The following is a 72,089-nucleotide window of genomic DNA, read 5'->3' as shown; positions in this document are numbered from 1 at the left end:
CATTAGATGATTTATTATAACTGATGCGCTTATATTTTATTGCTGTAAGGTGCATCAAATATTTAAAATAAAATGCGAAGCTAACAAATATTTGTCGAATTGTGATTATTGAAATGTATTAATGTATAATTCTTTATAAATACCAAATTCGCTTGTGCTGATTGACACATAATAATTTTCTGAATCGATGTTCATCCGTAAATTTTGTGTGCAAAATACAGGTAGCAATTTTGAAGCAATTTCAGCACATCAATTTTTTCGGACCAACGACGAAGCAGAAATCGCTCGATTAATTTACCTAGTACTCATACAGTTGTCCTCCCGAAATATGAGGACATTGTCATAACTTGTATCCACACAAATTTCCACAAATAAGTTTTATATAAGAGGACATCGCATTAAAACATTTCTTGAGGATCAGTCCATAATTGACCATAATTGACCATAATTCCCACATCTGAAAAACTCTTTAACTAACACAAATCCTTTAATCATTTTGTTATTTACCTAAAATTGAACAAATTTTTTGTTCCAAATTTCATGGCGGTTGATCAATGATCATATTTCCCATATAAAGCCCACTTCCAAAATCACGGTAAGTACGGATTTTCTTAAACGAAGCAGACAATTCTTGATTCAAGTACACAATCCGATGTCTTCCGATCAGGATGAAATTTGCACCAAGGTTAGTCATATCGGATAGTAATTTAGACACAATTTTTCAACAAGATCGCTCAAGGACTCTCTGAGTTAGTATTTGATATTTTGTTCGATTTACGTGCTTTTCCATACAAAAGTTTTTGAATTTGATTTACAAGATTTTTTCAGGAACATATTTTATGTTGTATAAATACTAAATTATATTCAATAATATATGGCCTGAGCACTAGCATAAAATAGCTCTATTAATTAAACTGCAGATTGGGCTTCACCCAACTTTGATGAGAATGAAACAATTATTCAAACATCCATGTATCAATCCATTTATTGATCCTCATGATACCACTGCACCGCATTATGGAAACTGTTGTCTTAATAAAAAAATAATTGAGATTGTTATTTATAACTTTGCCACCCACCATTCCGTTTGAATTTCTTAAAATACCCATCCAAATCTCAAAACCTCTAAATGTACTTTATTCTTATGCGTAAAGAAATGACTTGAGCAATGTCTGTCCGTTTGTTAGTAATTATAAATGGGTTTTCATAAGCCTACAGTGGCGAATATTGCACTCTCACTTGGTTTAGTTAAAATTTACACACATGGATGCTGCATGTATTCATAAATTATTAAGTTTTAATTTGTTTCTACGACCACATAGCTGACCACCAAACATTCGCATAAACCGAAACAATCCCATATGCAGTCATTATGGAAAATTTGGTGGCGAAAATAAAAAAGTTGGCTTGTAATTCAGTGTATTGAAAATTACAAACAGGATGTGGAAATGACATTAGTGTCTCAATAATAGCTTTAATTAAAAATTATTTCCATTAATTTGCCAAAAGAAAAAGTCATTACCAATTTCTATAAAAAATTCCTTATATTTAGAAGTTAATTTTGCATAGAGGTGGATGAGCAGGACCTGGGAATCTTATATTCATTGCAATTACAATGAACAGCTGAGACTATTTTCAAATTTTTAAGGACAATCTGAAAGTAAGTGTTGAAAAAATAAGGTCTTGTAACACCATGGGTCATTCAGAAAGGCAATGACTCAAAGCATACCGCAATAATTGTTAAGGAGTGACTATTGTATAACGTGCCTAAGTATAGAGCTCCTGTGGGAAATTTTAGTCCGGAATATTGGAAAACGATGGATTTCATCTAGGGACGATCTCCGAACCCTCTTTAACGGAAGAGAGGGGTGAAATTACTAAACATATAACTGAATATCTTGGAAACTCTATGAAAAGGCAACTAGAGGACGTAATTAAGCTGAATGGGGGACCAACAAAATATAAACTTTTTATTTTCGGATTTTGGTGATATAAAATAGAGCGTTATCCATCAACTGTATACTAAATTTTAACTGTTGTTTTTTCTCTCATAAATTTTCAATGAAATCGATTTTAATTTTCAAATATTTTTAAAATAATAAAATATTAAACTCTAAATTTAATTTTAAAGTTTAATCAAACTTATATATTTCTTTCTATAGTTAAAATATTTAGCTTCATAGATGAAAATGCGTGCTGTATACTAAATTTTGACTGTATGTATGTTTTAATTTTCATAGCTATGAATTGAAAGTATATTTTGTAGTCAACTATGAAAATATTATAGAATAAATGAATCTTATTATGTAATCATTAAAAATGTATAAATTCAACAGATCTTCTGACTTTATAAACGCTGTTTGCAATGCATAGTGTTCATAAAATCAATAGATTTTGTTTTGGCGATAAAAAATATTATTGAAAATACGTACATATATCGTAATTCAAAACACAAAAAACTTAAATGTAAATTAAATTACGAAATCTGTATTTTTTGAGCACATGCATAGTTGATTCTCTTATGAAATTATTAAGCTAATTGAATATCTGATAAATATTTGAACTAAAACGGTTTACAAAATAGTAGATAAGAATTACACAGCGGAACAGAGATTTTGGTGTCCGAGATTTGAACTACGTTTTGTACAAGTTGATGAACCCTCATTACTATGTTATATTTGTTTTTTTCCAGTCAGCACGCGTTTTCGAAATATCTCGGTTTTTATATTTTCATTGAATACCCTATTTTTTGTGTTTTTCTTCAAAATTTTGGGTAATGCAGCTAAGAATGTGAAATTTTTTTAGCATGAGACGGGTCTACGTAAACATATTGTTACGTTTTAACCTTTTCAAAACGTTTGGTTTATTTCCTTTAAATAAACCGGATTCTTTTGATGGCAAATAAAAGCTAATTAGTAGTTTGAAAATTGTAACAACTCTTTATTTATTTAAAATGTACCACAACAGAATTAAATAGTCACTCAGTGTTTTTCTATACACGTTTATAAATACGCTGAAATAAAGACACACTTTATAATGTACACGAATTTACTTGAAAAACACAACACACTTTACGGCACTCAGTTGATGTTTATTCGAAAAGCGTTTCTGATAAACTGACTCACGACTGCAACCTTTGCCACTATTTATAACACTGCCATCTGCACTCCAGATTGTTCTTTAACTGTCAAAATTCGAATATTCTAGATCTTACTAATACATACGCCATCTGTGGTGTACTTTCTACAATGTTCTTTAACTGAATATTCGAATTCGAATACAGCATTGCCAACTTACGATCAAATGAACTGAAAGCTTTTATTTAGTAATGCCCACAGATATGTTACAGTTTGCTATTACAGCACTGTTATTTGAAAGCATTATGCTACTTTTAAATCAGCCCTTAAAATCATTATATTTGAATTCAAGTACAATTTCGTAACAATATGCTTCTTTTGAGTATAATAATTCTAGTCAATGTTTTGGCATATTTGTCTGATCTTTCAGGAAAGTTGAAATTTGACTCTTTTAGCTTTATTCTTAATCAAATTGTGCATTATGAAAATTTTAAATAAAACTTTAGCACTAGACATTCCAGGCATTATAGTAAACATAGGTTTTAATTAAAATGAAAAATTAGTTAAAAATTTAATGAAATATTTAAATAATATCCTGAAATTTTACATCCTAAAAAATATTTTTTTTGTAAATAAATTTTTAGGTAGTCATTACCAGAGTTGGGGGTAGTGCACTAAATGTTGAGTGCAATCAACATTTCACTAGCACTAAATATTATTTTAAAAAATATATTTTTAACTAATTTTCATCAGCTTTAGTGGTAGTGAAGCTTATATTTTTATCACTAATATTTTTTAGTGATAGTGATATTTTTTAAACTATAAATCAATTGAGTGGTAGTGTAGAAAAAAGAACTAAACTCAAATAGTTAAAAAATTTAACAATAACTAAGAAAAAGCTTCAATAATTTTCTTTGCACTAATATATTTAAAATTAGTGATCATGAAGTTATTCCAGTTTAAACTAGAATATTAAATATACAGATGTTTGTTGAGCAAGCTTCAAAGTGTTTTTCAGCATCCGAAGAAATAATAACACAAAAAAACACTGATAATGTAGGATTCTTAGATTTTGGGAAAATTGACAGTAAGTGAAAAAGTTATTGTAGAAATTACTTAGTTTATTAACATCTTTAATATTAGGACCTTCAACCTTTGTGCAGAAAGATGGCATAGAAAGTGAAATACGTGCGTTCCTTTTAAGCTCGGACACTGATATTTGCAGTATCAGCAAATATCCAATAATAAGGCAAAAGTTTTTTAAATTTAACACGCCTTTGGCTTCTTCTGCTCCAGTAGAGCGGTTATTTTCTTTTAGTGGAATGGTGGATTCTCCTCGGAGAAATAAATTAAGTGATTCGAATTTCGAAAAGCTTGTTTTACTTAAAGCCAATAATCGCTAATTATTTTCTGTGTAATTGCTTATTTCTCTTTTTATTGTAATTTGTGTATTTATATACCGCTTTTACTTTTTTTTCCTTAAATATGTTAACTTAAACAATGAATAGAGTAAAACATTTCTTTGTTGAAAAAAATAGTGCAGGAATATTTTTTTAACTAAAAATTTTAGTGTAGAAAAAATTATTTCATTAGGCTGCAAAAAAAATAGTTTAACTATTTTCAAAATATTATTAGTTAAAAAATTTTAACTACACTATCACTATTATTGAGTGAGGCTTATATTTTTCAACTCATCACTAAACATTAAAAAAATTAGTGAATTATTTTACACTACCACTAACTATTAGTGATAGTTAAAAATTAGTGCACTACCCCCAACTATGGTCATTACCCAGCAGTTAAGCAAGTAGTTAATGTGTCCCTTAAAGACAGTAATTGTCACAAATGTCTTATCACTTGGCTGACTCCAATTTATATATTTTGGTCATTTGACACGTGTGTGCACTTTGTAGTGCAGAGAGGAGACAATTGGTTACTTTATACATCCCAAGTAATCTAGCGTGAAAACAATTGACACTTAAGTGTCTCTAAGTAATCTGGAGTGTAGTCACTTTAAACGTTTTGTAAGTAATTCGTACAAACTGGTTTTATACAAATTGTGTTGATATAATTCTCATACAGTTTATTTTTATTTTTGCTTAAGTATCTGGTATCCCATGTAACATAGCATGAAGTCAATAGTCACTTTATTGTCTCTTAGTAACCTATGGAGAAGTCACTTCATACTTTTTTTTTGTACTGCACTTTATTTTACCCACCAGAAGCGTTGACTACTTTCGATCAGCTATCAGATAGTCACATTGTATCAAAAGAGTCAATTGAACCCCTGCTTAGGGCATGTACGTGTTAAAATAACTAGTCAAGTAGCTGATCAAGTAACCAGTTACAAAGCTAGTAAGGTAACTGACGCTATGTAACCAGTATGTGAATCTAATGCGTTGCCTACTTTGGACCAGCTATTAGACAGTCCCATTATAATCAAAAAGAGACAATTGACCCCCAGCCTAGGACATGCCCGTATTAAAATGACTAGTCACGTGGCTATCGAAGTAACTAGCTCCCACCCTAAAGGATGGGTAAATTCACTAGTTCGGTACTGTCTCCTCGAACTGCTGGGTAGTCTTACTTCTTAATACACATTTAAATTGAACTACAGCAATGGAAATACTTCATTTGACGTTTTTGAAATATCGCGAATTTTGTATTTACGTTATTTACACCGTTTTTCGTGAAAATATCTTAACATTTTTATTAAAAACACTAGTATTTTATAGAAAAAAATAAATTTTTTCAGACATGTAGATTTATTTCTACATTATATATCCAGGAATTGTCTAAGTTAAGAATTTGAATACCAAAGTAAGCAAAATACAATTAGAGAACAGTGTACGCAATTGATTTTCGCTGATCTTTTAACATATATTCGCCACAAATGTAACAAAACATATTGGGATCTTTAACACAGCATCTCATTTTACTAGCCATAATGAAATAATATAACAAGAGAAAATTATATTTATCAAACAAAAAAAAAACCGGTTGTAAATCATTCAAGTTACGAACATTTGTATAATTTTGTTAATACGAAAAACATATGAAAAATATTGTAAAACTTTGAGTTATTTGCCAAATACTTTAGTATATTTTCAGCGAATTTTCAATATTTTATATAAATTTGTTTATTGACATGTTTTTATTGTATATAGTGAAACAATTTTGAACCCTTTTACCATAGGTCAAACTTATAAGGATGAAACTGAAAAAAGTTAATTTTCAACATCCTTGCGATATCACCAATATATCCGGAAACTTAGATACACAAAACTTATGTCTAAGAAAATATAATTTTGTCTAGAATACCAGTACCAAAATGCGTTTTTAATTTTAGTATCCATTTATGAAGAGAAAAAAATACAGAATAACCAAAAAAATTAAAACCGGGATATCTTTAAAACAAGAGCTGCTCAAAAAAAAACTAAAGATAGTTTTGACTATGAAATGTCGCATACATGTTTTATCAAAAATATTTTCCGCGGCACCAAACCAAAATGTCAATTTTGTTCCTCCTTCCATTTATTTATTCAGTGTCAGATGTATTTAAAACAAATAAAAATCTATTTAAGTTTCCTAGAATTGTGAAAAGTAATAAAATAATTTTAATATGAACAACTCGCTATTTAATGTAAGTAACTTTATATATTTTTGGCTTTAAGCTAATGCTCTTTTTTTGGTCAATTATAAATGAATATAAATGGAGTTTCATCCCTTTGTTTATAAATGGTTTTTCCATTTTCTGATGAAAAATCTCACACATTTCTGCATCATCATCCTTTTTACCCAAGTTTACAGATAAAATAAATGGCCAAACACTTAAGTGCTGAAAATACCACTTGTAATTTGTAAACGTCATTTCATTACAATCAAATCGCACTCAATACGCATTTAAATTACTAAACTCTCTCTCTCTCTATTTCTGTTGAAATATTTTGTGGTTTAAGAATGATACACAAGTATTATTTAAATATACACTTGAAATAAAGTCGGGTGCAATAGAATCCTACATTTATATTAGTAAGTATGAACTCCACCCATAGAAAAAATATAGTTGTACATGTTTATCATAATCATTTCAACATTTTTACAAGAATTTTAACTACGATTATATTAAGTCCGCGACTTTTTGTCTTTTCTGTCAGTAGACTCCTGTCAAAATTTAAACAAGCTCCGTCATTTAGCGGACTATCTCGTAACTTGATGAGAAATTGAAAAAGGTGTATTACGTCTGCTCATTAAGCATTATTTTTTGAGGAAAAAAAAACATCACTCAAATAAGGGCTGAGCTTGGTAAATACTATGGGAACTCTGCACCATCTGTTTCAATGGTTAAAAGTGGTTTACTGAATTTCATTGTGGTCGTACAAGCACGGAAGATGCAGAACCTTCTGGACACCCAGTTGAGGTCTCTACACCTGGAACAATTGAAAAAATCACGATATGGTGTTGGCCGATTGAAAGTGTGACAGATTGTGAATGCCATAGTTATATTACATGGCTCAGTGGTTTCAATTTTGAATTATCACTTGAAACTGAAAAACAATTGAAATTTTTTTTAACATATATTTTTTATGATTTTCGGATACAATGAAGAAATACATACGTACATATTTGGTCCAGATATAAAATAACCATGCTATTATCTATATATATAAAAGAGTAACGTTACTGACTGACTGACTGACTGACTGATTCATCATCGCACAGCCCAAACGGCTGAAGCTAGAATCACGAAATTTTAACTGTGGGTTCCTCCCTCCCCAAAACGATCCGATAAGAAGGGATTTTTGGAAATTCGAACGTTTAGGGGGTAAAAACGGGTAAAATCGGTAACCTTATATCTTCAAAACTAATAAAGATACAAAAAAACTTAAAATAGCATGTTACTCCATTTAAAAAATAAGCTGACAGGTGTTTCGTACTTTTTGGAAATTCGAAACTTTTAGGGGAGAAAACGGGTAAAAACTGTATTTTGGTACTTTTTTTGCACCCTATGTATCTTTTAAACCAATAAACATAGAAACTAATTTTAAATCGTATTCCTTAATTAACAAAAAATAAGAAATATAAGTTTGGTACTTTTTGGAAATTCGAACCTTTAAGTGATAAAAATTGTGTTAATTTTTGGTACTTTTTCATAAAATATGTTTTTCTATAATTTGACATAGACATACAAATATTTTATTATGAGCTCCCACCACGTTACAGAAATTTATTTGAATGAAATTGTACCACCTCAATGGCGATAAAAAAGGTACCAAAAAGGGGATAAAATCGGGAAAATACATTATATTTGAAATTATTAAGCCAATTTTGATAATTTTTTTAACGTTGGTTCCTGGATTCATACAAAAATTAACTAACAGGGTGTTATTTGGAACTCGAGTACCAAGGTGTATATTGGGCCAAATCCGGGTAAACAGTTTGGTACTTTTTTTAAAACATATTTATTTTTGTGCACATTAACACAGATTTTAATATTTTGATACATCCTGTAGCATAAACAATTTTGGCAAAATGGAATATTTTTAAATTTCAAACTTGAGGGGTGTTCAAGTAAGAAAAGGGAAATTGGTACTTTTCTCCTAATGGTACTTTTTTAACATTTTAAATTATTTCAGTTATCGACATTAAAGTTAGCTGATATGTATTTGAGTGAAGTTAGTGTTAGGAATAGGGGATAATATTTAGGTACCAAAATGTGTGAACTGTACTATAGGTACTTTTTTGTTCTTCTAATGGTACTTTTTTGAAATTTCTATAATAATGGACTTAGAAACATGAAATTAAACATATATGGTCCTAAGTGAGTGAGAATTCTAGGGGGAGACTTTTTGGTACTTTTTCTTTATTCGATTGGTACTTTTTGTAATTTTTTCACCAATGAACCTAGAAACATGAAATAAAGCTTATATGGAACCGAGTGAGTGGGAAACCACAATTGTGGGGTTTTTGGTACTTTTTCTATATTCTAATGGTACTTTTTTGAATTTTCTATAACAATGGACTTAGAGACATGAAATTAAGCATATATGGCCCTAAGTGAGTGAGAATTCTAGGGGGAGACTTTTTGGTACTTTTTCTTTATTCGAATGGTACTTTTTGTAATTTCTTCGCCAATGAACCTAAAAACATGAAATTAAGCTTATACGGACCGGAGTGAGTGGGAATCTACAAGTGACTGCTTTTTGGTACTTTTTCTATATTCTAATGGTACTTTTTGAATTTTCTGTAATAATGGACCTAGAAACATGAAATTAAGCGTATATGGTCCTATGTGAGTGAAAATTCAAGCGGATACTTCATGGTACTTTTTTTTATTATAATGGTACTTTTTTTAATTTTCTATAACAATGGACTTAGAAACATGAAATTAAGCATACACGGTCCTAAGTCAGTGATAATTCTTGGGAGAGATTTTTGGTACTTTTTTTTAATCGAATGGTACTTTTTGTAATTTCTTCACCAATGAACCTAGAAACATGAAATAAAGCTTACATGGGCCAGAGTGGGTGGGCATCTACAAGTGGCTGCTTTTTGGTACTTTTTCTATATTATAATGGTACTTTTTGAATTTTCTATAATAATGGACCTAGAAATATGTAATTAAGCGTATATCGTCCTATGTGAGTGAAAATTCAAGCGGATACTTCATGGTACTTTTTCTTTATTATAATGGTACTTTTTTTAATTTTATATAACAATGGACTTAGAAACATGAAATTAAGCATACACGGTCCTAAGTCAGTGAGAATTCTAGGGGGAGACTTTTTGGTACTTTTCTCTATTCGAATGGTACTTTTTGTAATTTCTTCACCAATGAACCTAGAAACATGAAGTAAAGCTTATATGGACCGGAGTGAGTGGGAATCCACAAGTGCCTGATTTTTGGTACTTTTTGTATATTGTAGCGGTACTTTTTGAATTTTCTGTAATAATGGCCATAAAAATATGAAATTAATCGTATATGTTCTAAAGTGAGTGAGAATTCTAGGGATAGACTTTTTGGTACTTTTTCTTTATTCGAATGGTACTTTTTGTAATTTCTTCACCAATTAACCTAAAACCATGAAATTAAGCTTATATGGGAGTGAGTGGGAAACCACAAGTGGGCCTAATTTTAGGCACACATGATTTTAAATGAATTTGAATTCACAAAAGGTGACTTTAGTGGTAACTTTCTTTTGCATTTTCTATAATAATGGACCCAGAAATATGAAATTAGACATTTACAATTAGATTCACAAAGGGAGACTTAATAGTACTATTTCATTCTTCTAATTGGGGTGGCGAAGCGCACCGGGTCTGCTAGTTATATATACATATAAACGTATATAAAATTTTTGCATTAAATCTATTGAGTCTTTGTTGTGTATGCAAATTTTGAAACATAAAATTTCAATAACAAATAAAAACTATTTCATGTATATTACAGATATAATCACATTTTGGCCCTAACACAACTCGATGGAAAAAAAATCGTTTTTTTAAACTCAAAATTTTCACAAATTTTTATTACTTTTTTTTATAGTAAAAAGAGGATTTTTTCCCGATACCGCAAGTTTTAAATATAGATTCGAATCAGGTTGACATATTGATAAAAAAACTATTTTCGTTTTTTGGATAAAAAAAAAATTATCTCCAAACTTTACCGCGTTTTGTTTTTGACAACCGCGAAAAAGTAATACCATTTATTAAACTTACTTTCAATGGTCTATGCGACTATGTCAGGGCCATTTTGATATTTGCAAAAAATGTAAAAAAAGTCATAGCCCTAATGTATGTACATTAGGGATATAACTAATTTTGGCGATTTTTTTTTTTGAAGTTTCTAATTTTTTTAAGTAAGTTTTAAATTTAAAGTTTTTAGCGATTTATATAATGGAAGTATGTCCTGCATAACTTTTATTGCACGTTCTGCGCAAATGTTGCTAAATGATTTAATCCACATAAAATTTTAGTAAAGTGAAACTAACAGTGATTTACAAATTCGTTCTAATTGAGAAATTTCTAAAATCGAAATTATTTACAAAATTTATGGAAAAATTACGAAAAATTGTAATGGTAGGCACCTTAATAAATCATTGCACACAAAAATAAAGCTTGGTCATTGTTCTTTTAAAATGTTTCCGCAAAAGTAAAGAAAATCGTGGGTTTTGACAAAGTTATGAAGAAAACTCAAAAAAATACCGAAAAAACTCGACTCTTCCGAAAAATCTGAAAAAAATCTCAAAAATACTTTACCCTATAAGCTTCAAAATGATGCTTGAGTCCCAACAAATCTTTTTTTTGGGACACACTAATGTACATATGTACAAATTCATACTCGAAATTACAATGTTTTTGGAATATATTTGAATGTTGAATTCATACAGTTTATCAAGAAACTCATTGCAGATTTAATTTTTTTTTGCGATGAAAATATCAATATACTATGTTAAGATAATATGTTGTTAAAAGATTGTAAATATGGTAGTTTTATAGAAAATGTTAAATCGACATTTGAATTAAATACTATATTAAAGTGAGACTATTGTAAATCTTACTATACATTCACTACAGTTCATGAAACCCAATTCAATTCACTTGTACTTTAAATAAAAACCATTTGCCTGTTTTCTGAATTCATCAATAGAAATGCGCTTAAAAATAGATTTTCTTTTGTTCATTAGTAGTTAAAACTAACTATAACTAGAAGCCGTGCCGGAAATCAATTGAAAGTTGAAAAATTGGGGAAATTCTTTTAGATTTCTTAAAAAAAGTTCCTGTTTAAATATATTTAAATGTTTGAAATAAATCTTATATTCTTTCCAACAGGGTATACAAATGGAAAATAGCACAGTATATGACATTTCTCTGTGTATATTAGGGTGGCCATTAATTCACGAAAGTTGGACATTCTCACCCCCCAGTTTGGTGAACATTAGTAAAAAAATCATTCTGAAAAAATTTTAGGTAAATCGGTAGGGGTTAAGACGTGCCGCAAGTCATCTGAAGTTTTGAGATGCATTTACAAGGGGAAAAAATGCATTTTTTTCAGTTTTTGTAAAAATTTTGACATTAAAAAATTACTTTTGTAATTTAATTTAAAAGAATAGAAATGTGTACGTAATTTTCGTTCTAATGAGATATAACAAACAGAAATTGGTCAAAAAATGTTAAAGTTATTAAAAATTCGCCAGGCCATTAAAATGTTTCAGGCAACTAGAACAAGTAATTTTGGAACAAAATGAACATATTTTGATAAATGTTAAAATTAAAAGCTCATTTTTACTTAAAATATATCCATATTTACTTGTATATGAGTTTTTGTCTTCGTAGGATACCGTTAACCTATTCGCAGGTATAACCAAAAAAATAAAATTTTTTTAACGGCAGTTTCAAAACTCCATTTTCAAATTTTTAAAAATTTTGTTAAACAAATTTCAGAATTTTTTGATCATCTCATTGGGATTTATTGAGAATATAATAGGGAATAAAAATATGAAAAAATTATGTCAATACTTCTTACAGTTTTTCCATACTCTTAATTTTTAACATACTCTGAAACTGCTACTAAAATTGGAAAACGTTAAACCTTAAATCGTGAAGGTCAAAGGTCAATTTTTTTAATATTTGGAATTTCTAATTTAACCCTGCTGTTAGGTTTGGACCATTTTGGTCAATTTTTTTTTTATTTTTTATATAAATTTGCAATGGCTTATCGTATCAACTTAAAACGTCTGCTCAGGTATTATTTTTCTATTTTAATGATTTTAGTTAGTTTTTAGCTATATAGGATAACATCGAACAGAAAAAAATTAAAATTTACAAATCTTAGGTTATGGACCATTTTGGTCCATGCAATATATTTTATTCTTTATATGAGTAAAAGTAAGAAAAAACAATTATGGTTTATTGTTATTTTCGAAGCAAGATGAAAAAATAGTTTTTCGATTCGATTTGCATACAAATATGTTGGATATAATGCATTTGGCATCACATTTGAACTTACATCAATTGCAAATTCCCCATTTTCTAGTAGCTGAAATTTTTATATCAACTCTTGTAGATGGTACACTATTTGATGGCGATAGTTGTTGAGTCAATAGCTCTGCTGCAAATGGATTTTTAGGTTTGACTGTCCATTTCAAAACGTATTCTTCTGATAGGCACATAGCTAACTGGCATAAAAACTAGGATGTATCATCTATACTTGAAAATACATCATTTTACCATATATTTAATTTTCTTTTAGTGTTGTAGTAGCTAATCGTTTGATCAGCAGTATCAACGCCTCCTAAGATAGATAAAGGAAATTTTGTACCGTTATAATAAGAAACGATTGCAGGTATCTTGTTATGATTATTGATGGAGCTCATCAATATAGTTCCTTTAGTTTTATGGCCGATATATATAGCAAACAAGTGCTGCGATTTCACTGTAAGCAAATGCGGATGTATATAAAGGAACTTTTTTGGACATAAACAATTTCGGTCTAAGTTTTGTTTTCCCGAATTGTTCCCATATATGTCCGTCTCCTTTGCAATATTTGTTTCCCTTACTCAAAAGATGAAGTTATCACCTGTTATCAGGATGTTAAAAAACATTGAAAGAAAAGTTTCCCAATTGTCCCATAACTCAAACTTATCACTACTTTTTTGTTGTCTTCTGTTGACAACATCATCCAAGCTGAGAGCACTTGTATCAATTAAAAATTATCCTAGCTCTTAATAGACCAGAAAATATGCCAAAACTTGCATCAAACTAATCTTCGTTTTTGCCACTGCAATATATAACAAGACCAAAATCCCAGCAAGAATTAGAACACCAATAAATCTTTCCATTTGCTTTCAAATTTAAGTCTACCACATTTATTCGTATTATCCATGATTATTTTCACACCACAAAGCGTGTTGAACCTGGTGGTAATGATGTAATATTCTCCGCTGAAGCTCCAATGTGGCGTGGTAAAGGAATCCATTGCATTTTGGTTTTCGCAATGTATAATGCATCTACACCATAATCTGCTTCATTTTCTTCACCATTGTTCATTTCACATTCACCAATATGATTTTCTTTCAATATTTTCATCTAATATGGACGAAAATTAAATATCTGAATCAATTTCATTTAGAATTTCGGCAATAGCACTGATAATATTTCGTCGATTTTCCATTTTTTTTAATTTTTTTTTTATAAAAATTTATATATTCACTTTTATAAATATTTAAAATGTCTGGTCAAAGAGTTTTATGTAAAATTGTTTATGAAAAATACAAAGAGAACCAAAATGGTCCCTTACCTAAGATTCGTAAGTTTTTTTTAACCTAACAGCAGGGTTAAATATATAGAAATGTTATTTATTTTTGGGCCGATTTTGATGAAACTTAAGAAAACTATAACATAAACTCTAGAGTTTATAATAACATCACAAGAATGGAATTTAACCCTTAATGACCCCAAACTTTTAAAATCATAATTTTTTTTATGGTCTTAGAAGTTGGGGGTCATTTTAACCACAAGTGCTATATAGGGTTAATTTTAATTGTTTGCTCTTTTTGTAAATACTAGGCTTTGTGTTATATTTTTGTTAAGTTTCATCAAAATCGGCCCAAAAATATACAACATTACGTTATCTTTCCAAGAGAAATTTCAAATATTGAAAAATTTGACTTTTGACCTTCACGATTTAAGGTTTAACGTTTTCCAATTTTAGTAAAACTTTCAGAGTATATTTATAATTATCTGGACTATAATATTCTGAATAGGTTTTACTTAAAATTTATAACAGTAAGGAAACAGAGCTCATTCTCAAAAAAAAGGACAAATAATTGGTTTTTCTCGAAAATTTCAAAATTTAAATCGCAGGAACGGAAAAACTATAAGCGATATTTTCATATTTTTCACATTTTCATTCCCTATTATATTCTCAATAAATCCCAATGAGATGATCAAAAAATTCTGAAATTTGTTTAACAAAATTTTTAAAAATTTGAAAATGGAGTTTTGAAACTGCCGTTAAAAACAATTTATTTTTTTGGTCATACCTGGGAATAGGTTAACGGTATCCTACGAAGACAAAAACTCATATACAAGTAAGTATGGATATATTTTAAGTAAAAATGAGCTTTTAATTTTAATATTTATCAAAATATGTTCATTTTGTTCCAAAATTTCTTGTTCTAGTTGCCTGAGATACGTTAATGGCCTGGCGAATTTTTAATAACTTTAAGATTTTTTGTCGAATTTCTGTTTTTTATAACTCTTTGGAATGACAATTACGTACACATTTATATTCTTTTAAATTAAATTGCAAAAGTAATTTTTGAATGGCAAAATTTTTACAAAAACTGAAAAAAATGCATTTTTCCCCTTGTAAATGCATCTCAAAACTTCTGGCTTGCGGCACGTCTTCACGGCCAACCGATTTACCTAAAATTTTTTCAGGATGATTTTTTTACTAATGTTCACCAAACTGGGGTGTGAGAATAGCCAAAATCCAACTTTCGTTCATTAAGGGCCACCCTAGTGTATATATTGAGCAAAAACTATTAGTTTATGCACATTTTACAACTATCAATCGATTTCCGGCACTTAAATTTACCAATAGTCATTTTTAACTATGTACTACTGAACAAAATTAAATCTATTTTTTAAGAGCATGTCTATTGTGAATGTCTCTTAATACCACTAAATGGATTTATTTCGACAAAAATTCACTTGTTTTCATGAATTCATTCTTGATTGTTATTTGGAACAAAAGTTCAAAAAAATAGAACAACCAATGTATAATCCAATATTTATACATTTTTATACAAACATTCCCCAGCAGTTAAGCAAGTAGTCAATGTATCCCTTAAAGACAGTAATTTTCACTAAAGTCTTATCATTTGCCTGACTTAGATATATTTTGTTTGTCATTTGACGCGTATGTGCTCTTTGTAGTGCAGAGAGAAGACAATTGGTTACTTTATACATCTAGCTTGAAAACAATTGCCAATTAAGTGTCGCTAAGTAATCTAGAGTGTAGTCACTTTAAACGTTTTGTGAGTAATTCGTACAAACTGGTTTTGTGCAAATTGTGTTGATAAAATTCTCATACAGTTTTTATACCCTACACCACCATAGTGGGGAGGGTACAATGCGTTTGTGCAGATGTGTGTAACGCCCAAAAATATTGGTCTAACACCCACCTTAAAGTATACCGATCGACTTCACTTTCTGAGTCGATTAAACGATGTCCGTCCGTCCGTCTGGCTGGCTGTCCATGTAAACCTTGTGCGCAGAGTACAGGTTGCAATTTTGAAGATATTTCGATAAAATCTGGTACATATAATTTTTTCGTCCCAAGGACGAAGCCTATTGAAACTGGCTGAAATCGGTCCATTATTTCACATAGCCCCAATACAAATGTCCTCTCGAAATTGGACTTTATCGGTCATAAATGTTTAATTTATATATGTATCTACACAAATTTCGTTCCAAATAAGTTTTATATGTACAAAATTCATGTCACCAAATTTTTTTACGATCGGTCCATAATTAGTCATAGCTCCCATATAAGGCCCACTTCCGAAAATCACTCACGAATATAAATTATTGATATTTTGAAAGAAAAATATTTTTACTAATTTACTTGGTGTAGGGTATTATATGGTCGGGAAAGTAGTTATTCGTAGTTGTAGTTGTCGGAGGAAAATTGGTTTATAAACAATCGATTATTGCACTGTCTGTTATATGTCTTTTTAGATTACTAATTGTGGTCAATTAGCACCCGTATGTGTTAAAATAACTAGTTATGTAGCTGATCAAGAAACCAGTTAGGTAGCTAGTAAAGTAACTGGACCAGCTATCAGACAGTCTCATTGTAATCAAAAAGGATCAATTAATCCTCTGCTTAGAACATGTACGTGTTAAAATAATAGATATTGAAGTAACTAGTTCCCACCCTAAATGATGAGTAAAATCACTAGTTCGGGACTGTCATCTAGAACTGCTGGGTCGTATTGTGGCTGGTAAAACATTGTCATAAACAAGTGATTTTGACTTGTTTGCCAGCACTATTTGAACTAATGTGAACTTCAGATGGATAAATGTGGGAGGAACCAATAATACGGGTTCGAAGAAAACCTTTGACCTAGGATGAGTTATATATGAATCACTGTTAGGTTTAAACAGCCTTTGAAATGGTTAAGTAAATAGTTAAACAACTGCTCATTTTCAATGGTAACGTAAACTCTTTATGGTATTTTCAGAAAATATTTGAATTTTGGTTATGATTCAATGTTTAACTTACATATATTTGTAATGGGTTGGATTGAACTGAATAGAAGTTTGCAAATAGATTTACGAGTAATTGGAACACTATGTAACTGCATAATGATGGACAACAATTAAAAGCAAAAGCATTTCGTTTCAATTGTATCCTTTTTTGGTCCTTTGAAATATAATACACTTTCATTTTAGTTAGGAAATTCGACAGTTGTTTTAATATACTTACAAATAGGTCTGTTCTAAATGAGATCAATAGTCATGAACATTATTATTCTGTGACACATACTGCATTCACGTTTTGAAGCTGCACTAGCTGCTTTGTATTGCCCATAGAACAACCAACCAAAAATGCAACAACTGCAATTAAGAAAGTAAAACAAGTAAGAAAGTATGGTCGGTCAAGCCCGACCATATAATACCCTACACCAAGTAAATGAGTAAAAATATTTTTCTTTTAAAATATCAATAATTTATATTTTTGAGTGATTTTTCGAAGGGGCCTTATATGGGAGCTATGATCAATTATGGACCGATCACCATAAAATTAGGTCGTGTGATTTATGTCTATATGAAAGTTATTTATGTTGAATTTTGTGTGTATACCAACATTTTTAAGTGATTTATGCACGTTAAAGTGATTTTCGGAAGCGGGTCTATATGGGAGCTATGACTAATTATGGACCGATCATAACAAAATTTGGTGACATGAATTTTGTATATATAAAACTTATTTGGAGCGCAATTTGTGTAGATACATAGATAAATTAAACATTTATGACCGATAAAGTCCAATTTCGAGGGGACATTTGTATGGGGGCTAGGTGAAATAATGGACCGATTTCAGCCAGTTTCAATAGGCTTGGTCCTTGGGCCGAAAAAGTAATATGTACCAAATTTGATCGAAATATCTTCAAAATTGCGACCTGTACTCTGCGCACAAGGTTTACATGGACAGCCAGCCAGCCAGCCAGCCAGCCAACCAGACGGACGGACGGACGGACGGACGGACATCGTTTAATCGACTCAGAAAGTGATTCTAAGTCGATCGGTATACTTTAAGGTGGGTGTTAGACCAATATTTTTGGGCGTTACAAACATCTGCACAAACGCATAATACCCTCCCCACTATGGTGGTGTAGGGTATAAACACAGTAAATGTGAATAAATGAACATGACTCTTTAAATACTGCAGTGATGCTGATGATGATAAATTACATTCACGTATTCACATGTCATTGCACTTGAACTATTTGTGTTCTATTGAACTGAACAATATTTGTAATACACAAAAATGGCAAAACAATACCCAGTTGGCCAAATCGTTGCAGATTATATTGTAGACTTCATTCAAAAACGTCCAGACTGTCACTGGCGACACTTGTCGCTTAGAGTAAATGATGCCTTGTATAAAATATAATCAACAGCAAAAAAAGGCTTGAATAACCACTATATAGATTTGATGCACCATGGCTACCTAAATACAAAAATGGTAAAATTTGTAAATTCTATGGAAAGATTTTTATACCCTACACCACCATAGTGGGGAGGGTATATTGGGTTAGTGCTGATGTTTGTAACGTACAATAATATTTACCGAACACCCACCTAAAATGATCCCTTTCTGGGTGGATTAAGCGATGTCCGTCCGTCTGTCCGTCCATGTAAACCTTGTAATCAAAATACAGGTCGCAATTTCAAAGATAATTCTACAAAACTCTTCCATTGACCCAAGGACCAAGCCTTTTCAATTTGGTCAGAATCGGTCCATTATTTCTCCTAGCCCCCATACAATTGCCTTATCTGAAAATAGTTAAGCTCTCATAAATACCTTACTTATATAGATAGCCAAACTAAATTCAGCACAAATTAGTCTTATATATATCGAACTCGCACCACCAAATTTTGTGACGATCGGTTCAGAATTAGTTATAGCTGCCATATAGTCCCACTTCCGAGGATCACTTTAACGTGCATAAATCTCTTAAAAATGGTGGTATTCCAATAAAATTCAATACAAATAATTTATATATATATACAAAAGTCATTTCACTAAATTTTATAACGATCGGTCCATAATTAGTCATATCTCCCATATAATGGCCACTTCCGAAAATCATTTTAACGAGTCTCGATTTCTAAAAAATGTTGGTATTCAAATAAAATTTAACAAAAAATAAAATTTAAAGTTTCATATATAACGAAGACATGCCACGGTTGTTGTGCCCTGTGTAATTTTTTGGGCCCATTTTTTGTTTTCCACATTTGGGCCATATTTCCTGGGGCCATAATTCGCAGCGCCCATGCCACCTAACTGTATGGTTCATAATTAGTAATAGCTCCAATATAATCATCTTCTCGGTGTAGTGTATCATATGGTCGGGCTTAACCGACTTTACTTTTTTAATTGTTTTTTTTTTAATTTTTAAGTAATATTATGAATTTTATTAGATGTTTCTTCACATATTTAATGATAACTCAAAAAGGTTTAGTCCGATTTTATTAAAATAAACATAGAATTTCGATGTGCAAATATATAGCCTGGGGAAATGTCTTCAAAATTCAATCATTCAAAAGAAAAATATTAACTACTCAATGTTAGGTACATCAAACAAAAAACTAATATTTTGTGAAAAATAGCGAATTCACTTAATTGTTAATAAATTCGAAAAGAATCGATCGATTTGTATCGATATCTCATTTTGTTATGTTTTCGATTTTTCATGATTTTTTTAAAACAAAATATTAGCTATTTTTACATAAAAAATATATTTATACCCTACACCACCATAGTGGGGAGGGTATTATGCGTTTGTGCAGATGTGTGCAACGCCCAAAAGTACTGGTCTAACACCCACCTTAAAGTATACCGATCGACTTATAATCACTTCCAGAGTCGATAAAACGATGTCCGTCCGTCCGTCTGGCTGGTTGGATGTCCATATAAACTTTGTGCGCAGAGTACAGGTCGCAATTTTGAAGATATTTCGATAAAATTTGGTACATATAATTTTTTCGGCCCAAGGACAAAGGTAAGGAAATAGAGCTCATTGGCCTAAAAATTGCCAAATAATTGGTTTTTCTCGAAAATTTCAAAATTTAAATCGCAGGTACGGAAAAACTATAAGAGATATTTTCATAATTTTTTCACATTTTTATTCCCTATTATACTCTTAATAAATCCCAATGAGATGATCAAAAAATTCTGAAATTTGTTTAACAAAATTTTTAAAAATTTGAAAATGGAGTTTTGAAACTGCCGTTAAAAAAATTAAATTTTTTTGTTCATACCTAAGAATAGGTTAACGGTATCCTACGAAGACAAAAACTCATATACAAGTAAATATGGACATATTTTAAGTAAAAATGAGCTTTTATTTTAATATTTCTCAAAATATGTTAATTTTGTTCCTACATTTCATGTTCTAGTGGCCTGAGAAACGTTAATGGCCTGGCGAGTTTTTAATAACTTTAACATTTTTTGACCGATTTCTGTTTTTTATGTCTCATTAGAACGACAATTACGTACACATTTCGATTCTTTTAAATTGAATTACAAAAGTAATTTTTTAATGGCAAAATTTTTACAAAAACTGAAAAAAATGAATTTTTTCCCCTTGTAAATGCATCTCAAAACTTCAGAGGGCTTGCGGCACGTCTTAACCCCAACCGATTTACCTAAAATTTTTTCTGGATGATTTTTTTACTAATCTTCACCAAACTGGGGGGTGAGAATGGCCAAAATCCAACTTTCGTTTATTAAGGGCCACCCTAATGTATCTACACAAATTTCGCTCCAAATAAGTTTTATATATACAAAATTCATGTCACCAAATTTTGTTACGATCGGTCCATAATTAGTCATAGCTCCCATATAGACCCGCTTCCGAAAATCACTTTAACGTGCTTAAATCACTTAAAAATGTTGGTATATACACAAAATTCAACATAAATAACTCCACATAGACATAAATCACATGACCTAATTTTACGGTCCATAATTGGTCATAGCTCCCATATAAGGCCCACTTCCGAAAATCACTCACGAATATAAATTATTGATATTTTAAAAGAAATATTTTGACCGACCATACTTTCTAACTTGTTTTTGTTTGAATTAGTTATTACAACTCCGAAACTACTGAGTCGAATGAAACGCAATATACATAAAATTTGTACACAACATAAGAAAAATGTTTACAAAATTCAATCAATCGAAAGAAGAACATTAACTACTCAATTGTATGTATGTATATCAAACAAAAAAGTTAAATTTTGTGAAAATGAGCGAATTCACTTAATTGTGAATAAATTCAAAAAGAATCCCTCGATTTTTATGATCGATATCTCTTTTTGTTCCTACATATTACATGTGGCTTTCTGATAGAATAATAAATCTTAACTACACCATTTCCAATTGTATTTCAGAAGTTTCTAATTGTATTTCAGAAATTCCCAATTGAATTTCAGATATTTCTAATTATATTTCAGAAAAATCCAATTCATTTTCAGAAATTTCCATTTATATTTCAGAAATTTCCATTTATATTTCAGAAATTTCCATTTATATTTCAGAAATTTCCAATTATATTTCAGAAATTTCCATTTATATTTCAGAAATTTCTAATTGTATTTCAGAAATTTCCAATTGTATTTCAGAATTTTCCTATTGTATTTCAGAAATTTCCATTTGTATTTCAGAATTTTTATTTTATACTTAAAAAGTTTCCAATTGTATTTCAGAATTTTCCAATTGTATCAATTGTAAACAGTCAATTTATATTTGGCTGTTTAAAATTGCACAAGGTGAGTTCATGAAAAATGTAGCGCAAATGGGAAACTTTAGTTAATATATTCTTTTTTTATTTCCAAGCAATCGTAAACGACTGCTTTATTTCTAGAAGGAAGGTAACCGACAGAGAACTGTTGCCTGATTAGTTCCTCGATGTAAAACCATCTAGAATGTTGTAAAATTACATTTCATAGGAACTATGTGATTGAAATAATTGACAACATATGTTGTTATATACATATGTATGTATATAACAGATGACAACATTTCAGTCTTTGTCGCATACTTTTATTAAAGCAAAGCAATGACGTTATCATGATTTAGCCAACTGGGATACAAATTAAGTGAACTGAGGTGTATATATTTAACTTTTCTGTTCTTGTTTAGTACATGTTGATGCAAATTTTATTTCAATTCTAATTGTTTATTATTTTCTAATCACGTTTTACTGTCGGTGATTGTACTTGCGAATTTAAAGAAAGAATTTTTACAAATTAAGCAAAAATTTTTTAAACAATTTGACAACAAATCGGTATAGAGAATTGCTATATAAATTTGAAAAATCTGAATTAAAGTATACAGAGGAATATAGAAAATTTACAAAATAATAAAAAATAAATGTTTTAATCATAGAGAAATACACATAGACCGGAAACTCTCCTGTCAAAGACCTAACTCAGTTGTCAAAAAGCTAAATGGTGAGAATTCATTAGTAAAAAAATCTATGTGAAAACAAAAACAACACTTGTATGTGTAACATTTTTGAGTAAATTTTTTGTTTGTGTTTTTTCTAGTTTCCGCTCTATGTTTCTCTATGGTTTGAACAATTTCATTGACTTGTCAATGTTAAAAATATTTAATTTTGTGTTTATTATGGAAAAGATATTTTTTTTTCAGCAAAAATTACGTTAAATTTCAAATGCATTCAAACACAATTTCCAAATATTTTTAGTTTAAAAATTTAATGTTGAAATTAAATAATTTTGCAAAGTATTTTATCTACAAATTATGATCAGGAACTTAAACTTATATTGTAAATAACGTTTTCAAATGTTCAAATAACTGATATTATTTTTATTCATCTATGTTACATTTCAATTTACTTAAAAGTAAAATGTCCATACCTAATAGCATTTGATTAATATTAGTTACAGGTTTGTTACTTTTGTGATTAGTCAATGTCACAAAGAATTTATGTATTTGTTCTCAAATTGATTTCATTTTCACCCAAAAGTACTTGTGTATATTGATGTATCTATTTAAATTAATGTTTTTGTTATTATCCTGCATTTAAATCTTAAAACTAAATTTTCATTTATCAGATAATAGAAGTTTTTGCATACAAAACTCTGAATTATACATTAATATTTTAAATTGTTTTCATTACTATTTCAGATTCCACAAACTTTTAAAATAAGCTTTAATAAAGTACACAAAATATTTGTTTTGTGAAAACAAATATTTCATTTGGAAAATGAAATTTTTTGTGGATTTCTTCTTTTGCTTCATCTATAACTGTTTTCTTAAATGTTAACATCTTATAGAATACCATAAATGGAGTTATTTACGATTTTGTTTTGTTTTTTATACCTGTTAACATTAACATCAAGCTGCTAAAATCTCTAGGTGATTATTGTATAATATTGCTAATTTTTTTATACATACATAGTTTCATGTTATTTGATTTTACGAAAGTCATCTAAAATCAAATAAATATTTTTGTTTTGAAAATAGTGGTTACTTTTTTTCGTCAAATATTTGAACGTACCTTTATAACTCGCACACCTAACAAATTTACAAGTAGAATAAAGCAATTGTCATGTATTTTATACGCAACTATTCTCATTTGCAGCAATAGTTTTTTCAAAGAATTGCAAACAAAAGCTATTTAGCTTTGGATTTTTTTTTATGATTTGTTTTAGAACAATGTCAACATTAGTTTTATAAAGTTAAAACATGTTGTGTATAAAATAATTTTTATGCATAAATTGTATTTCAGCATGTGCCTCTGAGAATGTATAACAATAAAAATAATTCTCGAATATTGTGTTTTAGAAGGGTTGATATCATAAACAACAACTAGATAGGTAACTGAGAGCCAAAAACCTAAGTCTGTTGTCAAAAACATAATTGAATGGCGGACATAAACTCATACGGAAAGTTGGACTAAGATATTGTTACCAATCTGCAATAGAGATTTGAATTTAACGGTCTGTAACGACTGGCTGCAACATTCATCATGTTTATAAACAACGAAACTATTAAATAAATCAAAATCTAAAACAATCCAAAAAGGAATATTCTTTATCATGCTTTTGATTTCTGAAACATATACAATCAGCGAGAGAGTTTTTTTCCAAGAAAAGTTTTATTAAATCTAAAGAAAAAAATCGTTTAAATTATATTCTTTTTATGAAAGATTATTTCAGAAGATCTCACTAAAACCCTATAAACTAACACATCGCTCATTTGCTGCAACAACGTTATAATTCAAAAAAAGTCGTTTCGAGAAAAACGTCTTTGAATATTTTATGACATTTTACTATTTCTTAAATAAATTTTCAACAAGTCATGCGATTTCAGAAATATAAATAGAAGATGTCTTTCTTTCTAATCTGTATTTAACCCAAATTTTTATCTATCAAATATACGAGAAAACATGAATTTTAATTTTGATGTTTACAACAAAAAACACACTGTTGCAGTAAATAGGCGATATGTTTACAAAAATGATCTCAAATACCTTATTTGCAGTTTTTTTATGTTTTTGTACACAAAATTCGTTGTTATATTTTCAATTTAAAATTAAAATAGGAATTATTTGGTTAATGGAACAATTTTATATTAACCGATTATTAACCGAATAAATCTAAACCTCGATTAATTATTTGATCAATTTACCGATTAAACCAGAAACCCGATTAATTGAATACCCTAATAAATAGTCACTGCGGTTGCAGTAGTCGATGAGTAAAATAAAAAAAGAGTTGTTACAAATTTTAACCTATATACTAGGGTATTCATTCGACTAATGATCATTCGATTAATCGAATAATTTCTTACGAATAATTATTGGAACAATTTAAAAATGGCCATTTTCGAATAACGAATACGAATAAATGTTCATATATATTTAAATTTATTAAATTTCTTAAAATTTTTCATAATTCCATGTTTAAGTAAGTAATAGGGACTCACAAAAATTGTACTGTTTCTGAAATTCGACAAATAACTAAACACAAAGGGACTTTCGGACTTATAAATATATAAATATTACTGCAAGAAGTTACAATTCTAAAAACAAATCTTTCAAAATTTTTAACTTAGGCCTTGAACCATTGAAAATAAAAGGTACGGAATAAAATATTTATTATTAAGCTAGCGAAATATGAGAAGAATCGCAATTAATAATCAAAATATTAACTTAGATTAAAGTGGAGTTGAATGTGATTTTTAAACGGTCATCGAAAGTGATATTGAGGATGTTATTTTAATGATTACATTAGAGATAGCTGAAGGCCATGATCTTAAAATATATGTATATAGATAATATTTAATAAATCGAATGATAAACACAAATATTGCAAACTAACGTTTTGTTGCAAGAAAAGCATGGAGTTCGTCTTATACATGATTTTGAAAATCTTTGTCTAACATGGTAATAAACTTTTTGCATATTTGTAAATGCGTCAATCATGCACAGCCTGGCTTCAAATTAGCCACGTTCACTGACAATGATATCAAACTTTGGACCGATTCCCGTTATTGTGTAATTCCCTAAGACAGCTTGATTAAGCAAAGATTCGGCGACGTTGATAGAGCTTGAGGGTATAATACAATTTGTTATAAATAATTTAGAAAAAGTGAATAATTCATTTACTAAAGAATTAGTCACTCAATTTAAAACCTGTATTAATGAACGACATAAAAATGTTCTTAATACGTTTATATTGTATTTGAATTCAGCATCATATCCAACTAGCTCAAAAGTTTTAAAGCTTATCTCCACGGAAACTAAGGATTTGCTAGTCAATTGTTTTGTAGATTGTACGGGAGTTAATCTTTTTTTTTATCATCATTTATTTATTGTATCTTCATTATTTAATGAACTAACAATAAGTGGTTCAAATCTTATATCTAATATTATTATTTAATTAGTCCAGCCAGTGCCGGACGAAAAAATTTAGTATTCATAATTGTTTTGGTTAAATTGGCATTTTTCCTTCTAGATTAGGTGTGCTGTGTCCCTTCTTCTTAATAGAGTGTGGCCACGGTTATCTAATATGTTGCGGGCCAGCGGTTTGGGTGAACATTTTTCGAGATTTCAGTTTTTACAATGGGCACGTTTAGATCTTTGTGTATATTCGCGTTTTTGATATACCAGGGGGCAACTGTGATCATTCTTAGAAACTTGTTTTGGCGTCTTTGGATCTTTTCTACATTTGACGCTGAGGCCGTGCCCCATAACTGTATGCCATAGCACCATATCGGTTTTATGATCATGTTATAAAGTAGAAGTTTACAATCTAAACTAAGCGTGGAGTTTCTGCCAATAAGCCAATTTATTTGAATTGATTTCAATTTCATTTGAGTCAACTTTGCATCTATATGACTTTTCCATGTGAGGCGACGATCGAGATGTATTCCGAGGTATTTCACTTCCGATTGTTGAATTATTGTTTGGTTATTGATATGAATAGGGGGCATGATTCTCTACGCAATGTAAATGTAATGTGTGTACATTTTTGCTCATTGACTTTAATTTTCCATTGTTTTAACCATTTTTCTAATTCAAATATGTGGTTTTGTAAGTAACGAGACGCTTCTTGAGGGTTTTCATGAATGCTTAGAATAGCAGTATCATCAGCAAATGTTGATGTATGAGTGCGATTGTTAGTTGGCATATCAGACGAATACATCAAATATAAAAAAGATCCCAGGATACTGCCTTGGGGGACTCCAGCTTCAATGGGTTGTGCAGTACTTAAAAAGTTTCCCTCTTTAACCTTAAATGTTCGACAAGTTAAATAGCTTTCCAACAGCTTATGTGTGATTGCCGGTAAATTTTGACTCAATTTATATATTAATCCAGCATGCCATACCTTATCAAACGCTTGAGAGATGTCGATGAAGAGTGCAGAACAGTATTTCTTTTCTTCAAACGCTTTTCTCGCCATATTTACAAGTCAATGGGTTTGTTCGTTAGTACTGTGTTTTCTTCTAAATCCAAATTGATGATTCGGAATACAATTGTTTTCAGTTAACATCGGGTACAACTTGTTCATAAGTATCTTCTCAAATAGCTTTGATATATTAGACAATAGGCTGATGGGTCTGTATGATTCTACTTTTGTGTGATCTTTTCCCGGCTTAGGTATCATGGTAACCAGTGAAACCTTCTATTATGGAGGATAATATTCAAGTCGTAATATAGCATTAAAAATAAAAACAATTATTTTTATTGCTATCCGGGGTAGCTCCATAAGCATCTTGTCGGGAGTTAATCTGATCAGAATAATTCTGATGAAAATTTAATGATGGAATTTGTTTTCGAATGTTTTTTAACATTATCAATACTTGAATTGTTAACTTTAGCGTTATTATTTGTTTTTCTTTAAAAATAAAATATTAAAAAATCGACATAAAAACTTCATTCTTTCATTCGAATAATTCGATTAGTTTTAAACGTATGATCGAATTATTCGAACAAGTTAAAATCTCTTATTCGAATTATTTGTTTTATTCGAACAAGAGAAAAATCGAAAAATTCGATTACCCTACTACATACTAAACTGTTTTTTTTTGCAATCAAAAGTATCCGGTTTATTTAAAGGAAATAAACCTTAGTTTTTAAAAGGTAAAAACGTAACAATATTTTCAAATTTATTTGTTTATGCGGAATATTTTGAATTTTTTGGATATGGATTGGAATTTATGAATTTCACACAGAATGAAATTGGATTGGAAATGCAATTCTATCTAAAATAAGTATTTAATATCTGTATAATCTGACAAATCGGTACATACGTGAACACGCGAAAAAGCCAAATATGAGAAAAATCTAAAATTCTGATATTTTGAGTTTTGGTTGAGAACATGGACACACGATTTATTTAAGGCATACATATTATTTAGATCTCTGTGTTTTATTCAACTTTATAGTGACTTCCCAAATAAAACAAGTGAGAGAGCTATATGGCTATACCGAATCTTATATACCCTTCACCAATTTTGACCACTGTAGGTCCGAATTACTATTTGTACTTATATATGAATCATGCACGTAAGTTATTTGGGGGTACAGAATGTAGATTTGAACATAAATACGGACATGGATGGCTATATCAACTCCGCTGTCTATAATGATCCAAAATATATATACTTTATGGAAAATGTAGACATTACAAACATATAAGAGGCAAGGATATAGCCTCTCATAATGAAATGTATAAATTCAGCACGCAGCACACATTCTTAAAATGTTTATTTATCTTTAAACCTGAAAGTTTTATGTTGTTTTAAGCAAAAATATTTACTATTTAACCATAAAAACTTTTTTCTAACATAATATTTAATTGTTTTTTATACCATGAATATGACACTTGCAGAAATATCATGCATCAACTTTATTATCACCATCATCATTATTATGATATATACTTTCTTTCTACTTTTTGTGATATTTTTAAATACTTTTCAAGTATTTGGGTGAAATGTTATTAAAAAACGAAAAAGCAGTTATTTTTAAATGTTATGCTTCTTTAGTCTCATAAAGAATAATTTAGTAACTGACGAATATACAAACATACTACATATTTTGCTTAAAAAAACAGTAAAAGTTTTTGTAGGAATATTTCGAATGAAATCAAAATTTAATGATCGAAACCATAGAGAAAAAACTAGAGCGGAAACTAGAAAAACACTCAAACCAAAATTTTACCCAAAATAATCACATATACAAGTGCTGTTTATGTTTCCACATAGTTTTATTTATTAATTACATTCTCACCACTTAGGTTTTTGACAGCAGAGTTAGTTGACATGAGAGTTTCTGCTCTATCTATATTTGAAACTTTAGAACGTTGGTACGAAAAATGTTAATGTTTTAAATTAAGTATTATCTTTTGATTTAAAATTAAGAGGTTATGAAAATTATTCATTATTACGCAACTATTTATTACGCAACTTAAATAACTTCCCTAAGTTTAGATTATTAATTTTTAGATAGTTCACATATAATTCTATACTAAGTATAATCTGTTAAACTGGATCCATTAAATATTTTTTAGTTTAAAGCAGAGATCGAAAATAAAGGGTTCGCTTTCATTTCAATGGTAAATTCTCATTCGCAGCCATTTAAAAATAATTTTTTGTGATATATCACTGAGAGAGTGATTTATTCGAGAACATTTTAGGTTTGGGGTTGAAATAAACAGAAAAGAAACAAACACAAATAATCTGGATAAGTGATTTATAATTTATTTTTTTCGTAAAGGTCATCTTGTGACTTTTATTTGCGAACATGTAAAATAAATCGCAAAAATGCATTTGATGCAAATCAACGCTTAAATATATAAAATTTATCAAAAGATTAATAACAATTTAAAAAAAACTTCTCATTTCTGTTACTCAGACTTCATTACTTCATACTTATCATATTATTTCCATAATTTGTTAAAAATTACTAATAATATGTTATTGTATGTAAATTTAAGAGAAAATAACAGTTATTAAGAACAAGAACAATATCTCACACCAAACCATTAAAAACAACAAAAACGAATTAAAAACAACCAAACCACTTAAATAAAAATAATTTTATAACTGTTATTTTCAGTGATTTATTTTTATCACAAAAATATAAATCACAATTTTGGTTTTTTGGTATATGAGCGAGTTATTTTCGATCTCTGTTTTAAATTATATAAATGCAAACCACTATCATTACACAAAATAAATAAGTGGCGATATAAATACATATATAGAATTTCGGGGCAATAATCCGTGCCCATATTTTGAAAATGTTTAGTAAAAATAAGCTTTTGTAAAGTTGACTTAACCACTGTAGACATTGCAGCCTGTTTCATTGCTATTTAGTTTTTCTATAAATTTACACAACAAAAAATGTTCTGTTAAAATATAAAATATATATATGCCAGTGCAATGTTTAAAAATTGTTCACATTTATTTTGAAAATCATGGTTAAATTCTTGCTCATTATTGTCCATCAGAGCGAATAATTCGAGAAACTATGGATCGTTTTCGCAATACTCACATACGATTTATGGTGTGCAGCGTAGTGTTGATGATGATTCAAATGTGTCAAATCGTCATCGTGTTAACAACAAATTAAACTTGTGTCCATCCACTTGGTTTGCGCGCTTACAATATTCAACTTGTACAGTAATTTAAACCTCATGATATAAAAAATTAAAAGTTCAAATTTAGCTTTAAATTTTTCAACAACTGCTGAACCGGTTTTAATGAAATTATAACTGGGAAAATGTAACATTACATATCGTTACCTTAATATAGAATGGCCCTAACTCGTTTTTTTCCAAAATTGATTTTTTTCAAATACTTCGATAGTTCATATATATAATACTTCATTTTAGTATTTTTCATTCTTTAAAAAAAGCCCTAACTCACTACATGCTCAATGCTATGTATTGGCCATAGAGAAACATAGAGCGGAAACTAGAAAAAAACTCAAACAAAAAATTTACTCAAAATAATCACACATACACGTATTGTTTTTGTTTTCACATAGTTTTTTCTACTAATACATTCTCACCACTTAGGTTTCTGACAATTGAGTTAGGTCTTTGACAGGAGAGTTTCCGCTCTATGTCTATTCTCTATGGTATTGTCTCATACTCATACATAGTAGGAGTTGAATTTATTTAATTTTTAAAAATATGTGTTTTATATAACGTGACTCATTTAGTGCTCATTTTTGTGGAAAAAATCCATTATACAATTGAATCGCACGACTAAGTATAATTTTATTAGCATCGAAATTATGACTGAAATATCTGATGAATGCACTTTGAAAAGGAAGAATAAAGCAAACAAATCAGAGTGGCAGCAAAATATCAATAAAACAAATCGAATGAAAGGTAAATAATATGCTAGTGCATCTAAGAGAGGAGTTTGTCATAAGCCTGCATGACAACTGGGAGAACGTTGCTCGTAACGATTCTGTGAGAAAAGATGGTTCGTAATTAAGTTAATAACACTGCGTTACAAAAAAAAAATTTTGAATATCCGCTTCAAAATGTTTATTAAACATACATACACATTTTTTTTTCTATCACTTCTCATTTTTCTTCCGTAAGAATGTGCCAAATTATATCTTTCTTATATATAAATAGGCCACACGTTTTTTTGTGGTACACTTTTAAGTATTCATCAATATTGATGAAACATATATGGTTTAAAAGGTTATTTTCTCCAGATATGCACAATATAAACAAATTTTTCAAAATTCTTTCCATAAAAGAGGTCGAATTTCCTAGTTAAAATTAAAAGGCCAAATCATATTTTAAAGAAATGTAATAAAAACATCCAGAATTTTTTACATTAATCAAGTTTATATATATCATTTAAGTAAAACCGTCTTATCCAAAAAAAAACCGTCTTATATAATTTGAACACAAAATATCGTGAAACTTTAACTTTTTCTTTTAAGTTTTGATTGATCTTCTCGTTTTTAACGTCAACAGTAATCACCTAGCATAGCTGTGTTCCAATGGCCTTTAAATAATTTTTCGTGCTTCTTTACATGGTGGAACCAGGATGTAAATATGAGCAGGGTGAGAGGAAACACAGATTAGATGAAAAAAATACAAATGAGAATGAAGAATGCAAATTTTCAATGACATTCTGGAACCCAACTTTTCATAAGCTTTAAACATGTCGTTAACTAACTATTCTACATTTTCGGCTCTATTGTTCTCTAAAAACCCTGCTTTCAGCGATAAACAAGACATCAATTTTCTTATTCGTAAGCTTTTTTATCAAAATGTGGGTCTTTCATCAATGTGCATATTTATAGTAGCACAAGTTCCTTCTTTGAGTTTATCATCACTTAACTTGGAAAATACTGCTTAAATATAAATAGAATGAACAAAATTGTTCTTCAAACCAAGTTTTATGTGGAGTGAAGGTAAAATTACATATTAGGATCATAGCTGTAAATTGTGAATATTTTTATTCAAAATATTTCCAAAAACTTAATTATTTTTGAATTTTAGTTATATTTGAAAAAATAAATTTATATTGAAATCATTCTATATTATTCAAAATAGGATACTAATTAATATATATCTATTTAGAATATAAAGCAATAAATATTATTTGATTTAAATAGAATACAATATTAAATATATTATACTAAAAAGTTTTGAATAAACATTCATAAAATTATACTAATATTATTTGTATTTTAGTAACAATCAGTTGTATTTTATTCAATATATAATGAATAGATTTTAAAATATTTTAATCAATATGAAAACATGTAATTATTTTCAATTTATATTTCTATAGTAAAAATTAAATATTAATTTAGTTTATTCAACTAGTTATAAATGAAATATTATTTTACTTATTCGAAAATTTGTTGATAGATTTTATTCAAAGCTATTTTCTTTGAATAATTTTATTTCTCCAAAAAAAAGAAAAATATTTAAATATTCAACAAAAAAATTTAGAATACTTTTATTCATAGAAATTTTCTTTGAATAATTTTATTTGTGAAAATAAAGTCAAATATTTTAACAACAAATTTTTGAACAGTTTTATAAAAAAATGTTTTTGTGTGAGAAAATGAGCTCGGACGATGAAGATTTTTCATCCGATGATTATGAAAAAGATCCTTCGTTTGCTATGAAAAAATAAAAACAATGCTCAAAAATAATTCAACGATAAATAGCCCTAGGAGGAATGCCATGTCAGACGATCATTTTGAAGAACTAGTTACTTTAAAAACAGTTTTCAAAAATAATTCATGAATTTTGTTCTTCACAATTTAAATTAATAATAAACCTCCAATTGAAACCATAAATCTGTGTTCATATTCTAGTGATAATCAATGATTAAGTTGTAGTTTTTAAAAATAGAATATTAGATATCAGAGAATTAGGATCTGAAAAAAATTTTTAATTCGTTTTGAAAATAACTTTTTCAAATCAGAATGCAATCAGAAGACATTTTACATCAGTATTATTGTGAAATAAAAATATTTTTTAACATTTATTAGAATTATTTCTATTCAGTAATTTTTGGAAAAATAAATTTATTTGTTTCAAATTTGTGAGAAATAAAAATATTTCTAAAGTTTTATTAGAATTATTTCTATTCAATCATTTTTTGTTTGAATAATTTTAGTTTTTTGTGTTTTGTTTGAATAAATATTCCAAAGAAATTAGTTGATTTTTTTGTATCTAAATGAAATAAATTTAAATTTTATTCAACTTTGTTTTATTTGAATATATAGAATTTTACTATTTTCTAAAAAATATCAATATAATTTAATTAAACTAATATAAAATGATTATATTTATAATTTATTTGGTTTTAAAAGATATAAATATGGATAAATTTAACTGTAAATATTATTAATAAATTAGACAAATACTTTATTTAACTAATAAATAATTTGGAAAATAAATATTTATAATTGGAAACAAAAACTAAAATAATATAAAAAATATTTATATTTTGTATTTTATTCACAAGTTACAGCTATGATTAGGATCTATCAACGGTATATGTTTCATATTCGATTTTCCGTAAACAAACTCTAACATTTTTAACTTTTGATGCATTTAAGCAGTTGCGGAGACCACTTAGTTCTGTATTCATATTGGATTTTCAATTAAATGTGTGCTAAAATGTCGATGTTATCGAATAGGAACGATTACGCTGTAGAACACCAAAAAAATTACGAGGTCCGACTAATAAATTTTGATAGAGGAGACAAAACAAAGACACGTGTATCGGCGTTTTGAAAGTTTACATCTGAATTTCATTTGAGGGGGGGTTAAATTTACCAACTCTGGCACATTATTATTGTTAATAGGCATAAGAAACCATGTGATCCTTACATTTTAGGTATAAAATGTGTTCAGCAAAGTTATGTAAAAAGTTACGGAGAATATTTTTGTAGAATATATTATCCCTCTACTTCATTAAAACAGGGATTTGAGGGGTTAAAATGTTCCGAAAAAATATATTCCGTGAAATTTTACTATAAGTCCCTAAATACACCAAAACGCAAAATTCAACCAGAAAGTCAGAAATAAGACATAACAAAGGAGAGCCGAGGGTTAATTTAGCATTTATTAAGAATTTTATTTTAAAAAACATTTTAGGTATAAAATGTATTCAGCAAATTTATGCAAAATGTTACGGAGAACATTTTTGTAGAATATGTTAACCCTCTAACTCGTCAAGGCATGTGTCTTTTTTGTCCATTAAAACAGGGATTTAAGGGGTTAAAATGTTCCGCAAAAATATTCTCCGTGAAATTTTACTATAAGTCCCTGAATACACCAAAACGGAAAATTCAACCAGAAAGTCAGAAATAAGACACAACAAAAGAGAGCTTACGGTTAATTTCGTATTTATTAAGAATTTGGATAGTAAGTCATTATTAATTACATTTAGTTAGCTCTATATAATTCCACTTCATTACCATAACGCATATTTCAGCTATAAGAAAAAATTGTATCTGGGTACCTCCTAGGTACCTTTATAAACAAAGAATTGCAATAAATAAAAAAAAATGGGAACACTTACAATATTTAAAAAAGTTTTTTCGTTCCGATTGTCACTATTTTTATGATAGTTTACCTTACAAAATGTGATACTTATTTTTATTTCACTATATTTTTCGTTTGTCCTTAATTGTTTTATTTTTAATAACATGTTTTAAATACATATTCATAATTATTTTAATAATAAAAAGCCCTAAATTGCAATAAATTTTAAAAAATGAACTCACAAAAAGCCCTATACAAAATTTTATAAATAAATCTAAAATTTAAGAAAATGACACAATATTAAATTGGTTGAAGGCCTTCATAAAAATCTGTGTTAAAAACAAATCGATTCTACAAAACTTTAAGTTTTATTAAGTTTTTTCATTCTCCTGTAAAGTAAGGAAAATGTTAGTTAGTGCGTTTCTATATTAAGATAGCGATATACTCGTACTGTCGCCATTTAAAAATGAATTTAAATCAGCTATTTTGACTTCAGATTTTATTTTGTGCAGGACGAAAGACACATCCAGCATCGTTCAGAAAGCCATAAACATTTCTAACCATCAAATGCAAATGGTATATATAAACATGACTGAGGTTAAGTGGATAAAGAAAAAGTTTCTGTTTTAAATGTTTTAACCACACGGGTTATTGTAAATAGTTTGAATGTTTTTTATGTTTTGGAAATTGTTTTTTGTGACTCAACGTTAAAATAGGAAGGACTGAAAAATTAGAAAAATTGTATATTTGTGCAAACAAGTTTTATTTGTTATTTTACTCAGACCAAAAAATTGGTTTAAGTAATAAATGCCCATCATAGAGTGGATCATAAAGGAATTTTAGTATTACTGTTATGTGATATTTAACAAAAATTTAAGTCGTTTTTATGAAAAATAATATAATTGATATGAGGTCGGTGAACTGTAAATTTAGCTCCTTAATTAAATAAGTGTATATTAGAGCTGCCATTAAAAGCTTGGTTTGCTTTCTATGGGTCTTATTATGTTCTTTAGGAACCAAATCTTACTGCTGAAAAACTTCATGTCAATTGGATAATTAGAATCCTTTCTGGACATCTATTGAAACTCTGTATTAGTTTCATTGACATTGAAGATGAAAATCAGAAATTGGCACTATTATGTCTGTTTTGTAATGGATTCTCCCTTCAAAAAAAATAAATTTTTTAAATACCGACATATTTAAAAGAATAGTTTAGGTACGAAAACCAAGGACTGCAACGGTTATAATAATAGTTATTTTGTGACTTTAATAATAAAAATCCATCTAAAACAGTTATTTTTCAACGTAAAAATAAAAGTTCGTACAAAACTCTTAAAAAAGAGTTTTAAATAGCCGTCATAAAAAAAAACTCATTTGAAGAGTTTTATTTTTTCCGTCAGAAAATAAAACTCATTTTATGTAAATTGACACCTAAAGCTTGCCGCTAGTCATATCATTATAATTTGTAAAGCCCCTTGCATTGCAATTGAATAATTTTTCATTAAAATAAAATAAAGTGGAATTTTAATTTGTTATTGTTTGATTCCTGTTATCAAATTGTTGTTGTTTTTTTTTCTTGCACAAATAAATTACTACAAACATTAGGTCTGTTCATTTACTTTCCCAGTAAATACTTGCAACGAGAGAATAAAATCAAAATTTACAAAATTACTCTCTTAAACTCTCAAAAATAGTAAAAAGTAAATGAACGCTTTTCCAGTAACAATTGTTTTATACACACAATTTTCATATTTTATTCCTTTTAAAATGTATAAATACTCACATTTTCTTCAATTTTATTGAAAATTCTTTTTTTTATATTTTTTCACCACAAAAATAAAATTGAAAATAAATAAACAATAACACAAAACATATGAAATATAAGCTGCTAACTATTACGAGTTCAAAATAGAACTTGTAATAGTTTGCAACGAGAGAGCACTCTCTAAAATTTATACGCTCTTGAATTTTTCTCTACTTGCAAGTTTTTTGAGTTAGTGAACTCTTTTCCAGTAACAATTGTTACTAACTAGTAACAACTTTTAGTTATTGAACATAGCTATTATATCAGATAGACTTAATAAAAAAAGATACTGAAAAAAGTGGAAAATAAACGAAAGGAGTTTTATTTTCTGACGGGAAAAAATAAAACTCCTCAAAGACTTTTGTTTTAAGACGGAAAAAATAAAAGTCCTCAAATGAGTTTTTTTATAACGGCTATTTAAAACTCCTTTTTTAAGTGTTTCATGCAAACTTTTATTTTTACGTTGAAAAATAACTGTTAACTGTGGAGTTAAGATAATTTTTCTATTCGAATCTATTGCTATATAACAGTATAGGTCTCCGTTGACTCTAACATAGAAGCATAATAAATATTTTTATAATTTATGGGTAAATATTTCTGCATAAAAACAAACAACAGACCAACATGGGAAAATAATAAAAATGCTAGCCTGGAGCACAACGTTATTTCTTAAAAAGAAAAAAAAACTGTTTTACACAAACCATGTCTCTGGTTTGTCGAAAAAAAGAAAATAAATTAAGTACAATTTTAATAGGAGAAAAATTTATTGTAAATTGTATAACGAACAAAAAAGTTTAAACAATTAAAAATGTGTGTACAAGAATAATAAAACAAATTTGATGCAGTTTGTTCAATCAACTACATTGCAATTAATATGAGCTGTAGATGTAAATTGCACTTTGCTGGCGTTATAACAGTCAATTACAAAAGCGAGAAACAAATTATGGCCGCAAGATGTGCGCATACCAAATTTAATAAATATTAAATTATTATCACTGATATTCAGAAATGTTATAAATTTGTGTGAGGTCTACTCGTAAACGTCTGAGCAATCTAGCTTTTTATAATTTTTCTGCCAGACACAATTTAATATTCATTCATTTATTGAATATAATTTTATGGTTTTTGCTACGTACATAACGTGACCCTAAATGTTAACGGACGTAACTACAAAAAAAATTCAAAATCGAGTTTTTGATTGATTATGTTTTTTTTATCATACTTCATGCTCACACAAATTTTTAGACCCCTGCGATCAAAAATTACAACTTTATTGCAGAAATTCAAACGGACTTTTGACTTTAATATTATTGATTTTAAAATTTTTTATGCTTCTTGTGTAAAAAAAAATAAAAGTATAGTTACGTCCGTTTGCATCTAAAGTGATTATATACATATATACCAGATACAATATACACCATAGATAAATACAAATAGATCGGAAACTAAAAAAACGCAAAAAATAGATGAGTGAAAATACAATAACAAAATCAACCACTAATTAATTAAAGGCCAACTTCCGAAAATCACTTTAACGAGCATAAATCTTCTAATAATGTTGGTATCGACATAGAATTCAACAGAAATAAGTTACATATATGGGGAATTTCACGTCAAGTGAACCAACTTTTGAAATCGATGTCTTCCGATCGCGATGAAATTTGTTAGTTCTATTGGATAGTAATTCGGACACCATTTTTCAACAAGATCGGTCAAGAACTCTCTGAGTTATAGGAGGTCAAAATTTGACATTTTGGCCAAACAGGTGTTTTTTTTATCCATATAACTTATTACCTATTGTTCTTAGCAAAATGTGTCCCAAATAGTTTAGATAGCTATATATGCAATCTTTCGAAAAAAAAATTAAAAAAATTTAATAAAATATTTTTGATTTTTTTTTTTTTAAATCAAAAATATTTTTGACTTTTTTTCAAAATGGGCCCTTTTTATTTTTTTTTTATTTTTTTAAGAAAGCTTAGGTCTTTTCCTAAGCGACCTATATGGTCGCTTAGTGGGATGCGAGTGGGATATCTATCAAAAAAAATATTTTGTAACTCAAGATTTAAAATTTTTGATTTTTTTGCAAAATCAAAAACTTTGTTGACTTTTTTTAAAAAAATGGACCCATTTTTTAATTTTTTTTTTTGCTCAGAAGAAAGCTTATGTGTTTTCCTTTAACACCCTTTTTGTCGCTTAGTGGGATGCGAGTGGGATATCTATAAAAAAAATGTTTTGTAACTCAAGACATACAATTTTTTACTTTTTTTGAAAAATCAAAAACCTTTTTGACTTTTTTTTCCAAAATGGACTCTTTTTTTATTTTTATTTTTATTTTTTTCTCAAAAGAAAGCTTAGGTCTTTTCCTTTAAAACCTTTTTGGTCGCTTAGTGGGATGCGAGTGGGATATCTATCAAAATAAATGTTTTGTAACTCAAGACAAATGTTTTTAAATTGATTTTTTTCATATTTGTGTGTAAGTGTTTCTAAAACCTTAAAAATAAAAACCACAACAACTGACCGATAATAGCCACTGGAGGGGTGCAATATGAGGCCGACCGCTATTAATTTTCCACCCCCAAAATTTGTCTGAGTTTTGTATCTTGCGGCTTTTTTAGTCAATCCTAGAGGTAGTTTTCAGCGCACGTGATTTTCATTGTTAAAATATCAGGTGCCCCAGAAACAAATTTTTGGAATCAAGTGGAAATATTTTATGGCCCTTCTCCGAAGTACCAGTTTATTTATTATTTTATGACATTTGACTTTAAGAAGTGGGTGGAGAGGTAGAAGTTGACAGGTAGGTTATTTATATGGTGGTTTATTTTTATTATTATTTGTAACATTTGGTTAAACTAGGTACTTTAGTATGTAAGCCCTTCTTGACCCTAATAAAAGATTTTGGACTCATTCATTAAAACGTACTACCTATATGATCTTAAAAAACTATTTATTGTCATTCTGAAGACATACGGAAATCAGTTTTTTAGAAACAGCGTTAAAGTTAAGACGTGTGTTATTTACATAAATACTTACAAAATTCAAAATGTCTACGACTTCTAAAAAGGCTAAGGTTGAAAATGAAATTTATTCGTCTTTTTGTTTTAATCCCTTTAACAAAATGAAGCACAGATCATCAGATATGCGAAATATTTCCGACGGCTTATTAAAAAAATTCCCTACGCTGTCAAAACGATTGAAAATTTGTGGATCATGCAGGAAAGAGCTCGGAAAGTTGAACGAATTACCGAATTTGAATAGTAATGAGCCTTGCGTTGAAGTTATTCCAGATGAAGACAAAAGTAATTCCGAGAATGAAGACAGAACTGTTGATGATGATGGTTATTCTAACTTTTCAAATTCAACGAATGAGTGTCGAAACCAATACCATAAGGATGCAGTAGAAGTTCTTGAACAAATAAAAGAGAAATACAAAACGTCACAGAGTGAAGCTGAAAGAATTCAAATTCTCACGCTTGCTCCAAGAACATGGAGTTCTGCAAAAACAATGACTGAGTTTGGAACGTCTCAACGAAAAGCAAGAATTGCTAAACAATTGGTTGCAGAGCATGGGATTCTCACACTCCCAAACAAGAAGAAGGGAAAAACTTTGGAGTGCGATACTAAATCTCTAATAACTCAGTTTTATCAGCGAGATGATATGAGTCGTCTGATGCCATGGATGAAAGACTGGATGTCTGTACGAATCGATGGCAAGAAAGTTCAAATGCAGAAGATAATGGTTCTCTGTAACCTGAATGAATTATTCGCAACATTTCAATCTGAATACGAGGATGTCAAAATTGGATTCACAAAATTTACACAACTGAGGCCAAAACATTGCGTTTTGGCAGGAAGCAGCGGAACTCACACAGTATGTGTTTGTATTTACCATGAAAATGTTAAATTGATGTTGAAGGAAATCAACTTAAATTACTTAAAAGATGATTCATCAGAAGATTTACACCATTACCGCGATTGCTTTAATTGGCTATGTGCCCTAATGCTACAACTTCTTGCCACTTAGGTGAATGTTCGAATTGCCCGGAAACCACATCCATCAAAGAAAATTTAATCAACTCTTTTGATCGAGAATGTATTTTGTAGTTTTTGATTTTGCAAAAAAATTCAAAAATTTTAAATCTTGAGTTACAAAATATTTTTTTTGATAGATATCCCTCGCATCCCAATAAGCGACCATATAGGTTGCTTAGAAAAAGACCTAAGCTTTCTTAAAAAAAATAAAAAAAAAGGGCCCATTTTGAAAAAAAAGTCAAAAATATTTTTGATTTTTAAAAAAAAAATCAAAAATATTTTATTAAATTTTTTTAATTTTTTTTTTCGAAAGATTGCATAAATAGCTATCTAAACTATTTGGGACACATTTTGCTAAGAACAATAGGTAATAAGTTATATGGATAAAAAAAAACACCTGTTTGGCCAAAATGTCAAATTTTGACCTCCTATAACTCAGAGAGTTCTTGACCGATCTTGTTGAAAAATGGTGTCCGGATTACTATCCAATAGAACTAACATTGGTGCAAATTTCATCGCGATCGGAAGACATCGATTTCAAAAGTTGGTTCACTTGACGTGAAATGCCCCATATACATAAATTAAACAACCTAATTTCATGGCGAGCGGTCCATAATTGCTCATAGCTCTTATATAAAGCCCACTTCCGAATATCACTCACGAAAATAAATTATTGAAATTTAAAAAAAAATGTTTTTGCTCGTTTACTCATTGTCGGTGCAGCCCGCCCATACTTTTTTAATTGTTTTCAACTGTCAATAAAAAGTGAACATGAACACTGTCATGTATATTTATCAGCAATTTACATGATTTTACAGTTTAATGGTTTTATATTTTTTGTTTTCATTGAGGGTGAAATAATCTATTGAATTAAATTGTTTTTTTTTCAGCATGTAGAGAAAAATTGTTGAAGTTTTTTTTTGTCAGTAGGTTTTGGGGTACATTTTTATGACACCGTGTAATTTGCATGGCTTTTTTTTAACAGATTGACTGTAAAATTTCCTTTATATTAATAAAATGTGGCTATATATAGTTATTTAAAGAGACAGCGCTACATTTAAGACATCCAGCATATTTAAAACAAAACTGCTATAGCACCTTGCTATTCAATTGATTGGAAATTCTTGATGAATTTTTCGGTAATTGAAATAAATTTATGTATGAAAGTAAGAATATGAGTGTTCAGTCTAGCCGGAGATGGTTAAATCAAGTCGCAAATTATTAGGATTTCAAAAAACTATTTTTTTAAAGAATTTTCTAAAACAGTTGGATATTTTGTAGGCATTATTAAATATAAATACATGTGTATGTTTAATTGTCGAAGCTTGCGTTAATAGTTAATAGTGTACCGGATGCCACATTTTAAACATTTTAAATACTTTTCATATTTTTCTTTTTATAGCACTAAGTATTTTATATTTTTTTATAATATTTTCTTAAAAAGCGATTAATTGAATTTTTTTTTAAGTTTCTGTTATCCTTTTTTACAAAGTACTTTTGATGTAAATGGGAGATATCATGTTGCATTTTTGTTTATACAAAATATTTTGTGTCTGAAATACTTTTGAATGATGTGGTGCAATAATAAATCTTGTTTATCTTTTTTCTCTCCTGATGTTGAAAAGTTCCGAATTGCTTGAATGTAGTTTTGCCATTAAAGAAAATATATTTTTCTATTTTAAAAGAATGAAAATCTATGTACATATGTATTTTGCATTCGTGAAAACAAAACATGAATCGCTTATCATTCATTTGAGTGTATATGAGCTTAATTTAAAAAAATTTACCTCAAAGTGGTTGCCATGGGCTCGGAAGGACTAGAAATATACTTATCAAAATATTAACCATAATTAATTCGTAACCACAGATAATTAAAAATAAATTTGATCTGTGGTTAAGCATTTACTATACCAGAAATTAAACTTCTTTTCGAAGCTCGCTTCTTAGAAGCTGTTTAATGGAACAAACTATCAATTGTAACGATAGGTTTTCAAAAAACATGCTTGCTCTATCTCTTATAATTTCCGAGTTATAGGCATTTCAAAATTTTTCCATACTACGGTCCGCTTTTTTTTAAAAATATATGGTGTGCTTTTTGACAGAATGGACTAAATACTAAATACTAAATTTTTGCTGTTTTTTTTTGTGGGAAAAGGTGACTCGAAACTTTTTTTATTTTATGTTTTTCTATAAGGTATCTTTTTGGAGAACATTTTGGTATAAAAAGCATATAATATTTTTCGAATATGTCGTCCTTATGCCCTTCGGAATTTTACCTATTTTTTTTTATCAAAATTTCAAATTTGTGCACAGGTTCTAAAATAACAAAGCTGACATCAAAAAACGGAAAGCAGCTTTGGAAACCTTTATGTGTTCCCTATTTATCCTCAAAGTATTTTCCCAGCCCCGAAGGAAATGTGGATCCTATGGGCAAAATTGTAAGATATACCTTTTTTGGGATTTTCGATCCAATTTTTATGAATTGCCGGATTTTCTTTGACCCCTTTACAAGTTTTTTTCACTTTGGTATTTATAATGACAAATTTCAAAAAACGTTGAAAATTTCATTGAGATTTGTTAATAAATAAAGATTTTATTACATATTTATTGAGTTTCTAACACTAAAATTTGTATAAAATTTTTAACTGGATTGCAAATATTAGCAATAATTTGATCCTTATTTATTTTGTACTAATTTTTTTTCTTGTTTAGATAAGTTAATTTTTGGGCTTACGAAAAAAAAATTCAAGTCAATATCTCAATTAAATTTAAAAATATGCAACTTTAAATCTCCGTCTAGAGTGTCCAAAAAACCGGCAAATCTAAAAAACCGGTTTGGGTTTTTGTCTTCAAAAAAAAAACCGGTTAACCGGTTTATGTTAAATTTTTATTCAATATGAAAATTTTTGGAATTCATAAGGCTCTATTTATTTAATAACTTTATATCTTTTACGAAATATTGTCAAATTCTATAATTTTCTATAAAATAAAACAATATTTTTATACCCTCCACCACCATAAGTGGTGAATGAGGGTATATATAAGTTTGTCATTCCGTGTGTAACATTGAGAAATATTCATCTGGGACCCAACAAAGTATATATATTATTGATCCTTATGAAATTATAAGTCGATTGAGCCATGTCTGTCCGTCTGTATAAAACACGCTCACGTCCAAAATACGAAGACAAACTTAGTAGAGTTGCAAGAAAAATGTTTATTATTGTCCTAAGCAGTTTGGTATTGAAAATCAGCGAAATCCGTGCAGTGGAACCAAAGTTATGAATGAAAATGTGGGACAACCTCAAAAAAAATTTATAATTTTCACATATTTTTGGACATTTTTTGTAAATATATTGCAGCTAATATCATAAAATTTTGCACTCGTTACTTTTATGATAAAAGGCGTAACTCTGGTGAAAATTATAAGAATCAGTCCAAGATTTCTCCTAGCTCCCATACAAATTTCTTCCCGAAATATGGTTCTATGGTCTATAAATGCCTACAGAATAGGAATATCCATATAAAATTCAGCAAAAATAAGTTTCGTGTTAAAAAAAATTATATTACAAAATTGTTCGTGGATCGGCTCATATTTGACCATAGCCCCCATATAAAGTACACTTCCGAAAATCTCTTAAATAAGCATAAATGTCTTATAAATGTTGCTATCAAGTTGAAATTCGACATAAATAATCTCCATATAAACCAAAATCGTTGTACCTAATTCTATGAAGATCGGCCGATAATTGGTTATAGGTCCCATATAAGGACCACTTCCGAAAAACACAATAACCTACATAAATATCTAAAAAATATCAATATCAAAACAAAATTTCACACACATCCGTATATTTATATTTAGAAATCATACTACTGGATTTTGTGAATATCGGTCCATATTTGACAATAGCTCCCATATAAGGTCCACTTCCAAAAATCAGTTAAGTACTCATAAATCTCTTATAAATACATTTATCATGCTAAAATTCGACAAAAATTATACTCATATATATAGATATCACTGTACCAAATTTTATGCAGATTGGCCGATAATTGGTCACAGCTCCCCTATAAGGCCCATTTCTGAAAAAAGATATTAACCTTAAAAAATATTAAAAACATATCGATATCAAAATGAAATAACGCACAGATCAATAATTTGTATCCAGTAATCATACTTCTGGATTTTGTGAATATCGGTCTATATTTTTTTTTTTTTTTTTTTTAAAAACAAACACAAACTGCGAAGCGTTTTGCTTGTCTGCAGATACACCCAGAGTCTCTGGCGGGAATCGAACCCGCAACCCTCAGATTAATAGCCCAGCACACTGTCGACTAATCTATCAGGGCACCATAGTTCTATATATGGTCCACTCCGGAAAATCACGAAAATCCTCATAAATTTCTTGCAAATATAGTTATCAGGTTGAAATTCAAAACAAATTTATTCAATATATACAAAAATCGATGTTCCAAATTTTATGATGGTAGGCCCAATATTGGTCATAACCTCCATATAAGAACCACTTCAGGAAAACACATTAACATGCACAAATATCCAAAAAAAATCTATACTGAACCAAAATTTTACACCGATCAGTAATTTGTATCCAAGAATCGTACTACAAGATTTCTTAAATATTGGTCCATAATTCGGCATAGCTCCCATATAAGGTCCACTCTTGAAATTCTACAAAAATAGCCCTCAAATACTTAGGACCATAATAGGTCATACCATCCATGTATTAACCTTCGCTTTACCAATATCCACCCGGGTGACCACATCGTTTTTATTGGTTTAATATTTTTTTCAATTTTGTTTCGATTTAAATGAAATTTATACTCACTGAACAAATTTTAAGGTTCTATAGAATTTAATAGAAACATTTTAAACTTTTTATAAGGTTTTTTAAATTTTTTAAAATTTCATTCGTCGCATATATTTATAAAAGTGTAGTGTCACCCGGGTGGGTATTGGTAAACCATGTACATAAAAAAACCTTTGGTAAAGCGAAGGTTAAACTAAAATAGTACATTGATCAGTTATTTGTATTAAAAAATCATAATACTGACAATAGAACGATAATACGTCATAGCTCCCACATAAGTCCCACAACCAAGTATTTTGAAATTTGTATAAATATATTTGTATACCCTTTTTTATACTCTGTTTCTTCACTTGATGTTAAAAGGGAAAAATGTTGATCCAAACTATTTATCAAGTATATATGTAAATTGTTAAATTTCATACGTTCAAGCAGGAATTTTAGTTATAAATTGCTGAATTAGATACAATTTTTTGTACATTTGAAATAAAATTTCTTCTGCATAAACTAGTCTTTCTGACAATTGTTATATTATTTCAGATTTTATACCATCATATTTAGGTGGAGGGTATTTAAGATTCGGCACGGCCGAATATAGTACTCTTACTTGTTTAAAATGATATTGAAGTTTTTCAAAAATATGTTTAAATGAGCTTTAGAAAATATATTTCATTAAAACCGGTTAACCGTCTTACAAAAACCGGTTTCTCAAAAAATCTAAAAGTTAAAGAATACCGAAACCAGTTGAGTTTTCAAAGATGAAAAAACCGGTTTACCGGTTTTCGATTTCGGTTTTGGATACTCTATCTCCGTCCTTCAAAAATATTTCACTTTTTCATATTTTAATGTGACTTGTTGTTGAATAAGATATTAAGAAACTTTACAAAAAATTTTAATTATGAAAAAGTACAATATTTTTGAAACAACATTTTAAATTATATTTGAAATCTGTTTTATGGTACGAAATTGCGCTTAAAATCGATTTTAAGGCTTTTGTGGTTAGGCTGATAGATTTTCTCGATCACTTCGTTTTAGTGATATAACGGTATTCTTAAAGTTATAACATTAAAACGTTATAACTATGTTCTTTCGAATATTAGAAACACTCTTAGTTGTTTTATTTATGTAAGTATAAATATTTTGAAGACAATTTAACATTTTCTATGTATAAAATCTACAATAGTAAAAACAAATTCTTATCCGGATTAAAAGTGTTAATGACGCTTTCAAACTATCAACAAACAACCACCATTGAAATAAAACTTGCTGAATAGTTTCTACTTAAAAGGAATAAACAAACGTATTCTTAGATGAGAATAAAAATATAAAAACACTCATTTACATATGTCCATTTACATTTATGAAAGGTAATTTTACACATAAAGGTAGATAGAAATACATATAATATGTACCTGTACTTGCATAAACTAACAATATACATACAAATGAGTAATGTACATTAGGGTGGGTAAATTTTTTTTGACAAAAAATGGTAAGGGGGTTATGATTTTATGTAGAATTCTGAACAACTTTGTCCTAGAAACTGTAGATGGATTTCAATCTTGCGGAAATTCAAATATATGCCTTAAGTAGTTCTTGTATTGATACAGCAATAGTGTTTTTAATTTTTTCGTACGTTCTCGGATTCCCGAAATCGTGAATCGGGTATTGACAAATTTGTCCCGGGAATTTCGATATAAAAACCTTAAACTCCAAATACATAAAAATATAGAAATCAAATACAAAAACTACAAAATTGTTGCTTCTGACGTGTTAATAAAGATGAAAGGAATTAGGAGCTGTATTGATAAATAAAAGAAAAAAGTCTATAATTATTATCTAGGCTCACAATATTTAACTGTAATGCTAATTTTACGCAATATATTTTTGAATTTCCGCATGGTAAAAATCCATTATAGACCTATAGTTTCTTGGGCAAAGTGGCTGAAAATTCTTCGAAGAATCATTCCCTCGACCCACCATAATGTACATTTCTACCTTTAGTTGTACTTACTTTGAGATAAGTATATCTGAGTGTGTTCATGGCGGAAGTATCTTTTCCTTCTGCCTACATGTCCTTATTATAGTCTCTGGTTATTGTTTAATCACTTGATATTTTGACCTTTAAAAATAAATATTTGTTTTTAGTTAGTTTTTATTTGTGCAGAAATATTTGTACGTGTGAATTATTTATGCAGTATTTCTGCACTCAGGGTATGAGTTATTCATATGCATCATTTGGTTTTTTGTGTGTTTTTGTATAAGGCATTCCAAATTAAATTCCTAAGATATTTCAAGTTTTGTATAGTGTCCAAATGAAAGTGTTCGTCTCTAATTCTACTAAATGCAGGACATTGGCAAACTGAACATATATTAGCAAACGTATACTTAATATTTTGTTTCATTACATTCAACATATGCACTGTTGTACAGCAGTGGATGGGAATCTCATAAAAGGTAAACAATTTTACAACAAATCAATGATTCTAAAGCGCCTGCGTTGACATACAATATGTTCGAGAATGTTTTTGTTTGTATCAGCTAGTCCGTGATTCAGCTGGAAAATTCAATTCAGTCGCACGTGCATATTCAAGTAGATAAAAGCTCGTAAAGGAACAAAGATGCAATGAAAAAATTAAATTTAGCATAGCAAACAAATAACTATAAACGACATTCAGCTGGTAGTGCAAACATCTTAAATTAATATGGCTGATGTCCACATATTGCTCATGTGGGTTTAAGGCAATTAGTGTTAAGTATACGTAGTTTTGAACAGGAATGAAGCCTGCAAATTCCAATTTCAGTGCGCTTTTTTTTTTAGATATTTATGGACTTCTTCATGACTGGTAATAATAGATATAGATATATAGATATAAAAATTTGTCGTTTCGTTTGTAAATACTATAACATTAAATTGCGAACATAACCCATAAAGGTAATAAAGTCGATCTTAAGGTGTCCGCTTGACCAATAAATGTTCCGAAGCCACTTATGGTTTTTTCAATCACCAAAAGCGGTACATAAATGTCTGACTTATAAACTAAATTTTTTTATTATTCTACACTCTAAAAAATGCATGTAAATCTACTACTATAAAGTAAGTTTTCATGTAAACTTACACAATATGCGTAAATTTAAGCACAATATGTTTATCAAAATCAATTACATACTTTTTTCAGCAAAAATACAAACAAAATGTTTTATTTTAAATTTTTATAATATAATAAGCATTTTATATTTAAAATTACATATATTGTGCATAAATTGAAGTTTTACACATAAAGTGTGTAAAGTAATTCAAACGTTTAATATACAAATTGTCAAAATTTTATTTCTAAAAAAAAACAAAAATCATTTATTATAAAAAAAAATATTTGAATTTACAAACAACATGTATTTTTACCCAAGATGTATTAATTTACAGGTGAAGTCAATAAGTCAGCTGATTATTTTTTGTTCGATTTGTTTTCTGTTTTCTAACTGTCAAAGTTTATTTACTTATATATAAAATTATTTTTATATTTATTATTTCTAACTGTCAAATATTTTTTATTTAAATTGAAAATTGTTTTCGGTTAAATCGAAATTTTTAAAAAGTGAACATTTATAAATATTATTAAAAATAAAAATGCGTTGCTGTACTCTGTGCAAAAAACGAACGTTATGTCACACCAAAAAGAGTCATAGTGTCCATGGAAGTTATAACAATTTCAAATGTCCATGCACTTTGTGACACTTTTAAAACATAAATGTATTGGAAAATTTGTTTAAGATTTAAGAAAGTGGCACTCTTATCCCGGATAGAATTGCTCGTAACTTTGGTGTTGTATTTTGGATTCATTTAAAAAAGTTTCCTGGATAACGTCCATGGACATTATGATGAAGGACATTATGACACGACACCTTATATCCACATCGGCATGACCCGTGCATAACATCCCATAGCTTTTTCATAATTTGTTCTTTAATTCGAAACGGTCGCTGTTTTTAATAAATCGAAGTTCATGGCTCTACAAAACACACGGGATATAGTAAATGCACGGATAGCCTCATAAGAAGTATTAACAATTAGAACTGAATTAAAATTTGTTTCTTTTAAAATAAGAAAAAAATCAAATTATATTGCTTTTATTTATTTTTGTTTTGACATTTAGAAAATATTTTTACAAAAACAAAATACATATTGTTTTTGCTTAGTTGTATTTGTTGTAGAATTGGGACTACCTGTAAATGATTATGCCATGTTTTTACCCTAATTATGGAAGGAGAAAAGTTTCCTACTATTAATGTAGGAAATTTACATGAAAATTTATTAGAGTGTAGAGATAGAGAAATTTTCTGTAGAATATCAAATGAATTAGCCAAATTGGTCCACATGGCGAAATATATTATTTTAGAGTATACTAAGTAGGGTTCCTAATTTCCCGGACTTTTTCCTTTCCCAAAAACCAGTCACTTTTTTCGAATAAATTGTCTTTTTTAATAATAAATTAAAATTTCTGAAATACAATTGGAAAATACGAAAATATAATAAGACGTTTCTAAAATTCAATTAGAAATTTCTGAAATACAATTGAAAATGATGTAGAACTTAAAAAATATACATATGCATATAATAGACTAATTCAATTAGCAACAAATTTGGCCATCACAAAGAATATGAATATTGTAACTTTCAGAAGAAAACCTATAAAGAAATTCTCGAAAATTGCCGCCAAACATTTACCGACAATTTAAAAAAAAATATTCCCGCGTAGGAACCTTAATACTAAGTAAGTATTATTCGTAATATTCGACATAACCCAATATATCAAAAACAAAATTTCTTGATATTTTCTATTGAATTTCCCAGCAAAAATTTTGAGAATTTTTGTAATGACAACTAGTTATTTCATGCATTCTTTTGTAATGAGTGGTGGTTACCCAGCAAATTATTTTATTTACTAGAATAAGTACTTATTTTTATACTGGTTGGTAATGGACTTTTTCATTTAGCACAGCTATCTATTGTGTATGACTGGAAAACGGGAGGTTAGTGGTTCGCCACCTGTCAAAGCCATTAATTTTTTTGTTCATATCATATTCATTTATATGTTGATGTTAAAACTATTGTTAACTTACAATAAAATAACTCGTACATGGAGCAGTGAGTTAGCAGCTTGACTATCAAACACAAGCAAATAATGTGACTGTTCGATTCCCACACAAGGCAATATTTTTTGTTTTTTTTAGCTACATATTCTTGTTGTGAATCTACTACTTATTTCATAACTGATTGTAAGTACATTTGTAAGCTTGACCCATGAATTTTTTAAAAATCTCGAACAAAGATAAGTAGTGTTTCAGTCAAATAATAAGTAGTTATGCCTTGGCTCCAATGTTACTTGCTGGCTTACTAAGTAAGTAAAGTTTTTGCTGGGTTTGAGTTTTGAATTTGATTATTTTGACAATTGAATATACAATTTTTGTTATTGGTTGAATTTCAATTACAAAAATTATTGAATAGATAATTATCTATAGATATTTTTGTTTTTGAGCAAATGAATGCTTGATTTAATTATGAAATAATTGAAACCAGTTCAATATGTGACAAATATTTGAATTGAAACGGTTTAAGAAATAGTTTTTTCTGTGTTGTTAAAAAACACCATCGCATTTTCGGCTCGAGATTTATTTGTGCGATGCAAAGATTTGTACCAAAGGAGTTCAAGATTTCTAGTCTGAGTTTGTAATAACAGCACATAAATGGAAATTAAACCTTAATGGAACTTGGGGTTAAAATGACCCCAATGTGAATCCAATGCTGTGGCTACTTTGTACCATCTATCAGACATTTTCATTGTAATCCAAAAGAGTAAATTGTTAAGATATGCACGTGTTAAAATAACTAGTCACGTAGCTAGTTATGTAACTAGTTGTCACCCTTAATGATAAGTAATATCATTAGTTCGGGACAGTCTCCTTGCACTGCCGGGTAGTTAAAGAGATATTTGTATTGACAATTTGTATTTGGTATTATTGAAAACCTTGAGACTAGATTAGAGTATCCAAAACCGAAACCGAAAACCGGTTAACCGGTTTTTTCATCTTTGTAAACTCCACCGGTTTCGGTTTTTTTAACTACTCGGTTTTTTGATAAACCGCTTTTTGGAAAACGGTTAACCGGTTTTAATTAAATATTTTTTCTAAGGCTCATTCAAACATATATGTGAAAAACTTTGATACCATTTTTAAAAATATTGATTCATTTTATAGAAAATTTTAGCATTTGACAACATTTCGTAAATGATATAAAATAATTGCATAAAGAATTCAAAAATGCTAAATTTCCATTAAATAAAAATTTAATATAAACCGGTTAACCGGTTTTTTTTTGAAGATAAAAACCGAAACCGCTTAACCGATTTATTTAAAGGACAATAATCGAAATCGGTTTTTTCAAAAACACACATTTTCGGTTAAACCGGAAACCGGTTTTTTAAATTTGCCGGTTTTTTGGACACTCTAGACTAGATGAATAAAATTTTAATGAAAAAATATATAAAATAAATATTTAGAATAACATTTAATAATAACCTGAATTTCAATGATTTCCTAAAAATTCAAATTAGTGTAAAATGTTAACATTAAATGAAGAAATTTTTAACATAAAATATTAATTTTTGTAGTACTTTTCTTTAGTATTATCAATTAATAAATTTTCTTATCGAATTTTTTTCCTATTATTTTTTAGTTTATATGATTTATTATGCATACAGTCTGTGTTAATTTAATAAGTAGTTAATATTTAATAAATACTTTTTCGTTTTGGGAAATTTTGTGTGTTTATAAACATAATACAATTCAAGGAACTGTTAAACCGCATACGTTTATTATTTAATGAATTCTTAATCATACGTTTGATAGTACCAAGTATAATCAGTAGAAAATTATTTATTTCGTTAAATAATAAAAACTTTAATTTTTAGCGATTGGACATCCAAATAAGCATTTAATATAAATACAATACCACTGAAGTTAATGCCTTAATACTTCAAATTAGTTGTGCGTTTAATTATAACCTACATCACCATAGGGAGGGTATTATGCGTTTGTGCAGATGTTTGTAACGCCCAAAAATATTAGTCTAATACCCACCTCAACTTAGAATCACGAGTCGATTAAACGATGTCCGTCCGTCTGGTTGGCTGGCTGTCCATGTAAACCTTGTGCGTAGAGTACAGGTCGCAATTTTGAAGATATTTCGATCAAATTTGGTACATATTATTTTTTCGGTCCATAATTAGTCATAGCTCCCATATAGATCCGCTCCCGAAAATCACTTTAACGTGCATAAATCGCTTAAAAATGTTGGTATACTCACAAAATTCAACATAGTAAACATTCATATAGACATAAATCACACGATCTAATTTCATGGTGATCGGTCCATAATTGGTCGTAGCCCCCATATAAGGCCCACTTCCGAAAATCACTCAAAAATATAAATTATTGAAATTTTAAAAGAAAAATGTTTTTGCTCTTTTACTTAGTGTAGGGTATTATATGGTCGGGCTTGACCGACCATACTTTCTTACTTGTTTTTTGTTGAATTAAGTCACAAGTAATCAAGCAACAGCTAATTTAATAGTAATAAATTTATATTTAATTGTTAGGTGTGTCAAAAATTAAATATTGCTTAAATTAATTTATACTAGGTATGAACTTTGATTTATTGTTTACAAATACAAATTCATAAATAAAAATCATATAAATACAATTTGTGAACATATGGGAGTTGTTATAAAAAAACACAATTGTAATACCAATATAAATAAAAGTAATTTTTTTTGTTGAAATTAAAGTTTTATTTTAGAATACAAAAAGGATAAAGGAAATTGATTTATATCGTTTGTTATTTCAATGAAACAGACTAATTGGTTTATAAAAATTGTCCAAAATATAAAAACTTAAAACAAATGTGGACAATGCAGATAACAATAAATAAAACTTCAATTAAATTTTTAATGTTATTTTTATCATTGCAACTGTAATCGATATATAACTGGTATATTTTATTTTATCTCATAAAGGGTGTTTGTTTTCATCACGATGGAACATACGAAAGGTTTAACTGTCAAACGAACTGCCATACTACCCTACTACTGGCAAATCAACTTTGTTAATACACAAAATATATATTACATCCAGAAAACTGCAGCGTTTGGTGCTGTTTACATGGAAATTATTTCTTCTGGTGCACTGTGGTTCAAAATCGAATTTTTATCGCATATATTAAAATAATCATTTCAGAGCTTTTAATTTCTGCACATTTAATGTCCATGGCATATAAATAAATTTCAACAAAAAATAGTCAATTGGACCACGGCCACACCCTACGCTAGGGATGCCAGATTCAGATTAGCAAATAGCTGGACATTTGGCTTAAAAAAGCTGGACAAATCAAAAAAAAACTGGACATTGAAAAAATTACTAAGAAAATGTTAATTTTGGTTTTGTGTAAATATTTTTTTTAAAATATATTTTTGACTATTGTAATCAAAATACATACATATATATGTATTACACTGTGCGGCAGTGAAAAAAAAACATGGAAAACGACCTAGCGTGGGTATAGGTATTGTTGAGAACCACAATCCAATTCAGAAGTTATTCGAAAAACACGTTTTCGGTGATGTTCCTCAACATAACGAATAGTAACTCAATCAGTTTTTGACGGATTTTAATTTTTTAATGGGTTCAGAAAAAAACCGATTACGCTTTAAAATTAATTTTATGCATACATTTTACGAAAGTTTAATTATTTGCCTTTCCGTAACTGTTTAAAATTTGTTTCAAAATAACTCAAAATTTTGACTATCGAAAAATCGATGGCACAATATCGATTGCAAAATCGAAAGAATTAAAAGTAATAAATTAAATACTAAAAACACTGCCACTTTATTTCGTCTTTAGAGATTTGTAAACAATTTTGAAAATCTGTACAAGATTCCTCTAAATTTGTTGGTATTAATATTTCAGCTCAAACCAGGTCCAATGACATTCGGTTTTCTTTCTTTAGTATAGAGATTGTTTAAAATAGGAAAAACTCTTTCACAAAAAGCGTTGCTTACTGGTATTGAAAATACGAAACATAAAAGTTTTCTAAAATTCTCGAATTCATTATTTTCACCTTTGATATAAAAAATGGAACCATATTATTTGACAAATCTCTTGGTATTTGTTTATAAGCTTCACGAAGGAGTAATCGATATATAGTTTATCGTTATCTAGTTCTTCAGATATTTCAAGCTTTTTGTAAGTCTTCCCAAGAAAATAGCGTATTTTATAAATTTAAAAAAAGAGGAGTCATCACCAAAGTCGTAACGATTTTCTAAATAGCTAACTGATGTTTTTAAAAAGTCTTCTAATTCTTAAAAGTTTTATGTTCATTAAGCGAAATTTTTTTTAAAATGCTGTTAACTTTGGTGCCAAAAAATGTGTTATGTATTCTACATTTGAGGCTATTCCTAAGTATGGTCATTATATAGTGCAAATCTAAAACTGTACAAGAGTCATTCTCAAGAGTTGTAAATTTCTGCATTATGTTTTGCATAAAATATAATAATCATTCACGTTTACATTTTTCTTCTTCATTGAGATCATTATCAGAAATTCCATATGACACGTATTCCCATAAAACTTTTTGGCATTTTTTTGTGCCTTTCTTCAAAAAATACATACACGTTTTTGCATATATTATTACTGTGTACTAATTAGTAGTAAGTAAATTTTCATTTATGGATATTATTGTCCAAAATTTATATTTAGCTGGACAAATTCACTTTAAGCTTGAAACTGGACAGGCATCAAAAAAGCTGGACAATCCAGCCAAGTCCAGCCCGGTTGGCAACCCTACTCTACGCCCACTAAATAGGAAGGCATCCAAACTAAACTATTTTTTTATAATATTTGAGCCCGTTTGTTTGTCCAATCCGAAAGCATTTCGGTACGGGTAATCAAAAATTGTGCTAAAATAAAATGACAATTGTGGGAGTTTGCTGAAAAATGCTGGCGAGATATGAATATATACTCAAGATATACACCTTGGCGAACACTTCCACATTTAAACTTCCATGCAAGTTCGTGCCTAAACACCACTTTTAATCCACGGAAATTAAAGGTTATGATGAGACTACACAATCACAATATCAAGAATTACGACAAGGTCTCAACCAAAATTTACCATGAAACTACTTACCTTGGGCTACATTTGGCATTTTTAAAATACGTTATAACTTTATTTTTTAAGGTTTGCTCATTATACAATTGTATCACTGTTTTAACACTTATTTAAGAACACTTGTTTAAATTTTCAACTTTAAAAGACTAGGCAGTGTTGCCAACTGTTTTTTTTTAAATATATTTTCTTGATTGCTTGGAGTGCCTTTAGGAAAATAAATAAATTTTTAAAAATTACAAAATTTTTTTTTTTAATTTTTGCCAAAATTTGGCCAAATTCGATTAAATTCGAGGGACACAGCAGACCTAAGCCATAGACATGAAGGAAGAATGCTAACTTAACCAGATCAGTAATGGATAACGAATTCTTCGTACGACACTGGCTGGACTAATTAGATATATGATTTGAAATACTTATTGTTAGTTCGTTAATTGATGAAGATGCAGTAAATAAATGTAAATGAAAAAAACAAGAACCTTTACGGATAACAGTAAGATATGCATTATGAGACAATTTTTTTTTAATTTGAACGACATTTGGCTGACAATTTTAACAAAATCGGTAAACTCTAAGTCGTGAGGTCAAAGTTAAATTTTCGGAAAAATACAAAATCTTGAAATTAAATTGATAAAAATATAAATTTTTTGCATGTTATAATCAAAGTTGAAAATATCGAATTTCCTGCAATGCATTGTAACAACACCAATACTAAGAGTTAACTGAAAGGGCTAACAATGGAGAAAATAGTTGAAAATACAAATAAAATTATTAAGCTATTATTAAGAATTTCCAAATATTTGAACTTAGACCTCGTAGGGGGACTGCTTAGAGTTAATTTAATTTTGCTAAAATTTTCAGCATGTGAGTTTTAGACCAAGTGATAATATAATCTGCCCTAATATGTTGAAAAGTCCAAGTTGATTTTTCATTGTCACCTTAATGCTCATATATAAGTAGGTATTATAAAATTATACACCAAATATAAGTATTCACATATTTTCTCATAAACAAACAAAATTATGGTTAAGTAAGGTTATTCACATATAAGAAGAAACAAACCTTCCTTACTTACTGCTCCCTCTTCCTAACTTCCCACGAATTGTGTCTTTAACCAAAGTGCCTACAGAACTTAAGGCAAATTAAATGTATATTACAACAAATGACATTAAATACTTACAATATACTTAGTAATGGAAATTGTAATACAATTCCAAATACGAAATAAATTCGTAATTTATGTGGAAAATTTTGCAAATTAACAAAAAAATTGTATATTTTTGAATGTTTGTAGCTAAGTCTTCTTGCATATAAAATCTTTTATGCATTTTTAATTATTTCAATGCAATAAATCATGTCAACCAAATGACTAAAAATAATTATACTTCAGCAAAATATTCTGTTAAAATGAAAATGAAATGATAAAAAATAATATTAAATTCCAAAATACCTTATCCGAATTTGTTTCCACTGCAGTCAGAATTGTTTGTTTAATTTGTATTTTCATAGACAATATTCATAGATATATAGGGAGGATCCAAGTGAAAGCGGACAGCAGTCGGATTTACCATCTTTGTTTTTAATGAAATTTACCACATACATAATATATTCAAAATGTTCCTCATAACAGTGACCTTTTCAATAAAAACTCATTCCGATGTAAAAATATCGCGATTTGAATATTGAAAAATTTTTTAAAATTGTCTAAAATTATATACACATAATTGCATAATTTTTGATTCCATTTTAAAGGCAAAGATATTATGTTTAAAATGGTCTGAATAAAATTGTTTACTTCCAAAAGGTTAAAGGTCAATTTTCGGAGTATATGTTTCAAAGTAAAAACGATCGCGGTGTTAAAAATTAATAAAAAAAGTGGTATAAGGACACCTAAAATCTCTTTTATATTCGAGCAAACAAATTCCGATGGAGATTCGATTAGTTCAGGAGTTATAAAGAAAAACGTTATTAAAAGTACGTTTCTTCATATAAATTCATATCATGCTGATAAACCAGCAACAATTAACGCCATTTTCACCCCCTGGATCCGAGCCTGACCTTAATATATTATTTATAATATATTACCGAATCGAAATAACCCGTATTTCAGAAACACATCTCATCATGCTGGTAATGTAAAACTTTAATCCCAGTTTTATGGACGTCCAGTTCTGGCTTAACTTAAAGTTTTACGGTGTGTTTAAATCATTTTTGTATGAAAATTTCCTACTTATTTGATTTCTAGCAAACAGTAACCAAATACATTTCAGCAGGAACATTTTGAAAGTGTTGGGATAATCTGTGAGAGTATAACTCCGAAAGTTGTAAAGGGATTGTGCTGCTTTACAATACCCAAATTTTCGAAAGTATGTGCAATCTATAATGATATGGTTATGATACACCATGGGTTTAGAAAAACCATTTCAGATATTTTCTTAAATGATTTTATATTCAAAAAACCAAAAATATTTCGCTTTTTGGAATTTGTTTTTATATTTTGAGAATCTAAAGCGGATTAACAAACTTATAAATACCAGTCTCCTTTTTTGTTGAAGGGTATACAAATAATTGAACGTATAAGTATTAAAATTTCTACTTATAATTAAATATCACTCATACGTACATTGTTAACTTTATGAACCAGTACCTCGTTTCTGTATTTCTCGCATCGGAAAACTTCTCACATGAAGTGTGAAACAAAAAATTCCATCGTTTCTCGATGTGCGAGAAAAAAGTGTTTCTGTATTAGAATGCGAAAACAGACAACACAGATTCTGTTGTTATTGGAATATTTCCAGTAATTAAGTGTCAAATGCAAGACAAACGTCATCGAAAAAAGAAATTATAATAAAACGAAAACAGTGAAAGGCTAAAAAATTTTAAATGCCAAATATAACAATTGTGTTTTATTGATTATCATCATTTGAATATAAAACAAAAAGTATAGTGTGGCGCTTATAACTGCTGAATTAAAAACAAATAATTTTGAAACACATTTTTGTGTACTTACATGTGTATATATATTTATTTTATCAAATCTGTGCTACTTAAATTTCGGCTGATTTGGGTTCCATATTTATAGATACGAAGTTAAAAATATCTACTTTTTTTTTAAATTTAGTTTTTCTCCCACCAATTTCAAATGTGACTTATTTTGACAGTTCTTGTGAGAAACTTTTCGCAGAATATTGTTACAGAAACACTTTTTCTCACATCCTTCCAATTGCTGGAAAATTATTTAAATGACAGATAATTCTAGCAAACTCAAGATTCATAAACACTTGTGCGAGAAAAAACACATTTTGTTTCATTTTACACTGTTTTTGTTGCAATTCAATCGTTTCATGCGGAAAGTTTTTCGATTCGAGAAATACAGAAACGGGCTACAGGTGATTTTTCTTTATTTTTAAGACACAAAATATTGCTACTAAATCCCATGTTATATAAATTTTTGATATTTTATAGATAGATATCACAAAACATATTATGATAAAAGCACACTATATCCTATACACTTTATTATTTTAGCTACACAGAAAAAAGTTCCAACATAAAGATTATGTTTTGTTTTCATTGATTTCGATTCATTTATTAATACTTTTTTAAATAGTATGATTTTTTTCATATTTTATATTTTCAAACAAAATTTAGAAGGCTTGGAAAATATAATTTCAACTTCATTTATATTTTTATGTCCCAATAAACCAAACGATATTAAAACGATATCGAAACGATATCATCTAGATGATATAAACTATCATATATGATATTGTTTGCGTGTCATAAACGATAGTTTTTGCAGTCTAAATTGAACCGTTCCTTATAATATCGTTTTTACAGGCAATTATGATATCGTTTTCGCTATCATAATTTCCAATAAAAACGATAGTGAAGTCGCCATGCTATAGATTTTATTCAGAATAATATTTAATACTAAAAATTATATACACATTTATATACATATTTTTTTTAATATCTTATACTAGATATTTCGCTGAAATAACATAAAAACTTGAAAAGGAACAAGTAAGAGAGCTATATTCGGCTGTGCCGAATCTTATATACCCTTCACCAAATTATACTTAAACATATTTTTTTTTAAATATTTTTATTTAAACAAAATCAAAACTTTTTTTTAATGTTTTAAAATTTTTTATTAATTTTTTTTACAAAAAGTTTTTTTTTAAATTTCTTTAATTAATTTTTTTGGAAAAAAAAATTTATGACAAAAAAAAAAATTTTGATAAAAAAAAAATTCGGGTTAAAAAATATTTTTTGTATGTCCAACTTACTATGGTCTTATATACGTCGTTGCAAAGGTCTTTAAAATATCTATCATTAGATATCCATATTGTATATTATATTAATAACTTAGTAATCCAGAAATAGGTCAAAAATCGAGGTTGTCCTAGTTTTTTCCTTATATCTCAGCCATTTGTGGACCGATTTTCTCGATTTTAAATGGCGACCGAGCCGGAAGAATTTCGGAGATATTGGTGTATGAATCGTGTATGTAAGTTATTTGGGGGCTTCGGAAAGTTGATTTCAACACACAGACGGACAGACAGACAAGGCTATATCGATTCCGCTATCTATAACGATCCAGAATATACGTACTTTATGGGGTTGCAAATGAAAAATGTGGAAATTACAAACGGAATGACAAACTTATATATACCCTTGCCCATAGAATAATATATCCATAGAAGCTTTACTGAAAGGGAAAAAACCTAAGTCTATTGTCAAAAGCCTAAGTCGTGAGAATGTATTAGTACAAAGTTTTGAGATTGTGTTGGTGCCTTTTTAATTTTCACCAGACACACTGAGTTGTATAAAAATGTTAAAATTTAAATTTATGTAAATTTTCTTCTATTTTCAATACCAAAAATTGAAACTCTGTTCAATAAATTAAATTCCACCACAAATAAAATTAAGTGTCAAAAATTAATAAAAAATATTTTTTTTCGTTTGAGCAAAATTAACGTGTTTCGGAAATAAAATGTGCTGTAAATTGTTAAAAAAAATCATAAAATAGTGTATAGAAGTGTAATAAAGTGGTTCGGTCTGTATTTAGTCCAGAGGTTCGCAAAAATAAATCCTCTCACCAATACACTTACTCTCACCAACACATTCAATTCTTTATTTTATTCAGTGCACCTACAAACACACAAATACAAAAACTGAAAAAATAAAGAAATAGTCATACACCAGTGCTCATGCGTATTCCTAGTTGTCTCGTTGAGTGGACAACGACTACTAAAATGTAAGAGCATAAGAATACGTGTGATTTCATTTTCCACAATTGTGGTATGGGCTGCGCATTACTGATTTAGTCGGAAAATCAAAGGTAAAATTTCAAGTATTTTAATGTGTTAATTTCTCTCACAAGTATGTTGAATTCACATATCACAACTACGTGTGAAGTGAGGAATTATTGTTACTCTCAGCTTACTCTCAGTTGCGCCTCTAGTTGTACCCTATGCCCTAGCCACTCATGGTGAAGGGTATAAAAATAATATAACATATCATACATATTTTCATCGCATGTGCACATTTCTGCAAATATTTGAACGTTTCAAATATTGCATACGGATCAAATCACCATAAAATTTAAGAAACTGATCGAGTTTTTATTACATGCCCACTGTTTAAACCAAATAATAACGTTATAAATGATTTAATATTTATTTTGTGTCCGTCTTGCAGAGCTGTAAATGAATCACTCATTTTTGAATTAATTCGCGAATCATTCACACAAAAAAATGAATTGAATGAAATTTGAGTCAATTCAAATGAATTTGGTAAAAATGAATTGCAATTCGTTTCCAATTCAAATGAATTGAATTGATTTTGAATTAATTCAAATGAATTTGGTAAAAATGAATTGCAATTCGTTTCCAATTCAAATGAATTGAATTGATTTTGAATTAATTCAATTCATTTACAATTCATTTGAATTGAATTGATTTAGAATTAATTCAATCGAATTAGAAAAAAAATTAGCAATTAATTCATTTCCAACTCCGACGCGAAATTCGACGGTTAAAAAGTCTTCCTTTAAATATAATGCGCCGTTACCATCGTCAGCTGGTGTTGAAAGATTATTTTCGTACGCCTCTATTCTAAACATCCCTAAACGTGGATTTCTTTCAGATGATAATTTTGAAAAGCTATTGTTGTTTAAGGTGAATGATGCATTCTAATTAAATCTAATTAGCCTTATTTATGAAACTCAATTGTGTTTTGAACTACATACATTGTTATTTTTCCTGATTTTTGATTATTTTTGGAAGATAGTTTTATTTTTTTGAAATAAATATAATATAAATATTAGCAAAAAGTTTATTGTTGGTTGGTCGTGGGTCACAAAATTTCAAAAATTATTAATTGCTTCTTGAATATTAAATATGTTTTATCGTTCAGTGTATTTCAAAATAAAAATCAGTTCTTCTTGAAGAAATAAACTCCAAACACCATGTTTTCATTGATCAGGCGCGTATACAGGACAAAGCTTTTCAATTTTTGTACTGGATATTTTCATTTTGGTAGGAGAAATCTTTCATTCCCCCTAGAGATCTGCTCTTGAATTTGATTGATTGCAACACATTTTTGAATCATTCATTTGAATTGCTAATTCTTTTTTCTAATTCATTTGAATTAATTCAAAATCAATTCAATTCAAATGAATTGTAAATGAATTGCAACTCATTTTACAAATTCATTTGAATTGAAAATGAATTGAAATTCATTTTTGCCAAATTCGTTTGAATTGATTCAAATTTCATTCAATTCATTTTTTCAATTCAATGAATTAATTCAAAATTTAGCTAATTCATAATGAATTAAAATCAAAAAAGAATGATTCATTTACAGCTCTGCCGTCTTGCATGTATTGTACGAAAATTTTTAATTTAATTTATTTTTCAGTTTGAAGTTTTTTTCAAATATTTGTAATTTATTTACTAATTTTATTGGAAGGAAAATATTTGAAAACTATATTATGATAATATTATAGAGAATAGACATAGAGCGGAAACTCTACTGTCAAAGACCTAACTCAGTTATCAGAAACCTAAGTGGTGATAATGTATTTGTAGAAAAAACTATGTGAAAACAAAAACAATATTCGTATGTGTGATTATTTTGAGTAATTTTTTTGTTTGCATTTTTTTCTAATTTCCGCTCTATGTTCTCTATGGATAATATCGTTATAAATAATAATATATGATATAATAATTGCCCCGATAAGGCAATATCGATTTCTGGTTTAACTGTCATAATGTCGTAAAATATTTTTTTAGTTAAAACAAATTTTTCTTGTGCTGCAAACAAAAAAAGTGCTATGTTATGACAAAACAATAAACATAGTTCAAAAAGTCCTATTAGTTTATAACTTTTTTGTTTGAAACCCAACAAAAATTTGTTTAAACTAAAATAATATTTTATGACATTATGACAATACGTCCTAATAGGAGACCGTTTGAATCCCCCAATTATTAAATTTATGTAAAAAAAGCAAAAATTTGCCTCAAGTACAAATTAATAATATTTATGAACATGTTCTTATTCTGAATGAAAAAAGTTAAGGAAAAAAAATCATGTTCGATTAATAATATTTATTACAAAATTCATTCCAATTATGAATTTCTTTTTTCTGTGTACGAAATATTCAAAATACTTACAATAGTTATGGTTTAATGTAGATGTTGGTCAAAGTTCTTAAAAATTTTGCATTATCTTTCACTCTATTTTATTTAGGACGTTAAGTCCTATTTCTTAATGATTATGCTAATTATTTGTTAAACATCCTTTGCATGTCGCATTAAGAAGGACAAAAACTAAATTAAAACAGAAATGTTTTTAATATTTATTTTTATAGTTTTCATTTAAACCACATGAGCTAGTTTTCTAAACAGTTTGACATTTATGAGACGAGTTGCTTCAAAACAAAACACACAAATTAAACAAAGAGCACCCAAGGATATTTTCGTCTCATCACTTTTAATATTGTATTTTAATGTATAAAATTCTGGCTGTAAAGAAATGGTTGCAAGTGTAAATCTAACTGTCTGAGTACATATATTTATGTAAAAGTTTATACAGTGGCTGGTAATAGTGTTGTTTTAATGCTAAAAAGAACTACGTAAATTATTTAGGGTTATATATTAAAAGCATGTGATATGTACGTAGGATTCTTTAGATGTAACTGTGTGTTTTTTTACATTTATGTAAATTTCTGTGGTCGTATGGTAAAACAAGTTAACTATACTTTTTAAGAAAATTGATATAAAATCAAAAATAGAAAGTGCGTTTCATTTACTAACACTCTGCCTGATCGAAATTTTGATATAGTTTCTCATTTAAAAGTTATTTTCATAGCTAACTCCATGCACTTTTTGAAAAAACGAGGTAACTCCATGCATTTTTTGAAAAAACGAGGTAACTCCATAGTTTTTTAAAAAAATTAAAAATTAGAAGTTTAAGAGCGAAGTAGAAATGATTCGGGTCATAAGCTCGTTGAGTCCAAATTTTTAACCTAAAAAGAGAAAAAACTCGGCATATAAGAATAAAAGGAAAAAATATTTTTTTGAAAAAACTAGGTAACTCCATTTTTCGTAAAAACGGGTAAATTAAAGTGCTGAATCAAATAGTTAATGTTTTTTTTCACAAATGATTTCTAAATTTGCCTAAATTCAGTAAAGTTTTAAAATTGAAAAAAAATTTGTTTGGAAAAACTAGGTAACTCCATTTTAAAAATTATGTTTTATTTAATGCGCATGCATAATAATATAAATTCATATTAAATAATTAGTGAAATATGTTTAAAATGTTAAGTCTGTCTTTCTCGTGTTTTCATAAAATGAAATTATCTAGTTTTTCCATACGACCACAGATTTATTTCAGTTCTCTATTATATACATACATACATCTATTTATATAAACATCTATAAAATGTTTGTACTTCTACTCTTCCTTGAACATTTTGTGCACTTTTAATTAGTTTTATTAGTTTCTAAACATATGTTTGATTCAAGGAGATTCAGATTTCAAATAACAAGTAGAGGTAAATTCTAAATACTTTATTATACTGTATTTTAAGAGTGTTTTAATAGCACATCTTATACATAATTTTTAGACAATTTAATTGATACTAAGTTAAAAGATACAACTATAAAATATATGTAGATAGCTAATTGTAGCTCAATAGATGCATCTAAAAAGTATAATGCAGTCTTGTGCAGCTTTTGCTCGAAAATACTCCATCAATTTTGTCTTACAATTTTAAATGATATCGTCTTAAATGTACAAAAATCTAAATAAATAATTTTAATGACATGGATTGCTTATGCAGCACATATACATATATTTGATTACTTCCAAAGAAATTCCTAACAAAACGACATCACTTTAGATCTTAATCTTAATAAACTTCTTTTATTTTTTTTATTACTAGCAGATGTGCCAACACAATTTGATTACATTTTTATACACACATATTTTTCATAGAAACAAATTTGTCTAAAGTCTAAAACGCATTCGCAAATAGAGTGAAAAATAATTCAGATTACAAAAGACACTTGGCGACGCCCACCAATGACACACAAGTTTAGAGTTTATTTTGTTGGTAAAAACAAAACGTCTCAATATCTCAATGTCAATGATACTGTATAAATAGATTTTAACAAAATAAGATACAAAAATACATTGACTAAGAGCTGGGAATTGTAAATATTTGATTTACTATTGGCATATTTTAAACACACAATGCACAGTGAGGCAGAATCAAATTTTTTTTTGTAAATCTAAACGGCTAGTCCGAACGGGGTTAAAATTTGAAACGAGCGTAGCCAAGGAACATTCGAGTTTAAGTCATTAAAATGGGCCATACTAATGCTATGGGGTCTCATCATATTTAACAAATTTTTATATGGCCCTCAGTCATTTCATGAAAAAATAAGCGTGCGTATGATATTTCTCCTTATAATTTCCGAGTTATAGGCATTTCAAAATGGAAATTTTAAAATTTTCCCATACCTAAGTCCGGTTTTTTAAAAACATAGTTAGTTAGACAACTAAATTACCAATAACATATAAACAATTTCTGAGCAATATCGATTATGGATCCAAAAATAAAAGATTTTAAATTAAAAAATTCAAAAAATAGTAGATTTTTGCTGTTTTTTGGGCGAACAGGTGACCTAACTCTTTCTTTATTAAAAAAAAACTTTCTTTAAGTACACATAACTAATTTGTGGTTTTCTATAAGGCGCCTTTGCAGAAAACATTTTGGTATAAAAAACATGTCCCATTTTTCGAAGGTGTCGCCCCTACGCCATTTAAAAATTGACCTATTTTTTCAAAATTTAAAATTTGGGTCACAAGTTCTAAAATCTCAAAGCCCAGCTCAAATTTTTAGGAATTGCGGGATTCCCTTTCACCTTTTGAAAAGTTTTTTTACACTTTGTTATTTAAAATGACAAATTTATTCAGAACTATTTTTTTTGTTTAGATAACACTATGAGACAAAAAAAACTAAAGTAGAAATACCTGGAAAGTAACACTATTTTTCGGATAGGCATTATCAAGTACAATAAGAATATAAGCCATTAACTAAGCTGACTCTCAACCTATTTTAATTTTAGAAACGTATTTGAAAAGAAGAAACTATGGCCATTCCAATGGTATATACTACATATACTTTTTATTATATGATAGTACGTAAATGTCCTTGACAAAAATGTGTAAGAATTTTAAAATGTTAAAAAATCGGTTTCAGTACTTTACAACTACATAAGTTTTTGGTGGTTAATCGCACATAAACTGTATCAAATGATTGGGGGGCTTGGACACAGCATTGAAAATAATGTAGAGTTTTTAGTTAGTCTCATTTTTTTACTTAAAAATTGACTGGTAATAAGTTACTAATGCAATTGCTTTTAATCTAACGAATTTTGAATCAAATGTAAACATAATTTTTCAAAATTCGCTAATTTATGAGTTAATGAGCTGTTTGCTTTTATTTGTAAGTTTCATTGACAAATACAAACATTATTTACTAAAAATTTGAGTCTCAAATAGAACATAATAATAATAATAATATATTATGTTATTTGAAATTTATTTAACTTTAAGTTATTTCTACATTAAACCGGAAACAAGCGTTTAATTTTACGGATAAAAGCTCTTTAGAAACATTGTATTAAGTGTAAAAGTTGTAATTTGGAATGCATTTGTTCTAACGATAGTCTTCGGTGGACTGGATTAAGGAACAAAATTGTCATATTTTTACGTTTTTCAGATTTTTCCTATAGGACATCTAAAGGAATCATATCATACTCCGTGCGACAGCAATTATTAGACTTGAACGGGACCATATACATATGAAACTTTATGTCATATATAGTAGAACTGCGTTTTTAGTTTTTGATTTTGTGATCTTTTCTCCATTTTAAAGGACTTCAAAGTTTTAAGGATATAGAAATTTCTTAAAATTTATTTAAATAGTTCTGCTCATTAGTTTCTCTTTATTTGGATATCAAATGAAAGGGGATAATTTCTAGAAGTAGATAATTTTTTTTATTTTTACTTTTCAGGACGAAAAGTTGTAAAAAATGTCCTTTGAAAAATGTATCCTTTTATATCCTTGAGAATTTCCAATATATTTTTCTAAAAAAAATATATGTTGAAACCATGCATATACTTTAACACATGCTTAAATTTCGTTTTTATAGCTTTATAAGTTAAGCCTAAACAGAAAAAACATATTATTAAGTTCATTAAAAAAAAATACTTATATCGATACAGCAATTAAGATTACAAAAATATTAGATAGTACTTCTTGGACTTGAACAAGTCCACATACACATGAAACTGGAGATCGTAAATAGTAAATCTGCGTTCTCAGTTTTTAATTTTCTGATTCTTTCTTCTTTTTAAAGGACTTCAAAGTTTCAAGGATGTACAAATTTATAAAAAATTAAATAAATATTTTTATAAATGTTTGTCAATATGTGTATCAAATAAAAAAAGCCAATCATTGGAAATAAAACAAAAGAGTTACTTAAATTTTATTCTTTCATATTTTAGTGTAATTCTAACAAATTCCCAATTAGTACTAGCAGGAACAATTATTATAAAAAAATTAAATTTATATAATAAAAAAAATATTTAAGCGATACTAAATAAAGATATAAAAGAAAGAAGAAATATAAAAATATATTATGGAGAAAAATTAATACGTTTACTCTGCCGCTTGTATGGAGTATGTGAATCTCGACATATCGACCAACAGTATTTAGCGAGCATGCGACAAGTGCTCTTTCCTCTAAAGCGATTTTCAATAATTGCTAGGTCCTGGTGGAATCGTTCCCCATGTTCGTCACTAAAATGACCCAAATTATCGGGGAAAAAGTCTAGGTGCCTATCTAAGAAGTGTATTTTCAGTAACATATTCACACCCATTTCACCGAAGTTGCGAACGAGATTGCGGACGATTTCTTCGTAGTTTTCAGATTTTCTATTACCTAAGAAATTTTCTATTATGGCATCTAAACTCCTCTAACTATTTTTCTCAATAGGTGATAGAAGTTTTGGAAATTCCTTGCAATTTAACAATTTTTTTAGTTGGAGTCCATTAAAAAAATTACTGGGTACACATATTTTATTGGGAACTGCTTAGATCGTAGTAACCCCTTGTAACAATAATTACACACAACTTCTGGTATATACCATGCCTTGGGAACCATGTTTATTAAAAAATATTGTTCATACTTATCCACAAAAGCCTTTGTTACATTTTTTCCTTTATTAAAAGGTACAAATAAACCACAAACAACACAAAATTTGTTTTTATTAGGACATTCCATATTACTTTTTAAAAATGACCACTTATTAAAAATTATTTATAAGAATTTTGACGTGTCAATCCAAAACTACTTGATGCTTGATGTTACATAAGATATTTAACTTTTTATATACAATGTATCCTGATAAATAAAAACGAATTAACTTTTAATAGATTCAACCCTTTTTTAAAATTAGTAGGAAAATTATCTGGGACATGAAAGAAAAAATGTTTAAAGGATTTTCCTTGAAATTTGTTGTCCTGAAAAATTAAAAAAATATTGTTTCCATTTCTGGTGACCGTCTTCTTTTATTTGACAAACATTTATAAAAATATTTATTTAATTTTTTATAAATTTGTACATCCTTGAAACTTTGAAGTCCTTTAAAAAGAAGAAAGGATCAGAAAATTAAAAACTGAGAAAGCAGATTTACTATATACGATCTCCAGTTTCATGTATATGTGGACTTGTTCAAGTTCAAAAAGTACTGTCTAATATTATTGTAATCTTAATTGCTGTATCGATAAAAGTATTTTTTTTTAATGAACTTAATAATATGTTTTTTCTGTTTAGGCTTAACTTATAAAGCTATAAAAACGAAATTTAAGCATGTGTTAAAGTATATGCATGGTTTCAACATATATTTTTTTTAGAATAATATATTGGAAATTCTCAAGGATATAAAAGGATACATTTTTCAAAGCACACGTTTTACAACTTTTCGTCCTGAAAAGTAAAAATAAAAAAAATTATCTACTTCTAGAAATTGTCCCCTTTCATTTGATATCTATATAAAGAAAAACTAATGAGCAGAACTATTTAAATAATTTTTTTGAAATTTGTATAGCCTTAAAACTTTGAAGTCCTTTAAAAGAGAGAAAAGAAATGAAAAACTGAAAACGCAGTTCTACTATATATGATCTCAGATTTCATATGTGTATAGTATCGTTCAAGTCCAACAAAAAAAATGTAAAATTGTATCACGGTGATATGGAGGGAAATCAAATAAACAAATAATATACTTTTTCGTATACCCACTTTTTCTTATTTTATACAGTATTTCCCTAATGTATATACAAATCAAATAAGTATTTAATAAGAAATGTTGTACTCTTCATTATTCAGCTAAAAAAATATATTGGAATTTGCTTGCAATACATTTATATATTTTGCCATTTATGCTTGTGTGGTGCTTAAATGTCTATAAATTAAAATTACACTTGAGACATAAATTACTCAACTAACTTTCACGTGTATTAGAATGCAATTAATTTTTATTAAATGACAGTTATATAAAAAGAACTTAAAATTTGCAACAAAATGTTAAGTAAGAGAAAATGATACTACAGGGACATGTTGGCATACAATTAAGAGGAACTTTGTTGGAGTGTGAAAACGATTTATTAATATTGAAAAGTTTATTATACCTACACCATACAACTAGCACCCACACAACTTTCCTACAAATGTATTCACTAACATTTTAGTGCAAATACGTTTTATATTAAAGCAAATAAAGTTCCAAAAACAATTCGATGGCCATAGATCAATGAATAATTTTTACGTTTTTAAACAAGAGTCTTTCATAATATACATACATATATACTTTTTTCGATTTAGTATATGTTTTTACGTTGCCTAATAAGAGCTATTCGCATGAATATTTTTTTATGAATTACAAATTGTTCAGGATTATTTCGTGGCATTTTAGAACAATTTCACAAAATAATCGAACACCTTTTTGTAAGTTTTCCCGTGCAATTATTCAGTATATCAGCTGTTACCTAATTTACGTATATAGTTACTTAAAATGCCGCTGTCAATGGCAAAATGATTGAAACCCAAAACGCACCAATTGTCTTTAAAACACTGTGCAAAAAAAAAATATGTTTTCAAAGAAAACAAATAAAAAAACTATTGCTGAATTTTAAAAATTACGAAAAAAATATACATACATTTTATGATAGCTTAATTCCTAGCCTTTCCAAAACTGTTTAATGTTTTGAAATCGGTCTAAAAATATGTGTGTTATAGGTACTAAATGCGATCTACCTTAAAACAGTTTTTTTCAAAGTAGCACAAAATTTTGAGGGTGTTTCAAAATCTTTGAAAACGGCCTACAGCCGGCTCAAAGTCGCTTTTCAAGCTCTGAAAAAGTGTTCTTTTATAGCAGCGTTCCATTATTTAAAGGACTATATTTTATTTCTCAAAGATAACAATTATTTATCAATTTTTTTAGATATTTCTTATAACATTCTTATTAAGGTGGACCTTATTTTTTTATTTTCGATTTTTCAAAAACTAAGGGCAATTTTGTATGAGGTTGGATAAAAAGAACTTGACAAAAGTTTGAGCTCGATCGGTTAAAAATTGGAGTGCCGCACGAGGGTAAAATTTCGTAAGAACATTTACAAGGGGGAAAATGCAATGTTTCAGTTTTTGTATAAATGTTTCCATTAAATAATTATTTTTGCAATTCAATGTAAAAGAATCGAAATGTGTACATCATTGTCGTTGTAATGAGATATAAAATACAAAAATTTATTAAAAAATGTTAAAGTTATTAAAAATTCCCCAGGCTATTAACGTGTCTCAGGCCACTAGAACAAGAAATGTAGGAACAAAAATTGACATATTTTGAGAAATCTATATCTATATTATTTAATATAAATAAAAATCAATTGTCGTTCGTTGGTAATTGAGAACGGCCTGACAGATTTCGACAATTTTTTTTTTTATATGTTGGTCATAGTCCAACTTAGGTTTTTACGGAATGAAAAACTGACCACGCCCACTTTTTTCGATTTATCTAAAATTGGAAAACGGCTACACCGATTTGGCTAATTCTTTGTTATCCAATTTAAGTTTTTACTGAAGGAAAAATTGACCACGCCCACTTTATTTAAAATCGAAAAACGGCTTTTTGGCTAATTTGTTTTTAAACCATCTACAACATTGACCAGATTTTTTGATATGTGCCGGAATGATAAATTTCGCCGAACTTGGAAGCAATCCTCAAATAAATTTCAACGGCGGAAACAAGGCATTCCAGTTCCAGGTTTCCCCCATTTATTTTCCAACGACACATTAGGTCCATCCGAGAAACGATGAGTGTGTCTAGTGATCACTCATATTTCTGAACAAAAATCGATTTTTTATATAAAAACCCAAAATATCTAAGCGATATTTCAGACCAAAATTCGATTACTTTTGTATATAAAAACTCAAAATATGTACAATGATTTATATGTATGCTGTTGTTGCTTGGACACGACAACGGCTGTCGGGTCAGCTAGTATTAAAACAAAAGCTAATTGTTACGTAAAATATATCCATAATTCTTGTATATGAGTTTTTGTCTTCGCAATTATGGTCATATTCGCAGCTATGACCATAATTTCCATTTTTGTACTGTTAAAGTATATTTTTCGCAACTTTGATTAAAATCGACTCAAAAAT

The sequence above is a fragment of the Calliphora vicina genome, chromosome 2 (assembly GCF_958450345.1).
Source record: "Calliphora vicina chromosome 2, idCalVici1.1, whole genome shotgun sequence".
NCBI classification, from domain to species: domain Eukaryota; kingdom Metazoa; phylum Arthropoda; class Insecta; order Diptera; family Calliphoridae; genus Calliphora; species Calliphora vicina.
This window is presented reverse-complemented; position numbering follows the sequence as displayed.